This window comes from Manis pentadactyla, chromosome 9 (assembly GCF_030020395.1).
Source record: "Manis pentadactyla isolate mManPen7 chromosome 9, mManPen7.hap1, whole genome shotgun sequence".
In the NCBI taxonomy this organism is placed as follows: Eukaryota; Metazoa; Chordata; class Mammalia; order Pholidota; family Manidae; genus Manis; species Manis pentadactyla.
Genome location: NC_080027.1, coordinates 45,382,609 through 45,454,697, shown reverse-complemented (window position 1 = coordinate 45,454,697; position 72,089 = coordinate 45,382,609). Strand labels below are relative to the sequence as shown.

At 39.1% G+C, this 72,089-nt stretch overlaps 4 protein-coding genes and 1 pseudogene across 5 annotated transcripts; 3 read left to right on the top strand and 2 right to left on the bottom strand.

Moving 5' to 3' along the window:
• Positions 1-18,729: 18,729 nt before the first annotated feature.
• LOC118933097 (olfactory receptor 52E4) lies at positions 18,730-22,455 on the bottom strand. Of its 2 annotated transcripts, XM_057507280.1 has the most exons (2): positions 21,534-22,449; positions 18,730-18,997 (listed from the first exon to the last, which is right to left on the bottom strand). In XM_057507280.1, the coding sequence occupies exons 1-2, from the start codon at positions 22,447-22,449 to the stop codon at positions 18,963-18,965; spliced, it is 951 nt and encodes a 316-aa protein (XP_057363263.1). In that variant the 3' UTR covers positions 18,730-18,962. The 2 variants fall into 2 exon arrangements, with proteins under 2 accessions (XP_057363263.1, XP_036782965.2); XM_036927070.2 differs by lacking the exon at positions 18,730-18,997 and having other exon boundaries at positions 21,511-22,455.
• A 13,374-nt stretch (positions 22,456-35,829) lies between these two features.
• Positions 35,830-36,735, bottom strand: LOC118933036 (olfactory receptor 52E8-like; annotated as a pseudogene).
• An 8,543-nt stretch (positions 36,736-45,278) lies between these two features.
• Positions 45,279-46,226, top strand: LOC118933037 (olfactory receptor 52E8-like). Its single transcript, XM_036927006.2, has one exon. It carries the CDS (start codon positions 45,285-45,287, stop codon positions 46,224-46,226), a length of 942 nt encoding a protein of 313 aa, XP_036782901.2. The 5' UTR covers positions 45,279-45,284.
• A 13,348-nt stretch (positions 46,227-59,574) lies between these two features.
• Positions 59,575-60,531, top strand: LOC118933102 (olfactory receptor 52E8-like). Its single transcript, XM_036927076.2, has one exon. The coding sequence runs from the start codon at positions 59,578-59,580 to the stop codon at positions 60,529-60,531; it is 954 nt and encodes a 317-aa protein (XP_036782971.2). The 5' UTR covers positions 59,575-59,577.
• A 10,087-nt stretch (positions 60,532-70,618) lies between these two features.
• On the top strand, positions 70,619-71,503 carry LOC118933099 (olfactory receptor 52E8-like). The gene has a single exon (XM_036927072.2). The coding sequence runs from the start codon at positions 70,619-70,621 to the stop codon at positions 71,501-71,503; it is 885 nt and encodes a 294-aa protein (XP_036782967.2).
• Positions 71,504-72,089: the final 586 nt, after the last annotated feature.

Genomic DNA, 72,089 nt, shown 5'->3' with positions numbered 1-72,089 from the left:
GGAACACAGCCACCACTGGTTCATGACGTCGGAGGAAATGTTTATGGATTAAGCTCTGGAAATGATCCCTGTGGCTCTTCTTGTGTCCCCCAGGTGCTTGGTTCCATCTTCTGAGTCATATTTCCTTTTTAGAAAAAGAAGATTACTTTTGTCATCTTCATTCATTGTTCTGATGTGTTTAGTTTTTCTAAATCTTGTTTGTGTCATTTTCATAATATCTATAGAGAAAATGATTAGTCGGTCACCTTTTCTTTATATATTCACACAAAGCGTCTTTTATTCAGTTCACTGCCCCTCTCAGTTTACATTACAGTCCCCTTACGCTAGGCTCTGCATATTCCTTGCTCACCTGCCCTTGAGTTTCAAGAGGGCTCTGTCTCAAATTAGAAGCTAACTTCATGTCTTTGAAGCTCTTAGGATAGCCAAAGAAATCACCTGACTCATGTTGCTTCTATACTCTAATGAGAAACACTTTATGTTAATTCTGTCAGCAGCCACTCTATTAAAGTCTGCCCTAAGGCTCAGCCCCAACAAACCCGGTGGGGGCTGGAGTCTGTGCATCCTTCAGCCCAGATAGAGCCCTGTTACCTCCTTGGTTTTGTGGTCTCCTGACCATGGTGACGGCTTAGTATCCCCAAAGAGCCCCGAGAACTGGGGATCTGGAGCTGGAGACTTCACTTCATACAGTGACTGAACACTAGACTCAGGCTCTGGAAGCTTGTCCTACATACGCCAGAAGTAAAAAGTAACAAAGAAATACATGTGCTTATTTATTCTACATCTTTTAATATTTTACAAGCTGCAAAGATTTTCCCAACTGTTCTTTCAATGTTAATTAATTTTGCTTTATAGAGTTTTATTGCCCAAATGAATACTGCTTCATAACATTTTTTGGCAATGATACTGAAAATCAAAGAGATGCAAGTAAATCCTAAGGTAAATCTTGCAGTCAAAGCCAGAGCATGAATTTACACCTGGAATATGAGACTCCTAAATAATAATTTCTCTCTCCACTGTATCCTGCTTGTACTGCAGTTGACAATATATTGCTTTATGGCTGTGAGTGTGAGCAGTGCAGACTCCAGGCCAGTGCATAGAGGGATAATGTACATCTGTGTGATGCAAGCACAAAACACAATCTCCCTGAGACTGAACGAGAAAATCCTCAGTATCTGGACGGTGGTGGCTGTGCACAGGCCAAGGTCATGGCCGGCTCTCATGGCCAGGAAGGAAAACATGGGCTGGTGGAGGCTGCGTTCAGTGTGGATTACAAACAGGATAGTGATGTTCCCCAGGAGGTCTACTAGGGACTCTCCAAAGAAGGGGAAGCCAATCCAGATGTACACATCTTCCAGCCCTGGGATCCCCAACACACAGAAGGAAGAAGGGTGAAACTGTGTTCTGTTGGGATGCAGCATGTTGGTGGGAATTGGGTACAGACCCCTTTCATGAAAGAGTTTTCTGGTTACCAGTCAGAGACCCTCACCTCTTCCATAGCATGTTGCCTCTTTTCTGGACCAAGAGAAAATCCTTTCTTTAATTCCATAACATGGCAGAGGTAGTCTTGAGAGGTAACATGAGGCACAGTTAAAATCACACTCTTGCTTCTAAGTATTTGCCTTACGCACAGAGAAAACTATATAGAAATTGATCAAATACAACAATCCTGCCCTTCTCGTGGCTTCCTCCCTTCAGTCTCCAAGAGAGAACATGCATATGGCATTAAGTTAGCCAGTATTTACTGTCAATTATACCTCTGAATAAGGATGTAATGCATGAACAAGATGAGGTGTGTGTGTGTAAAGTATCACAAGACTGGGATTGAGGAGGGTGGCTAAGGTGGGTGGTACATTGTTGTGAAGCAGAGCTGAAAAATTCAGAAGATAGTTGTGGGAGGAACCCAGTAAAGGAGGAAGACTGCAGAGATGGTGTTTGGATCTGAGTTACGGAATGGAATAAGAAATCTAGACACATTGAGGAACTATTACATAATTCCAGCAAAATAATTCTCTTTCTTTGAACTATAAAGCCTTATCTATCACAAGTTTATGTTCCCTTTTCCAAACAGATTAACACTGGATGCTCCCAAATATTTTGAAGATCCTGTTGTGTGTTATGATCTTTTTCCACCTTCTTCATGTGCATTATATTACAGAGTGATGCCTTCATGCCACCTGGCAGTGGCAGTGACAATGTGTGTATCTTTTCATGAGCTAGAGCAACACCAAGGCCAGATACTTGCCTCAACGAGGGCAGGTAGGGTGTTTTAGTGCCAGAGCTCGTGTCCCTGCTAGAGCGACAGTGATAACATGTGTACGTTGGCAGCAGGCTTGTTTACTGTAGCAGTGGAATCTGTGTGTTGTGCCTTGTGTTTGCATTAGGGATATAACAGTACTTTGCTATGTCATCTGTAATGTACTGGAGTCTGTCAGGTTCTTGGGTTCTGAAAGGCTTACACCCTAATCACTGCATTTCTAGAAGATAATCTCTTTCAACTCAGACTTTCCTTCCACAGTGTCTCTAGCCATGTAGTATAGTGAGGCACCTGTGGTTGGAATGATAGAATGTTCCCATTCACACAAGAAATTCCCCTTCCTTAACTGGCATTATGCAATATTGACTTAGAGAGCATGTCATCATAGCAGTTGGAGGTAAAACAGGACACAGACTAAAAGTGCTTGGTGGCCTTGCAGAGCAATAGTCTCAGAGAGTCCAGAGCAGACAGGTGCAGCCACTTCTGACAGGTCACATGGAGCCTGTGGAGGGGGCAGGCTGATCACTCCAGGTAGCAGCACTGAGAGGTGGGCAGGTAAGGTAAGGTATGTGTGCCATACCCAACGCCTCCCAAGCGTGCTGTAGCTGGGAGGCAGCATGAGAGCCAGAAAACAGATTGGGGAGAGTGAGTGAACAGCTCTAAGGCACAGTTCAAGCTCAAGGTTCAGAGGGGGCTGTTGGTAGACCAGAGCCCTGGATGCATCCTATGCCTGACGTGAGTGATTAATGACAGTCACCTCTTATCTGCATGTCAGCACTCTGCTGGTGTCTCCATCTCATGTGATTTCATGAAAGAAAGAATATGCTGTCCAGAAAGACTTCTCAGTGATTTATTCTCCTGAGGCCTAATCTCAGCCGGACATCTCAGGAAAGCCCCGTAGATGTGGGTCACAGAGCACCTTAGGGCAAATGGCTGAGTCCACAAGGTGGTGGGTATTGAAATAAGAATCTCATGGAGTTCTTGGAAGAGGAGAATTGAGGACTGGGCCCACATGTGTTTGGCCCAGACCTTAGCGCACCATCCAGACAGCACTGCTGTCCCCGGCTAGTCCCTATCACCAGAAGTAGACTTGGACATTTTTGAGGAATCCACAGTGAAGCACCGAGGCCCAGTGAGAAGGGAGGCTAAGGAAGGACTTTGCTTAGCCAAGTCTAGGTATCGCAAAGAAGTTTGGCTGTGAAACGTTTCAGGGTCAGCATAACTGTGTACTCCAGTCCATACTGTGTATACTGTTACTTTGGCATTGAATTTCTGCCAATACCATGAATAGATATAACAAGGAAGTTGTTCTGTGCGTGCCACACACCCCTTCATAAAACTGACAGCAGAAAATACCTTGGAGGTGGAGCCAAGATGGCGGCGTGAGTAGAGCAGCGGAAATCTCCTCCCCAAACCACATATATCTATGAAAATATAACAAATACAACTCTTCCTAGAATAGAGACCAGAGGACACTGGACAACATCCAGACCACATCCACACCTACGAGAACCCAGTGCCTTGTAAAGGAGGTAAGATACAAGCCCCAGGCCGGCGGGACCCGAGCACCCCTCCCCCCAGCTCCCAGTGGGAGAAGAATAGGCAAAGCGGGAGGGAGATGGAGCCCAGGACTGCCGAACACCCAGCCCCAGCCATCTGGGCCAGAGCGCAGAGACACTGTATGCACGGGGCCCTGGATACTAGGGAAACAAGGCAGCAAGAATGGTGAGAGGATACCAAAGGCCTGGCGCAGGAGGACATAAGAAAAGTGAGCGGCCATTTTTTTTTTTTTTTTTTTGCTGTTTTGTTTTGGCGAGCGCTTTTTGGAAGTCTTAAAGGGATAGGGACCCCAATACTAGGGAAAAAGGGCAGCAAGAACGGTGAGCAGATGCCTGAGGCTGGTGCCGGAGTATAAAGAAAAACAAGCGACCATTTTTTATTTATTAATTTATTTTTTTTTAATTTTTAAATTTTTTTTTTGTATGTGTGGTCATTGTTTTGTTTTGGCGGGTGCTTTTTGGAAGTCTTAAAGGGGCTGGGCGGGACACAATCCAGAGGTAGTGAATACGGGGATCTCTGGGCACACTAATCCCCTGGGCTGCAGGGAGCACGGAGGCCCCTTAGGGAGATAAATAGCCTCTTGGCCGCTCCCCTCCAACGCGACTCCACCACTTTGGATAAGCAGCCTGAGCCAGGCCACGCACACAGCAACAGCGGAGATAAACTCCATAGCAGCAGGGCAGGAAGCAGAAGCCCTGTTTGCATGCCGCTACCCAGCACAAGCCACTAGAGATCACTGTTCTCCCAGGAGAGGAGGGCCATAAACCAACAAGAAGGGAAGTTCTTCCAGCCGTCACTCATTCCAGATCTGCAAACTATTCCTATTACCATGAAAAGGCAAAACTACAGGCAGACAAAGATCACAGAGGCAACACCAGAGAAGGAGACAGAACTAACCAGTCTTCCTGACAAAGAATTCAAAATAAAAATCATAAAATCATAAACATGCTGACAGAGATGCAGAGAAATACGCAAGAGATATGGGATGAAGTCCGGAGGGAGATCACAGATGCCAGAAAGGAGATTACAGAAATGAAACAAACTCTGGAAGGGTTTATAAGCAGAATGGATAGGATGCAAGAGGCCATTGATGGAACTGAAAACAGAGAACAGCAACGCAGAGAAGCTGACATAGAGAGAGATAAAAGGATCTACAGGAATGAAACAATATTAAGAGAACTGTGTGACCAATCCAAAAGGAACAATATCCGTATTATAGGGGTACCAGAAGAAGAAGAGAGAGGAAAAGGGATGAGAAGTATCTTGGAAGAAACAATTGCTGAAAACTTCCCCAAACTGGGGGAGGAAATAATCGAACAGACCATGGAAATACACAGAACTCCCAACAGAAAGGATCCAAGGAGGACAACACGAAGACACATAATAATTAAAATGGCAAAGATCAAGAACAAGGAAAGAGTTTTAAAGGCAGCTAGAGGGAAAAAGGTGATATATAAAGGAAAACCCATCAGGCTAACATCAGACTTCTCAACAGAAAACCTACAGACCAGAAGAGAAGGCATGATATATTTAATGCAATGAAACAGAAGGGCCTTGAACCAAGGATACTGTATCCAGCACGACTATCATTCAAATATGATGGTGGGATTAAACAATTCCCAGACAAACAAATCTGAGGGAATTTGCTCTCCACAAACCACCTCTACAGGACATCTTACAGGGACTGCTCTATGTGGGAGCACTCCTAGAAAGCGCACAGAACAAAACACCAAACATATGAAGAATGGAGAAGGAGGAATAAGAAGGGAGAGAAGAAAAGAATCTCCAGACAGTGTATATAACAGCTCAATAAGTGAGCTAAGTTAGGCAGTAAGATACTGAAGAGGCTAACCTTGAACCTTTGGTAACCACGAATTTAAAGCCTGCAATGGCAATAAGTACATATCTTTCAATAGTCACCCTAAATGTAAATGGACTGAATGCACCAGTCAAAAGACACAGAGTAATAGAATGGATAAAAAAGCAAGACCCATCTATATGCTGCTTACAAGAGACTCACCTCAAACCCATAGACATGTACAGACTAAAAGTCAAGGGATGGAAAAACATATTTCAGGCAAACAACAGTGAGAAGAAAGCAGGGGTTGCAGTACTAATATCAGACAAAATAGACTTCAAAACAAAGAAAGTAACAAGAGATAAAGAAGGACACTACATAATGTAAAAGGACTCAGTCCAACAAGAGGATATAACCATTCTAAATATATATGCACCCAACACAGGAGCAGCAGCATATGTGAAACAAATACTAACAGAACTAAAGGGGGAAATAGACTGCAATTCATTCACTCTAGGAGAATTCAACACACCACTCACCCCAAAGGATAGATCCACTGGGCAGAAAATAAGTAAGGACACGGAAGCACTGAACAACACAGTAGAGCAGATGGACCTAATAGACATCTACAGAACTCTAAATCCAAAAGCAACAGGATACACATTGTTCTCAAGTGCACATGGAACATTCTCCAGAATAGACCACATACTAGGCCACAAAAAGAGCCTCAGTAAATTCCAAAAGATTGAAATCCTAAAAACCAACTTTTCAGACCACAAAGGCATAAAAATAGAAATAAACTGTACAAAGAAAGCAAAAAAGCTCACAAACACATGGAGGCTTAACAACACGCTCCTAAATAATCAATGGATCAAAGACCAAATCAAAATGGAGATCCAGCAATATATGAAACAAATGACAACAACAACACTAAGCCCCAACTTCTGTGGGACACAGCAAAAGCAGTCTTAAGAGAAAAGTATATAGCAATCCAGGCATATTTAAGAAAGGAAGAACAATCCCAAATGAATGGACTAATGTCACAATTATCGAAATTGGAAAAAGAAGAACAAATGAGGCCTAAGGTCAGCAGAAGGAGGGACATAATAAAGATCAGAGAAGAAATAAATAAAATTGAGAAGAATAAAACAATAGCAAAAATCAATGAAATAAAGAGCTGGTTCTTTGAGAAAATAAACAAAACAGATAAACCTCTAGCCAGACTTATTAAGAGGAAAAGAGAGTCAACACAAATCAACAGTATCAGAAACGAGAAAGTAAAAAATCATGATGGACTCCACAGAAATACAAGAATTATTAGAGAATACTATGAAAACTGATATGCTAACAAAATGGGAAATCTAGAAGAAATGGACAACTTCCTAGAAAAATACAACCTTCCAAGACTGACCTAGAAAGAAACAGAAAATCTAAACAGACCAATCACCAGCAACGAAATTGAAGCGGTAATCAAAAAAACTACCTAAGAACAAAACCCCCGGGGCCAGATGGATTTACCTCGGAATTTTATCAGACATACAGGGAAGACATAATACCAATTCTCCTTAAAGTTTTCCACAAATAGACGAGGAAGGGATACTCCCAAACTCATTCTATGAAGCTACCATCACCCTAATACCAAAACCAGGCAAAGACACCACCAAAAAAGAAAACTACAGACCAATATCCCTGATGAAAGTAGATGCAAAAATACTCAACAAAATATTAGCAAACCGAATTCAAAAATACATCAAAAGGATCATACACCATGACCAAGTGGGATTCATCCCAGGGATGCAAGGATGGTACAACATTCGAAAGTCGATCAATATCATCCACCACATCGACAAAAGAAAGACAAAAACCACATGATCATCTCCATAGATGCTGAAAAAGCATTTGACAAACTTCAACATCCATTCATGATAAAAACTCTCATCAAAATGTGAATAGAGGGCAAGTACCTCAACACAATAAAGGTCATTTATGATAAACACACAGCCAACATTATATTGAACAGCAAGAAGCTGAAAGCATTTCCTCTGAGATCGTAAATTAGACAGGAATGCCCACTCTCCCCACTGATTTTTAACATAGTACTGGAGGTCCTAGCCACGGCAATCAGACAAAACAAAAAAATACAAGGAATCAAGATTGGTAAGGAAGAAGTTAAACTGTCACTATTTGCAGATGACATGATACTGTACATAAAGAACCCTAAAGACTCCACCCCAAAACTACTAGAACTGATATCGGAATAGAGCAAAGTTGCAGGATACAAAATCAACACACAGAAATCTGTGGCTTTCCTATACACTAACAATGAACCAACAGAAAGAGAAATCAGGAAAACAACTCCATTCACAATTGCATCAAAAAAAAAAATACCTAGGAATAAACCTAACCAAAGAACTGAAAGACTTATACTCTGAAAACTACAAGTCACTCTTAAGAGAAACTAAAGGGGACACTAACAGATGGAAACTCATCCCATGCTCATGGCTAGGAAGAATTAATATCGTCAAAATGGCCATCCTGCCCAAAGCAATATACAGATTTGATGTGATCCCTATGAAACTACCAGCAACAGTCTTCAATGAACTGGAACAAATAATTCAAAAATTCATATGGAAACACCAAAGACCCCGAATAGCTAAAGAAATCCTGAGAAAGTAGAATAAAGTAGGGGATCTCACTCCCCAACTTCAAGCTCTACTATAAAGCCATAGTAATCAAGACAATTTGGTACTGGCACAAGAACAGAGCCACAGACCAATGGAACAGACTAGACAATCCAGACATTAACCCAGACATATATGGTCAATTAATATTTGATAAAGGAGCCATGGACACACAATGGCGAAATGACAGTCTCTTCAACAGATGGTGCTGGCAAAACTGGACAGCTACATGTAGGAGAATGAAACTGGACCATTGTCTAACCCCATATACAAAAGTAAACTCAAAATGGAGCAAAGACCTGAATGTAAGTCACGAAACCATTAAACTCTTGGAAGAAAACATAGGCAAAAACCTCTTAGACATAAACATGAGTGACCTCCTCTTGATCATATCTCCCCAGGCAAGGAAAACAACAGCAAAAATGAACAAGTGGGACTATATTAAGCTGAAAAGCTTCTGTACAGCAAAAGACACCATCAATAGAACAATAAGGATCCCTACAGTATGGGAGAATATATTTGAAAATGACACATCCGATAAAGGCTAGAAGTCCAGAATATATAAAGAGTTCACACACCTCAACAAACAAAAAACATATAACCCAATTAAAAAATGGTCAGAGGAACTGAACAGACAGTTCTCCAAAACAGAAATACAGATGGCCAACAGACACATGAAAAGATGCTCCACTTCGCTAATTATCAGAGAAACGCAAATTAAAACTACAATGAGGTATCACCTCACACCAGTAAGGATGGCTGCCATCCAAAAGACAATCAACAACAATGTTGGCTAGGCTGTGGAGAAAGGGGAACCCTCCTACACTGCTGGTGGGGATGTAGATTAGTTCAACCATTGTGGAAAGCAGTATGGAGGTACATCAAAATGCTCAAAACAGACTTACCATTTGACCCAGGAATTGCACTCCTAGGAATTTTCCCTAAGAACACAGCAATCAAGTATGAGAAAGACCAATGCACCACTATGTTTATCGCAGCACTATTTACAATAGCCAAGAATTGGAAGCAACCTAAATGTCCATCGATAGATGAATGGATAAAGAAGATGTGGTACATATACACAATGGAATATTACTCAGCCATAAGAAGAGGGCAAATCCTACCATTTGCAGCAACATGGATGGAGCTGTAGGTTATTATGCTTAGTGAAACAAGCCAAGAGGAGAAAGAGAAATACCAAATGATTTCACTCATCTGTGGAGTATAAGAACAAAGGAAAAACTGAAGGAACAAAACAGCAGCAGAATCACAGAGCTCAAGAATGGACTAACAGGTACCAAAGGGAAAGGGACTGGGGAGGATGGTTGGGTAGGGATGGACAAGGGGGGGGAGAAGAAGGAGGGTATTAAGATTAGCATGCATGGGGGGGTGGGAGAAAGGGGAGGGCTGTACAACACAGAGAAGACTAGTGCGACTACAACATTTTGCTATGCTGATGGACAGTGACTGTAAAGGAGTTTATAGAGGGGACCTGGTATAGGAGAGAGCCTAGTAAACATAATATTCGTCATGTAAGTGTAGATTAATGATACCAAAAAAAGAACGGCACTTCCTGTGTGGTGACCTCCAATGAGATCTACACAAGGGTATAAAGGGCATATAAAAGTTTAGTCAAAGAGTCTGTGTGTTTATACAGAGGATCAAAGCCTAAATTGGCTACTCCGAAAATCAACTGAGATACGATATGAAAAAAACTTCCAACATCAGCACTCTCTGGAAGACTCATGCCAGAAGATGATCATCAAAAAACCCCAACAAAGATCCATGCACTGCTACAGGTGTAGATGCACTCATCCCACAAGTTCCTGGACTTACCATGGGAATGAAGAAGGAGATATCTAAGCTGGCCTGTGCATACAGTCAAACAACGAATTAGACTGGATCTACACTGTTGGAACTCAACCAAGAATTAGGAGAAGTGCAAATTGTAGTGCTCCAAAATCTTACAACTACAGACTATTTACTGTTAAAAGATCATATGGGATGTGAACAGTCCCCAGGAATGGGTTGTTTTAATTTGTCTGATTTCTCTCGGACTGTTCAAGCTCAGTTGGACAATATCCACCATATCATAGATAAGTTTTCACAAATGCCCAAGGTGCCTAACTGGTTTTCTTGGTTTCACTGGAGATGGCTGGTAATTACAGGTATGCTTTGGTTATGTAACTATACTCCTATTATGTTAATGTGTGTGTGCAATTTAATTAGTAGTTTAAAACCTATACATGCTGAAGTTACTCTACAAGAAGATATGTCAAAGAAATAATCAATCTTCCCATGTTTTCTTCTGCCTGCTTCTTCTATAGCTTTTCTTCTTCCTTCCTAATTACAAACCTTAAATAGAATTCGTGCCTCATATCAAATTTACCGAGTATCATAATTCTTCCAAGTGGTAAAGATATCTCAAGACAAATGCTGGGCATAGAAGCCACAGGGTATTAATATGCAAAGAAGTAAAAGCTAACCTTCTCAAACAATAAGGCTTCTCTCTCACTTACCAACTCTACATTTCCCTGTATGGCCCCGGAAGATGACTGGTTAGCCAGAGACGGGTAAGATTCCTCAAGGGAGGAACAACCTACAACAGGCACAGTCGCAGGGGGGCCATCAGGTGAGAAATTGGGGATCAACAGAGGTGAGGCTTAGAACCTCACCCCCCCTGTTCTGAGAGAAATATTCTGCATCCGTGGATGTTTTATTGCCCTTGTCTAGCTTGGATTAACACATAGTCTACAGGCACACACCTGATCATCTACATTTGCTCTCTTACAACACTAAACTATGTTTTCTACCTTTATCTTGTATTTACCTACCACTTCAGCATTTTATTAAAAATAATAATAATAAAGAGAGAAATGTGGTATCCGCATATAAATCAAGTATAAAAATCAAATGAGTATTCATATTTGAACTGACTGTTTATAGTTCATAATGCACGAGCAAAACCGAAAGATTCTGTGATGACTGCCCTTGTACTGTTCACCATGTAACTTATTCACTATGTAAGAAATTGTTCTCCAGGGGCGAAGCCAACATGGCGGCGTGTGTAGGACAGTGGGAATCTCCTCCCAAAAACATATATACTTTTGAAAATACAACAAACACAACTAGCCCTAAAAGAGAGACCAGAAGACGCAGGACAGTGGCCAGACTACAGCTACAACAGCGAGAACCCAGCGCCTGGTGAAAGGGGTAAGATACAAGCCCTGGCCCGGTGGGACACGAGCGCCCCTCCCCCAGCTCCCGGCGGGAGTACAATAAGCAGAGCGGGAGGGAGACGGAGCCCAGGACTGCTGAACACACAGCCCCAGCCATCCGGGCCAGAGCGCAGACACAGTACGTGCCCAGGGGGCCCGGGATACTGGGGGAACAGGGATAAAGACCTCTGAGCAGGTGCCGAAGCTGATGCCCGCGTGACAAAGAAAAGCGGGGGCTTTTTGAAAGTCTTAAAGGGACAGGTACTTAACAGCTTGACGGAAACAACACAGGTCACAGTACAGCAGCTGGAAATTACAGGGAAAACAGGGTGCACTAACTCCCTGGGAAACAGCTCTCAGACCCCTCATGGAGGCAAACAGTCAAGCAGCCCCCCCATCCATTACCCCACCGGGCTCTGCAAAAGCAGAGAAGCAGCCTGAGACAAATTCCGCCCACAGAAAGGGAAATTTCTCCCTTCCGGCCAGGCAAGACACAAAGACCCACTCTACACGCAATTACCCAACACAAGCCACTAGGGGTCGCAGTTGTCCCAGTAAAGAAAGGCCAGTAGCAAGTGAAAATTTTGGCCCTCCCAGCTGACAGTCAATAGTACCTGTCAACATGAAAAGGCAAAAAAATATGATCCAGACAATACTAACCCAGACAGCTTCGGCATCAGCTACATCTTCCCCTGAGAAGGAATCTGGGGAGATAGATTTAGCCAGTCTACCTGAAAAAGAATTCAAAACAAAAGTCATAACCATGCTGATGGACTTGCAGAGAAATATGCAAGAACTAAGGAAGGAGAATTCAGAAATAAAACAAGCTCTGGAAGGACTTCAAAACAGAATGGACGAGATGCAAGAGACCATTAATGGACTAGAAAACAGAGAACAGGAACGCAGAGAAGCTGATGCAGAGAGAGATAAAAGGATCTCCAGGAATGAAAGAATTTTAAGAGAGCTGAGTGACCAAATGAAAAGGAACAATATAAGAATCATAGGTATCCCAGAAGAAGTAGAGAGAGAAAAGGGGATAGAACATGTCTTTGAAGAAATAATTGCTGAAAATTTCCCCAAACTAGGTGAAGAAATGGCCTCTCAGACCACAGAGGTACACAGAACTCCCATGACAAGGGATCCAAGGAGGGCAACACCAAGACACATAATAATTAAAATGGCAAAGATCAAAGACAAGGACAAAGTATTACAGGCAGCCAGAGAGAAAAAAAAGGTCACCTACAAAGGAAAACCCATCAGGCTATCATCAGACTTCTCAACAGAAACCTGCAGTCCAGAAGAGAATGGCATGATATACTTAATGCAATGAAACAGAAGGGCCTCGAACCAAGACTACTGTATCCGGCACGAATATCATTTAAATATGAAGGAGAGATTAAACAATTCCCAGAGAAGCAAAAGGTGAGGGAATTTGCCTCCCACAAACCACCTCTACAGGGCAGCTTACAGGGACTGCTCTAGATGGGAGCACTCCTAAAAAGAGCACACAACAAAACACCCAACATATGAAGAAGGGAGGAGGAGGAATAAGAAGGGAGAGAAATAAAGAATCATCAGACTGTGTTTATAATAGCTCAACAAGCGAGTTAAGTTAGACAGTAAGATAGTAAAGAAGCTAACCCTAAACCTTTGGTAACCACAAACTTAAAGCCTGCAATGGCAATAAATTCATAAATTTCAATAATCACCCTAAATGTAAATGGAATGAATGCATCAAACAAAAGACACAGAGTAATAGAAAGGATAAAAAAGCAAGATCCATCCATATGCTGCTTACAAGAGACTCACCTCAAACCCAAAGATGCGCACAGACTTAAAGTCAAGGGATGGAAAAAGATATTTCAAGCAAACAACAGAGAGAAGAAAGCAGGTGTTGCAATTCTGGTAACAGACAAAACAGACTTCAAAATAAAGAAAGTAACAAAAGACAAAGAAGGACATTACATAATGATAAAGGGCTCAGTCCATCAAGAGGATATAACCATTATAAATATATATGCACTCAATACAGGAGCACCAACATACCTGAAACAAATATTAATAAAACTAAAGGAGGAAATAGAATGCAATGCATTCATTCTAGGAGACGTCAACACACCACTCACTCCAAAGGACAGATCCACAAGATAGAAAATAAGTAAGGACACAGAGGCACTGAACAACACACTAGAACAGATGGACCTAATAGACATCTACAGAACTCTACATCCAAAAGCAACAGGATACACATTCTTCTCAAGTGCACATGGAACATTCTCCAGAATAGACCACATACTAGGACACAAAAAGAGCCTCAGTAAATTCCAAAAGATTGAAACCCTACCAACCAACTTTTCAGACCACAAAGGCATTAAACTAGAAATAAACTGTTCAAAGAAAGCAAAAAGGCTCACAAACACATGGAGGCTAAACAACACACTCCTAAATAATCAATGGATCAATGACCAAATCAAAATGGAGATCCAGCAATATATGGAAACAAATGACAACAACAACACTAAGCCCCAACTTCTGTGGGACACAGCAAAAGCAGTCTTAAGAGGAAAGTATATAGCAATCCAAGCATATTTAAAAAAGGAAGAGCAATCCCAAATGAATGGTCTAATGTCACAACTATCGAAATTGGAAAAAGAAGAACAAATGAGGCCTAAGGTCAGCAGAAGGAGGGACATAATAAAGATCAGAGAAGAAATAAATAAAATTGAGAAGAATAAAACAATAGCAAAAATCAATGAAACCAAGAGCTGGTTCTTCGAGAAAATAAACAAAATAGATAAGCCTCTAGCCAGACTTATTAAGAGGAAAAGAGAGTCAACACAAATCAACAGTATCAGAAATGAGAAAAGAAAAATCACGACGGACCCCGCAGAAATACAAAGAATTATTAGAGACTACTATGAAAACCTATATGCTAACAAGCTGGGAAACCTAGGAGAAATGTACAACTTCCTAGAAAAATACAACCTTTCAAGACTGACCCAAAAAGAAACAGAAAATCTAAACAGACCAATTACCAGCAACGAAATTGAAGCGGTAATCAAAAAACTACCAAGGAACAAAACCCCCGGGCCAGATGGATTTACCTCGGAATTTTATCAGACATACAGGGAAGACATAATACCCATTCTCCTTAAAGTTTTCCAAGAAATAGAAGAGGAGGGGATACTCCCAAACTCATTCTATGAAGCTAACATCACTCTAATACCAAAACCAGGCAAAGACACCACCAAAAAAGAAAACTACAGACCAATATCCCTGATGAACGTAGACGCAAAAACACTCAACAAAATTTTAGCAAACCGAATTCAAAAATACATCAAACCATCGTACACCATGACCAAGTGGGATTCATCCCAGGGATGCAAGGATGGCACAACATTCGAAAGTCCATCAATATCATCCACCACATCAACAAAAAGAAAGACAAAAACCACATGATCATCTCCATAGATGCTGAAAAAGCATTTGACAAACTTCAACATCCATTCATGATAAAAACTCTCAGCAAAATGGGAATAGAGGGCAAGTACCTCAACATAATAAAGGCCATCTATGAAAAACCCACAGCCAACATTATATTGAATAGCGAGAAGCTGAAAGCATTTCGGCTGAGATCAGGAACTAGACTGGGATGCCCACTCTCCCCACTGTTATTTAACATAGTAATGGAGGTACTAGCCACGGCAATCAGACAAAACAAAAAAATACAATTAATCCAGATTGGCAAAGAAGAATTCAAACTGTCACTATTTGCAGATGACATGATACCATACATAAAAAACCCTAAAGTCTCCACCCCAGAACTACTAGAACTGATATCGGAATACAGCAAAGTTGCAGGATACAAAATCAACACACAGAAATCTGTGGCTTTCCTATATACCAACAATGAACCAACAGAAAGAGAAATCCGGAAAACAACTCCATTCACAATTGCATCAAAAAAATAAAATACCTAGGAATAAACCTAACCAAAGAAGTGAAAGACTTATATTCTGAAAACTACAAGTCACTCTTAAAAGAAATTAAAGGGGACACTAACAGATGGAAACGCATTCCATGCTCTTGGCTAGGAAGAATTAATATCGTCAAAATGGCCATCCTGCCCAAAGCAATATACAGATTTGATGCAATCCCTATGAAACTACCAGCAACATTCTTCAATGAACTGGAACAAATAATTCAAAAATTCATATGGAAACACCAAAGACCCCGAATAGCCAAAGAAATCGTGAGAAAGAAGAATAAAGTAGGGGGATCTCACTCCCCAACTTCAAGCTCTATTATAAAGCCATAGTAATCAAGACAATTTGGTACTGGCACAAGAACAGAGCCACAGACCAATGGAACAGACTAGACAATCCAGACATTAACCCAGACATATATGGTCAATTAATATTTGATAAAGGAGCCATGGACATACAATGGCAAAATGACAGTCTCTTCAACAGATGGTGCTGGCAAAACTGGACAGCTACATGTAGGAGAATGAAACTGGACCATTGTCTAACCCCATATACAAAAGTAAACTCAAAATGGATCAAAGACCTGAATGTAAGGCACGAAACCATTAAATTCTTGGAAGAAAACATAGGCACAAACCTCTTAGACATAAACATGAGTGACCTCTTATTGAACATATCTCCCCGGGGAAGGAAAACAACACCAAAAATAAACAATTGGGACTATATTAAGCTGAAAAACTTCTGTACAGCAAAAGACACCATCAATAGAACAAAAAGGAACCCTACAGTATGGGAGAATATCTTTGAAAATGACACATCCGATAAAGGCATGGAGTCCAGAATATATAAAGAGCTCACACGCATCAACAAACAAAAAACAAATAACCCAATTAAAAATGGGCAAAGGAACTGAACAGACGGTTCTCCAAAAAAGAAATACAGATGGCCAACAGACACATGAAAAGATGCTCCACATCACTAATTATCAGAGAAACGCAAATTAAAACTACAATGAGGTATCACCTCACACCAGTAAGGATGGCTGCCATCCAAAAGACAAAAAACAACAAATGTTGGCGAGGCTGTGGAGAAAGGGGAACCCTCCTACACTGCTGGTGGGAATGAAAACTTGTTCAACCATTGTGGAAAGCAGTATGGAGGTACATCAAAATGCTCAAAACAGACATACCATTTGACCCAGGAATTGCACTCCTAGGAATTTACCCTAAGAACGCAGGAATCAAGTATGAGAAAGACCAATGTACCCCTATGTTTATCGCAGCACTATTTACAATAGCCAAGAATTGGAAGCAACCTAAATGTCCATCGATAGATGAATGGATAAAGAAGATGTGGTACATATACACAATGGAATACTACTCAGCCATAAGAAAAGGGCAAATCCAACCATTTGCAGCAACATGGATGGAGCTGGAGGGTATTATGCTCAGTGAAACAAGCCAAGCAGAGAAAGAGAAATACCAAATGATTTCACTTATCTGTGGAATATAAGAACAAAGGAAAAACTGAAGGAACAAAACAGCAACAGAATCACAGAACTCAAGAATGGACTAACAGGTACCAAAGGGAAAGGGACTGGGGAGGATGGGTGGGTAGGGAGGGATAAGGGGGGGCAGAAAAAGAGGGGTATTAAGATTAGCATCCATAGCGGGGTGGGAGAAAGGGGAGGGCTGTACAACACAGAGAAGACAAGTAGTGATTCTACAACAGCTTGCTACGCTGATGGACAGTGACTGTAAAGGAGTATATAGGGGGGACCTGGTATAGGGGAGAGCCTAGTAAACAAAGTATTCGTCATGTAAGTGTAGATTAATGATTTAAAAAAAAAAAAAAGCAGTTCCTATGTGGTGACCTCTAATGAGTTCTACACAATGATATAAAGGGCATATAAAAGTGTAGGCAAAGGGTCTGTTTGTGTTTATACAGTGGATCAAAGCCTAATTTGCCTACCCCGAAAATGAACTAAGATACGATATGAAAAAGAACTTCCAACATCAGCACTCTCGGGAAGACTCATGACAGAAGATGATCAGCAAAAAAACCAAAAAACTCCATCAAAGATCCACGCACTGTCACAGGTGTAGATGCACTCATCCCACAAGTTCGTGGACTTGCCATGGGAATGAAGAAGGAGATATCTAAGCTGGCCTGTGCATACAGTAAAACAAAAATTGGACTGGATCTATACTGTTGGAACTCAACCAAGAATTGGGAGAAGTGCAAATTGTGGCACTCCAAAATCTTACAACCACAGACTATTTATCGTTAAAAGAACATACGGGATATGAACAGTCCCCGGGAATGGGTTGTTCTAGTTTATCTGAATTCTCTCTGACTGTTTAAGTTCAGTCGGACAATATCCACCATATCATAGATGGTTTTTCACAAATGCCTAGGGTGCCTAACTGGTTTTCTTGGTTTCACTGGAGATGGCTGGTAATTACAGGTATGCTTTGGTTAGGTAACTATATTCCTATTATGTTAATGTGTGTGCACAATTTAATTAGTAGTTTAAAACCTATCCATGCTGAAGTTACTCTACAAGAAGATATGTCAAAGAAATAATTAATCTTCCCAGATTTTCTTCTGCCTGCTACTTCTATAGCTTTTCTTCTTCCTACCTAATCACAACCTTTAAATAGAACTCGTGCCACATGTCGAATTTACTGAGTATCATAATTCTTCCAAGTGGTAAAGACACCTCAAGACAAATGCTGGGCATAGAAGCCACAGGGCATAAATATGCAAAGAAGTAAAAAGCTAACCTTTTCAAACAATAAGGCTTCTCTCTCACTTACCAACGTTACATTTCCCTGTATGGCCCCGGAAGATGACTGGTTAGCCAGAGACGGGTAAGATTCCTCAAGGGAGGAACAACCTAAGACAGGCACAGTCGCAGGGGGCCATCTGGTGAGAAAATGGGGAGCAGCAGAGGTGAGGCTTAGAACCCCCCCCCTCATGTTCTGAGAGAAATCTTCTGCATGCATGGATATTTATTGCTCTCGTCTAGCTCGGATTAACACATAGTCTACAGGCACACACCTGATCATCTATATTTGCTCTCTTACAACACTAAACTCTGTTTTCTACCTTTATCTCATATCTACCTACCACTTCAGCATTTTATTAAAAATAATAATAATAGAGAAATGTGGTATCCACATATAAATCAAGTTTAAAAATCAAATGAATAGTCATATTTGAACTGACTGTGTATAGTTCATAATGCATGAACAAAACCGAAAGCTTCTGTGATGACTGCCCTTGCACTGTTCACCATGTAACTTATTCACTATGTAAGAATTTGTACTCCATGTAAGAATTTGTTCATTATGCATCAGAAGATTGGAGACTGACGAAAATTAGGCTTGGGGTGGATTAATGATTGTGCATTGAGTATTGACCCCCCTATACAGAAATTTATTGTGGTTAACAACTATTTGATCAATAAATATGAGAGATGCCCTCACAAAAAAAAAAATATATATATATATATATATATATATATATATATATATATATATATTTAAACACACTTCCAATTGTAAAATAAATAAGTAACCGGGATGTAATGTATAGCATAAGGAATATAGTCAAAATATTGTAACAACTTGGTATGGTGATACCTGGTACCTAGAATTATCATGTATATAAATGTTGAATCACTGTGTTGTACACCTGAAACTAATGTAATGCAATACTGTTGTCAACTACCCTTCAATTAAAAAAAAAAAAATTTGTTCTCCATGTAAGAACTTATTTGTTATGCTTCAGAAGATTGGAGACTGATGAAAATTAGGCTTTGGGTGGATTAATGATTGTGCATTGAACATTGACTCCCCTATACAGAATTTTATTGTTGTTAACAACCATTTGATCAATAAATATGAGAGATGCCCTCAAAAAAAAAAAAGTACACACTTCCAATTGTAAAATGAATAAGTAACCGGGATGTAATGTATAGCATAAGGAATATATAGTCAAAATATTGTAACAACTTGGTATGGTGATACCTGGTACCTAGAATTATCATGTATATAAATGTTGAATCACTGTGTTGTACACCTGAAACTAATGTAAAACTGTGTCAACTACCCTTCAATAAAAAATAATTATCTACAAAAAAAAAAAAAGTAAAAAAAGAAAATACCTTGTGTGCGTGGAGTATGTCTCTATGTGGCACAGATGGGGATGGCCTGGGGGATGGTCATGCCTCACCACTCAGCACCGATGGACCGTAGGATGAACTGCATCAATTTCAGTCACTCCTTTTTACTATCTTTTGTCCACCCCTCTCTCAGAGTCCTCTCTCATTATTGACACCCATCCTAGGCTCCTGGCTCCATCTCCTACTGTCCTAGATATATCCACCGAGACCAACAATGGAGTCTCACATATATATGTAAAATATTTCCTACCCAATGTTTACAAGATTAGGACTTTGTGTTCAAAAGGATTTTCTGAGTGGTCTTCCATTTCTTGCTACATCAGATGATGGTCAGGACCGGTATTTTATGTACAGAACTTACTGCTTTGGAACAAAATAAAATGAATAGGTCAAGTGAATTTTTATGTCTTTCAATATTTAAAATTCCACATTCTTATCAAGTTTTCAGTGCCATGAGGCAAGGGCTAAAAAAAATAAATAAATTATAACCCATGTAAACAGGGCTAAATAAATTCCTCAAGGTGGTAAAAGTAAGAATTTTGCTCTGGTAGTATGAAAATTCAGACCTAGATCTGCCCAAATTCACAAAAATTGCACAGATATACAAAATGGCAACAGGTATCATTTCTCCCCTTGTCTTCTCCTCTAGATCCACGCCATTTCATGATGCCCCCTGCTGGTGTGCTTCTGTGCACTTTGCCTGTTTTTAGTGAACCTGGTGTGTGGGTCTAAAAAGAATACAGTGGAGACGTGTGATTTGTAAGCAAAGGTGCCTTGCTCAGACACAAATTTCAGTTCAGGGCTTCTCTGTTCTAGTTTAAATCAAACCAAATTCTCCCTCTGCATTTGGAGTTTGGAAACGGGACTTTCTATTGGATATCTATAGGCATAATAAATTGTACTGACATCATACAGAGCTTGATGTTAAGTGTCGCTTTGTGTTGAAAGCATAGATTCTGATTTCCATTTACAAAGTTTCTGAAACTGTATGTATCTGAAAGTAAATGGTGTAACAAGAGAAACTGTAGATAGAATTTAGTTGGAACTAGACACAGAGCACAAACATTTATTCACATGTAATATCACTTTGCTTCAGTGAGAAAGTAATACTATGTGTCCTTAATACCCATGCTGTACACTCTCATATTCCTCAATTGCCAAATACATCGTTTATTGGGTAAAGAGTGAGGAAGAGATTTATAATAGTAGATGGAGATACAGTGTTCATGGTGGAGAGAGAGGTAAAGTCGGGGAGGGAGTGAAATAAATATTGCAGGATCAGGTCAGAAAGAGAACGAGAGCAAGACTGACAGTAACAAGACTGAGGGAGCATTACAATAAATATGAGTCATGATTCCAGAGGGCACAAAATTTGAGGTTTAATATAAAAATATAAATCTATAGAAGAGATGCTATAATGCGTATAATTGCCAGTAGCTCGGGCTTCATGTTATCTCTGCATCTAAAAAATGATATTATTAGGTCAGTGTTCCTTCAGAGTCTTAACTTTCTTAAAGAGTAGAAATATGGAGAAATGGGGAGAGTTCTAATTCTTTTCCATCAGTTGTTCTACTCCAAAATCTTAGCTGCCACCAGGACATTTTCCCGTTTTCCATTAGTCCTTGCCCATTGTCCAATTACTTGGGGGTGATGAGCAGAGAGGGCAGCAAAGGCCACTTTACTTTATCTGTCAAACCAAAACCACTTCTGATAAAACTGAAAACCCTGGCTACTACTATCTAATATAGTAGAAATTCGAAAGAGACCTCAGCATATTAAAATGTGGGTAATAGGTGGCTCTATTTCCTGAGTCTTCACACAGAACTATTGTTTCTGTGCAAATACCTTTACCACGCGCTCTCTGATCTGCTTGGTCCTGACCCCGTAGATGACTGGATTAAGGGCTGGTGGGACAACCACGTATAGATTAGCCAAAAGAATGTGGATATAGCGGGGAATGTTGTGTCCAAAGCGGTGTGTCATAAAAGAGAAAAATGCTGGTGTGTAAAAGCAGAGCATGACACAGACATGAGAGCCACAGGTATTGAGAGCCTTTAGTCGGGCATCCTGAGAGGGTAGGCGGAAAACAGCTTGAAGGATGAGCACGTAGGAGGAGGCAATGAGGATCACATCCACAAAGGCGTTAGAAATCGCCACGAGCCCGTAGATAACATTGACCTTGATGGGTGCACAGGCCAACCTGGCAAGACCCATGTGCTCACAGTATGTGTGAGGGATGATGTCATGCCCACAGAAGGGCAGCCTCAGAATGAGAAACACAAATGGAGTTGAAATAATCAAGTGTCTTCCCACAACAAGAGAGGCTAGGAGGCCAATGGTTTTATTGGTGAGGATCATGGTGTACTGGAGAGGGTTGCAGATGGCAACAAAGCGGTCATATGCCATGGCCACCAGTAAAACAGACTCCATGCCTGCAAACACGTGAACAAAGAACATCTGAGTAAGGCAGCCCTCAAAGCTGATCTCATGGAGGCTGAACCAGAAGATACCCAGCATTTTGGGGATGGTGGACGTGGACAGACCCAGATCAATCACAGCCAACATGGCGAGGAAGTAGAACATGGGCTGGTGGAGACTGTGTTCCGTCTTGATGACAAAGAGAATGGTGATGTTCCCCACGAGGGCAATCAGGTACACAGCACAGAATGGGAAAGCAATCCAGAAATGTGCAGCTTCCAATCCCGGTATCCCTAGCAGGTGAAAGAAGAGGGGATGGAACTGGGTGTCATTGATAGGAGACATTCTCCTAACAAGGCTTGCTGAATTTCATTAAGGAGGTGGGATGCCACTCAATTCAAAATCTTTTCTTATCAAGATCCTGGAAAGATGGAAAGACCTCTTGTGAATGCACTGGGGGTAATGGAAGGAGTAGGTACTTTACAGTCATTAGGGGTTCTCTTCTTTCAGAGGGCAACTGAGCAATTTTCTAAAACACATCATTTTTCTGAAATTCATCATAGACAGTGTTGTCTTTGGCATTATTTTTTTAATAGTGAGATCTTTGAATGAACTGCTGGTATTTCAGAAAATAACATGTATGTACATTTTATGGCCTTCCATTACATTTTCAAGTAGCCCCTTGTTTTCTTCAGGGCAATTAGTGTATCCAGTGGTTCTCAAACTATTAAATAATCTAAAGTCCAAATGAGAACAGCTGACTCATACCATTGTCTGTGTTTCAATATAATAAAAATGTTAAGATTTGCCTCATGGACCTGAGACAGTAGCATGACATTTGGGATGTTAGTCATAATGTCTGTCTTTCAACTTGTCACATGGTCTTTCTACTGTGAGACCATCACTATAGTTAGTGCTTCGTAACCTTATGGAATGGCTTGTTTCCAGTCCCATACCTCTAGACTTCTGTTGATTCTGAGAAATCCCTGATGTTGTTTATGTTGTATATTTGTATGTGGAATTATATACATGACTTTCTGTGTGAGACAGAGAAAAATAAAAAGTTTTATTAAGAATTTATTTACTTATAACTGCCAGGTAGTTATTGCCCAGAAGTAATATCCAACAAGGGAATAAGTAATCCCCTGTTTCATAGGAGAAAAGGTGTTTCTCTTCCCCCACAGCAGCTGGAGTGAAAACTACTATGTGCAGGAAGAACACAGTGTTGGCAATGTCGGGGGGCAGATGTCAAGCTCAGAGTAAAGACGACAGCGGTTATGGAACTTCATTTGGGAGGGTCTCTGGGAATAGCTAGGATGATACAGCATGAGAGTCACAGTTCAGAGCTGGCCGCATCTCCAGGGGGCTGGTTTTCACCAGCTGGGGGACAAGTTTCCAGGTGAGTGTGAGAAGGGACTCTTCTCTGACAGTAGATGGCAAAATCAAGGGGAATCCACCATCTCCCAGTTTTGTTCATAATGATTGCCTGTTTCTGCAGCAGCTGTGGGCCACATGCAGAGGCAGACAGTGTGGGGCCGATATGCTCAAGGATTATTCATGGAGGAAGGCAAAAATTCCATCTTTTCCTAGATGTGCACACTGACAAGGATCCCAGACCCAGAATCCATTTTGAAGCTCAGGTATGTTAATTAAAGATCTTTCCTCTTTAGTGCCCACCCACACTCTGTTTATTGCAGTTATAAATTTTCTTTTACTCTATTGGCTCTTTTCCCCATTAATGGGATGCTAATTACACAATATTACAGATGATTTATATCAACTTTGAAATCACTCAATACGTTTGGCCATGCCATCTTTTAGCTGAAGAACCAGTGACAACACCTTTACTTTTCAAGGCAGTTAGTTCTGTGAAATTGGGTTAATGAATTCTATCCACTGTGACTTATTTTAAGGAGAAATAAGACCAATGCATATACAGTGTTGGCCCATAGGGTATATTCAGTAAATGGTAGTTATTTACATTATTAGTACTCCCCTAAAATTTGTTTTCCTTTTAACTGTAAACTTCTAAAAATCCCCTGTAACACAAATAACTTCCTAGATTGTAAAGCATCCATTATGAGGAAGAACTCATGGTGGCTGTAAGGTGAGGTGGAGGAGGTAGGAGGGAGGGATGACACAGAACATTCCAAGGTGAATGGGAGGCACCGGGCCTCACACTGTGACTCATTTCTAGGCCTCTGTGGATGCCCACATAATCCAGCGCAGCTCAGATGGAACATAGACCGTGTTCTCCTCTCCTTACAGATTTCTCACACTGTTGATGGGAGGGGACCTTCTGTCAGGCTCTGACATGACGGGGCCATGAAGCAGAAGGCAGGAGGGAGCACTGGGTAAGGCTGATCTAGCAGGTGTGTTGGGTGCCATTAAGGAGCCTTGGATACATGTACCCATGGAGAGGGTACACAGGAGCCGAAGTAGGAATTGATGACCTCTGAATTTCCCAGGCCTATGTAGGAGAAAAACTAAGGTAATTGTGCAGAGCAAAAGCTTAAAACCCTCATCATTTGATTTGGTTATGACCTTGCCACACCTCCATCTCCAACCTCAGACCTATGACCGTGACCTGCAGTGTCCCCCTTCAGCCTCACGCACCACAGCAGCCTAGGTGCTGGCTCTGCTTCCCCGTCACTAGTTTTCTGCCAGAACAACACTCATTCTTTGGTGCTCTCAGATGTGGGTACACTGCTACATGTTTGTGGGATCTGGGTGTGAGGTGTGTAGTGTGTGACTGTGTGTGTGTGACCGTGTGTGTGTGTGTGAGTGAGTGAGATGATGCTGCATAGTACTTGCTGGTGTGTCATCGGCTCACCTGCTGACTTCTGCTCCAGTCTGTGGGCTCTGGTGCCTTCTTTGTGAAGAGAATGGAGAGCGGTGCTTTGGGTCACTTCTCAGCCAAGGGGAGGCTACTGTCCCGTTCTCTCCTTCTTTACCTTCTCCTTGTGCCCTTCTTTTCCTCTCTAGTATCTCATCTCCCCTGCATCCCTTTCCTCAGGAGCCCCATCAAGCCTCCATACCCCACATCCATCCTGTCACATGGAGGAAACCTTTATAGTGAGTAAGGACGTCCCTCAGCCTCATCATGTCCCAGAGTCCCAGAGCTTAGCGTTCAGAGTCCTCTGGGCTCTGGGTCATTAGTCTGTCTACCTCCTTCTTCCTCCCTAGTGCACCTGCAGGGGCACCTCACTGGACTGGACAGAACTCCTGAGCTCAGGGGAGGGGGATTTCATGAGCTGTGAAGGAAAGAAACATCCTAAAGGGAGAGGAGTCTCTGTGAGGGATGGTACTGATCCTGCCCTCTTCAGAAGGCATGGAAGTGCCAAGTTCCTTCCATTAAATCTTCAAAGTGTGACTTAGGTTACTGTCCTTAGTAATAACTCTTCTGCTTTGTTTAATAGAAATGTGTGAATCCAGGTGCAGTTTGGCTTTGTTAAAACTGTGGTTCAGAAAATGAAGAAGAAATAGATGTGAATATAGTAACCACAATGTTTTTCATGTGAAACCTTCATTAAGAGTGTATATCAATGATACCTTAATAATAAAAAAAGGAAGAAATAGACATGTTAGACTCTGTGTTTTGGCAGTGCTTATGCCTGTAGTTAATAGTGTCAACTTCCAGCCCTGCAAAGTTCTCCTTGCCAATACATAACTAATAGTGAGCACCTAAGTTTTTGTCGAGGGGCCTTGATGTGGTAGTCCTTGTCACAGACAGGGGAGAAAACCCCACATTCTCCTGAGAAGTGAGAATTTAGCCAGAGCTGAAGGTCCCTCATTCTCTTAGCATCTCCCTTCCAGGATGATGATGATGAGGTCCTCATAGTCACGAGGACGTGCTGTAGCTCATGGTTTCCTGAGGGCAGATAGAGCAAGAAGGAAGGACAATTGAATATATTAGACAACCTGGTTTTATTTTTAATCTTCTATCTTCAGACACTTTTGAATTGTTGAGTGATGGAAGCTAATGCCTGTGGTGCAAAGGAGATTCTGGTTAGATTTAATAGAGACTCATTTTCAACACAGCTTTTTTTTTTTTATTTTTTTATTTTTTTTTATTGAAGGGTAGTTGACAACAGAATTGCATTACATTAGTTTCAGGTGTACAACACAGTGATTCAACATTTATATACATGATAATTCTAGGTACCAGGTATCACCATACCAAGTTGTTACAATATTTTGACTATATTCCTTATGCTATACATTACATCCCGGTTACTTATTTATTTTACAATTGGAAGTGTGTTTATATATATATATTGTGAGGGTATCTCTCATATTTATTGATCAAATAGTTGTTAACCACATTAAATTTCTGTATAGGGGGGTCAATACTCAATGCACAATCATTAATCCACCCCAAGCCTAATTTTCGTCAGTCTCCAATCTTCTGATGCATAACGAACAAATTCTTACATGGAGTACAAATTCTTACATAGTGAATAAGTTACATAGTGAACAGTACAAGGGCAGTCATCACAGAAGCTTTCGGTTTTGTTCATGCATTATGAACTATACACAGTCAGTTCAAATATGACTATTCATTTGATTTTTAAACTTGATTTATATGTGGATACCACATTTCTCTATTATTATTATTTTTAGTAAAATGCTGAAGTGGTAGGTAGATACGAGATAAAGGTAGAAAACAGAGTTTAGTGTTGTAAGAGAGCAAATGTAGATGATCAGGTGTGTGCCTGTAGACTATGTGTTAATCCAAGCTGGACAAGGGCAGTAAACATCCACATATGCAGAAGATTTCTCTCAGAACATGAGGGGGGAGGTTCTAAACCTCACCTCTGCTGCTCCCCATTTTCTCACCAGATGGCCCCCTGCGACTGTGCCTGTCTTAGGTTGTTCCTCCCTTGAGGAATCTTACCCGTCTCTGGCTAACCAGTCATCTTCCGGGGCCATACAGGGAAATGTAACGTTGGTAAGTGAGAGAGAAGCCTTATTGTTTGAAAAGGTTAGCTTTTTACTTCTTTGCATATTTATGCCCTGTGGCTTCTATGCCCAGCATTTGTCTTGAGGTGTCTTTACCACTTGGAAGAATTATGATACTCGGTAAATTCGACATGTGGCACGAGTTCTATTTAAAGGTTGTGATTAGGTAGGAAGAAGAAAAGCTATAGAAGTAGCAGGCAGAAGAAAATCTGGGAAGATTGATTATTTCTTTGACATATCTTCTTGTAGAGTAACTTAAGCATGGATAGGTTTTAAACTACTAATTAAATTGTGCCCACACATTAACATAATAGGAATATAGTTACCTAACCACAGCATACCTGTAATTACCAGCCATCTCCAGTGAAACCAAGGAAACCAGTTAGGCACCTTAGGCATTTGTGAAAACTTATCTATGATATAGTGGATATTGTCCGACTGAACTTAAACAGTCAGAGAGAATTCAGATAAACTAGAACAACCCATTACTAGGGACTGTTCATATCCCATTTGTTCTTTTAACGATAAATAGTCTGTGGTTGTAAGATTTTGGAGTGCTACAATTTGCACTTCTCCTAATTTTTGTTTGAGTTCCAACAGTATAGATCCAGTCCAATTTTTGTTTTAGTGTATGCACAGGCCAGCTTAGATATCTCCTTCCTCATTCCCATGGCAAGTCCAGGAACTTGTGGGATGAGTGCATCTACACCTGTGACAGTGCGTGGATCTTTGATGGAGTTTTTTGGTTTTTTTTTGCTGATCATCTTCTGTCATGAGTCTTCCCGAGAGTGCTGATGTTGGAAGTTCTTTTTCATATCGTATCTTAGTTCATTTTCGGGGTAGGCAAATTAGGCTTTGATCCACTGTATAAACACAAACAGACCCTTTGCCTACACTTTTATATGCCCTTTATATCATTGTGTAGAACTCATTAGAGGTCACCACATAGGAACTGCTTTTTTTTTTTTTTAAATCATTAATCTACACTTACATGACGAATACTTTGTTTACTAGGCTCTCCCCTATACCAGGTCCCCCCTATATACTCCTTTACAGTCACTGTCCATCAGCGTAGCAAGCTGTTGTAGAATCACTACTTGTCTTCTCTGTGTTGTACAGCCCTCCCCTTTCTCCCACCCCGCTATGGATGCTAATCTTAATACCCCTCTTTTTCTGCCCCCCCTTATCCCTCCCTACCCACCCATCCTCCCCAGTCCCTTTCCCTTTGGTACCTGTTAGTCCATTCTTGAGTTCTGTGATTCTGTTGCTGTTTTGTTCCTTCAGTTTTTCCTTTGTTCTTATATTCCACAGATAAGTGAAATCATTTGGTATTTCTCTTTCTCTGCTTGGCTTGTTTCACTGAGCATAATACCCTCCAGCTCCATCCATGTTGCTGCAAATGGTTGGATTTGCCCTTTTCTTATGGCTGAGTAGTATTCCATTGTGTATATGTACCACATCTTCTTTATCCATTCATCTATCGATGGACATTTAGGTTGCTTCCAATTCTTGGCTATTGTAAATAGTGCTGCGATAAACATAGGGGTACATTGGTCTTTCTCATACTTGATTCCTGCGTTCTTAGGGTAAATTCCTAGGAGTGCAATTCCTGGGTCAAATGGTATGTCTGTTTTGAGCATTTTGATGTACCTCCATACTGCTTTCCACAATGGTTGAACAAGTTTACATTCCCACCAGCAGTTTAGGAGGGTTCCCCTTTCTCCACAGCCTCGCCAACATTTGTTGTTGTTTGTCTTTTGAATGCAGCCATCCTTACTGGTGTGAGGTGATACCTCATTGTAGTTTTAATTTGCATTTCTCTGATAATTAGCGATGTGGAGCATCTTTTCATGTGTCTGTTGGCCATCTGTATTTCTTTTTTGGAGAACCGTCTGTTCAGTTCCTTTGCCCATTTTTTAATTGGGTTATTTGTTTTTTGTTTGTTGATGCGTGTGAGCTCTTTATATATTCTGGACTCCATGCCTTTATCGGATGTGTCATTTTCAAAGACATTCTCCCATACTGTAGGGTTCCTTTTTGTTCTATTGATGGTGTCTTTTGCTGTACAGAAGCTTTTCAGCTTAATATAGTCCCAATTGTTCATTTTTGCTGTTGTTTTCCTTGCCCGGGGAGATATGTTCAAGAAGAGGTCACACATGTTTATGTCTAAGAGGTTTGTGCCTATGTTTTCTTCCAAGAGTTTAATGGTTTCGTGACTTACATTCAGGTCTTTGATCCATTTTGAGTTTACTTTTGTATATGGGGTTAGACAATGGCCCAGTTTCATTCTCCTACATGTAGCTGTCCAGTTTTGCCAACACCATCTGTTGAAGAGACTGTCATTTCGCCATTGTATGTCCATGGCTCCTTTATCAAATATTAAATGACCATATATGTCTGGGTTAATGTCTGGATTGTCTAGTCTGTTCCATTGGTCTGTGGCTCTGTTCTTGTGACAGTACCAAATTGTCTTGATTACTATGGCTTTATAATAGAGCTTGAAGTTGGGGAGTGAGATCCCCCCTACTTTATTCTTCTTTCTCAGGATTGCATTGGCTATTCGGGGTCTTTGGTGGTTCCATATGAATTTTTGAATTATTTGTTCCAGTTCATTGAAGAATGTTGCTGGTAGTTTCATAGGGATCACATCAAATCTGTATATTGCTTTGGGCAGGATGGCCATTTTGACGATATTAATTCTTCCTAGCCATGAGCATGGGATGCGTTTCCATCTGTTAGTGTCCCCTTTAATTTCTTTTAAGAGTGACTTGTAGTTTTCAGAATATAAGTCTTTCACTTCTTTGGTTAGGTTTATTCCTAGGTATTTTATTTTTTGATGCAATTGTGAATGGAGTTGTTTTCCTGATTTCTCTTTCTGTTGGTTCATTGTTGGTATATAGGAAAGCCACAGATTTCTGTGTGTTGATTTTGTATCCTGCAACTTTGCTGTATTCCGATATCAGTTCTAGTAGTTCTGGGGTGGAGTCTGTAGGGTTTTTTATGTACAGTATCATGTCATCTGCAAATAGTGACAGTTTAACTTCTTCTTTACCAATCTGGATTCCTTGTATTTCTTTATTTTGTCTGATTGCCGTGGCTAGTACCTCCAGTACTATGTTAAATAACAGTGGGGAGAGTGGGCATCCCTGTCTAGTTCCCGATCTCAGCGGAAATGCTTTCAGCTTCTCGCTGTTCAATATAATGTTGGCTGTGGGTTTTTCATAGATGGCCTTTATTATGTTGAGGTACTTGCCCTCTATTCCCATTTTGCTGAGAGTTTTTATCATGAATGGATGTTGAACTTTGTCAAATGCTTTTTCAGCATCTATGGAGATGATCATGTGGTTTTTGTCTTTCTTTTTGTTGATGTGGTGGATGATATTGATGGACTTTCGAATGTTGTGCCATCCTTGCATCCCTGGGATGAATCCCACTTGGTCATGGTGTACGATGGTTTTGATGTATTTTTGAATTCGGTTTGCTAAAATTTTGTTGAGTGTTTTTGCGTCTACGTTCATCAGGGATATTGGTCTGTCGTTTTCTTTTTTGGTGGTGTCTTTGCCTGGTTTTGGTATTAGGGTGATGTTAGCTTCATAGAATGAGTTTGGGAGTATCCCCTCCTCTTCTATTTCTTGGAAAACTTTAAGGAGAATGGGTATTATGTCTTCCCTGTATGTCTGATAAAATTCCGAGGTAAATCCATCTGGCCCGGGGGTTTTGTTCTTTGGTAGTTTTTTGTTTACCGCTTCAATTTCGTTGCTGGTAATTGGTCTGTTTAGATTTTCTGTTTCTTTTTGGGTCAGTCTTGGAAGGTTGTATTTTTCTAGGAAGTTGTACATTTCTCCTAGGTTTCCCAGCTTGTTAGCATATAGGTTTTCATAGTAGTCTCTAATAATTCTTTGTATTTCTGCGGGGTCCGTCGTGATTTTTCTTTTCTCATTTCTGATACTGTTGATTTGTGTTGACTCTCTTTTCCTCTTAATAAGTCTGGCTAGAGGCTTATCTATTTTGTTTATTTTCTCGAAGAACAAGCTCTTGGTTTCATTGATTTTTGCTATTGTTTTATTCTTCTCAATTTTATTTATTTCTTCTCTGATCTTTATTATGTACCTCCTTCTGCTGACCTTAGGCCTCATTTGTTCTTCTTTTTCCAATTTCGATAGTTGTGACATTAGACCGTTCATTTGGGATTGCTCTTCCTTTTTTAAATATGCTTGGATTGCTATATACTTTCCTCTTAAGACTGCTTTTGCTGTGTCCCACAGACGTTGGGGCTTAGTGTTGTTGTTGTCATTTGTTTCCATATATTGCTGGATCTCCATTTTGATTTGGTCATTGATCCATTGATTATTTAGGAGCGTGTTGTTTAGCCTCCATGTGTTTGAGAGCCTTTTTTGCTTTCTTTGAAGAGTTTATTTCTAGTTAATGCCTGTGTGGTCTGAAAAGTTGGTTGGTAGGATTTCAATCTTTTGGAATTTACTGAGGTTCTTTTTGTGTCCTAGTATGTGGTCTATTCTGGAGAATATTCCATGTGCACTTGAGAAGTATGTGTATCCTGTTGCTTTTGGATGTAGAGTTCTGTAGATGTCTATTAGGTCCATCTGTTCTAATGTGTTGTTCAGTGCCTCTGTGTCCTTATTTATTTTCTGTCTGGTGGATCTGTCCTTTGGAGTGAGTGGTGTGTTGAAGTCTCCTAGAATGAATGCATTGCATTCTATTTCCTCCTTTAGTTCTATTAATATTTGTTTCAGGTATGTTGGTGCTCCTGTATTGGGTGCATATATATTTATATTGGTTATATCCTCTTGATGGACTGAGCCCTTTATCATTATGTAATGTCCTTCTTTGTCTTTTGTTACTTTCTTTATTTTGAAGTCTGTTTTGTCTGATACCAGAATTGCAACACCTGCTTTCTTCTCTCTGTTGTTTGCTTGAAATATCTTTTTCCATCCCTTGACTTTAAGTCTGTGCGCATCTTTGGGTTTGAGGTGAGTCTCTTGTAAGCAGCATATGGATGGATCTTGCTTTTTTATCCATTCTATTACTCTGTGTCTTTTGATTGGTGCATTCATTCCATTTACATTTAGGGTGATTATTGAAAGGTATGAATTTATTGCCATTGCAGGCTTTAAGTTTGTGGTTACCAAAGGTTTAGGGTTAGCTTCTTTACTATCTTACTGTCTAACTTAACTCGCTTGTTGAGCTATTATAAACACAGTCTGATGATTCTTTATTTCTCTCCCTTCTTATTCCTCCTCCTCCCTTCTTCATATGTTGGGTGTTTTGTTGTGTGCTCTTTTTAGGAGTGCTCCCATCTAGAGCAGTCCCTGTAGGATGCCCTGTAGAGGTGGTTTGTGGGAGGCAAATTCCCTCAACTTTTGCTTCTCTGGGAATTGTTTAATCCCTCCTTCATATTTAAATGATATTCGTGCTGGATACAGTAGTCTTGGTTCGAGGCCATTCTGTTTCATTGCATTAAGTATATCATGCCATTCTCTTCTGGCCTGTAGGGTTTCTGTTGAGAAGTCTGATGATAGCCTGATGGGTTTTCCTTTGTAGGTGACCTTTTTTTTCTCTCTGGCTGCCTGTAATACTTTGTCCTTGTCTTTGATCTTTGTCATTTTAATTATTATGTGTCTTGGTGTTGCCCTCCTTGGATCCCTTGTCATGGGAGTTCTGTGTACCTCTGTGGTCTGAGAGGCCATTTCTTCACCTAGTTTGGGGAAATTTTCAGCAATTATTTCTTCAAAGACATGTTCTATCCCCTTTTCTCTCTCTACTTCTTCTGGGATACCTATGATTCTTATATTGTTCCTTTTCATTTGGTCACTCAGCTCTCTTAAAATTCTTTCATTCCTGGAGATCCTTTTATCTCTCTCTGCATCAGCTTCTCTGCGTTCCTGTTCTCTGTTTTCTAGTCCATTAATGGTCCCTTGCATCTCGTCCATTCTGTTTTGAAGTCCTTCCAGAGCTTGTTTTATTTCTGAATTCTCCTTCCTTAGTTCTTGCATATTTCTCTGCAAGTCCATCAGCATGGTTATGACTTTTGTTTTGAATTCTTTTTCAGGTAGACTGGCTAAATCTATCTCCCCAGATTCCTTCTCAGGGGAAGATGTAGCTGATGCCGAAGCTGTCTGGGTTAGTCTTGTCTGGATCATATTTTTTTGCCTTTTCATGTTGATAGGTGCTATTGACTGTCAGCTGGGAGGGCCAAAATTTTCACTTGCTACTGGCCTTTCTTTACTGGGACAACTGCGACCCCTAGTGGCTTGTGTTGGGTAATTGCGTGTAGAGTGGGTCTTTGTGTCTTGCCTGGCCGGAAGGGAGAAATTTCCCTTTCTGTGGGCGGAATTTGTCTCAGGCTGCTTCTCTGCTTTCGCAGCGCCCGGTGGGGTAATGGATGGGGGGGCTGCTTGACTGTTTGCCTTTGTGAGGGGTCTCAGAGCTGTTGCCCAGGGAGTTAATGCACCCGGTTTTCCCTGTAATTTCCAGCTGCTGTACTGTGACCTGGGTTGTTTCCGTCAAGCTGTTAAGTCCCTGTCCCTTTAAGACTTTCAAAAAGCCCCCGCTTTTCTTTGTCACAGGGGCATCAGCTTCGGCACCCGCTCAGAGGTCTTACTCCCTGTTCCCCCAGTATCCAGGGCTCCCTGGGCACGTACTGTGCCTGCGCTCTGGCCCAGATGGCTGGGGTTGGGTGTTCGGCAGTCCTGGGCTCCGTCTCCCTCCAGCTCTGCCTATTGTTCTCCCGCCGGGAGCTGGGGGGAGGGGCGCTCGGGTCCCGCCGGGCCGGGGCTTGTATCTTACCCCTTTCACCAGTCGCTGGGTTCTCGCTGGTGTAGCTGCAGTCTGGCCACTGTCCTGCGTCTTCTGGTCTCTCTTTTAGGGCTAGTTGTGTTTGTTATATTTTCAAAAGTATATATGTTTTTGGGAGGAGATTCCCACTGTCCTACTCATGCCGCCATGTTGGCTCCGCCCCAACACAGCTTTTTTTGATTAGTGAGAAGCTTGCTCCCTGGTTCTAGGCTACTGCCTCATGCACCCATCCTGCCCACTGTATCTACATCTATCTTCCCAATCCAAGGTTGGCTCTATCCAGTCTCTTCTTAAAATTCTTCCCTTGTTTGCTATGGCTTTATATGAAAAATGGTGACTAACCAAAAACATGATTGTGGTCAGAGTCTTTCGGAAATACCCAATGAACGTTTTCTGCTTCATGACTCTCCAAAACATTACAGTCTTTGGAGATCATAAGTTCTAGTCTTCAAATAGCCACCACTCACTTCCCCTTTCCTTCAGCTCTTCCTCAGTTACCGTGACCACCCCAATGGTCTTCAGAATGAAGTATCCAAGCATGACCTGCAGGTCTCTTGTGTGTTCAGATCACCTTGTACTCCTAGTGTAACACGCACATTTTTTCTTTGGTTTAGTGTCTCCTTTTTCACTTTTTTTCCAATTTTTTATTTTGGAGGAGCACCCATAGCATAAAATTTACAACCTCTATTCCCAATGTACAGTTCACCCTTACTTATATTTATATTGTTATGCAACAACTATAATCACTTCCTGTCCTCAGTATTTTTCATTTTGTAAAATCTGAAACGGTACACATTGAATAAGAAGTCCCCCTACCCACCTCTTTCCATCCCCTGGCAACTACCATTCTACTTTCATTTTTTAATCTCCCCTCTTTTCCCAGGCCCCAGCCTCTAGTAGCCACCACTGAACTCTATGTTACTATGAATTCAGCACTTTTTAAATAGTCCAAATAAAACCACATTCGTGCATTATTATTTTTTTAATGTGACTAGCTCTTTTCACTTAGATCTTCATATAGGTCCTCAGTTTCTTCTATATTGTTTCAATGGCAGGGCTTCCTTATTTTTTAGGCTGAATAATATTTCACTCTATATGCAGACCATGTATTTTTTATCATTATTGTATCATTATTCTTCACCTCCAGGATTTCTATATGGTGCATTTTTATGGTATCTATTCCTTTATAGACTCTCATTTTTGTACATGCATTGTTTTCCTGATTTCTGGGTTGTCTGTTTTCTCTTGTAGGGAATTGAGCTTCTTTAAGATTATTTTGAACTCTTTGTCAAACATTTCACAGATCTCCAGTTCATTAGGGTCAGTTATTGGAGCTTTATTAGTTACTATTGTTGTGCCATGTTTGTCTGATTCTTTGTGACCCGTGTAGCCTTGAGTTGGGGTGTGTACTGAAAGAGCAGACCCCGCTTCCTATTTTCAGACTGGTTTGGCAGGTGAAGTCCTTGTCCTGGGGTTCGCTGACATGACGGGAGTACCTTTGAGATCAGGGTTGAGTAGAGCTGGAAACCATTCCCCTGACTCTGGTGTGGACTGCAGGCCTGTGAGCAAGACTGCAGCAGGCCATGGCTTCCCTGCGTCCTGAACGTGCTCCTGGTTGTGTCACTGGGCTGGGCTCTGATCTGGCAGAACTGCCTGGTCCATAGTAGAGCAGGACTGGAATCCAGTCCTGGGATAGCTTCAGGGGTCGCAGGAGGTTTGAGGTGTTAGATTGCCCATATAAATGAAGTCTTGTGGTGTTTCTCTTTCTCTGTCTAGCTTATTTCACTTAGTACAATACCCTCTAGGTCTACCCACATTGTCGCAAATGGCAAGTTTTCTTTCTGCTTCAGAATGCCTTAAGAAACAAAGGTTCATGGAAAACAGCTCTAAGGAGAGCTCTCAGGCTCTGTACCTTCATAACCAAATGAATTACCTCTCATTCAATGTTTTTTAAACAAAAAAATTCTGTACTCACTCCTGGTTCTTCTTGGTCTTGATGCCATGTATGATTGGGTTAAGGACATGGGGGATGACTACGTGAAGATTATCCAGTAGGATGTGGATATACTGGGGGATGCTGTGAGTGAGGAGGGAGAGGTGAGCTGGGCCAAAGAAGGCTAAGATGACACATATGTGTGAAGTACAAGTATTTAGAACCTTCAGATGGGCATCATTGACGGGAATTGGAAGACAATGTATAAAATCCTAGCATAAGAGATAATGATAAGAAGCATATCCAGAAACAAGACAAAAATATTCCCAAGACCATATTACACATTGGCACTGATGCTGGCACAAAACCCACTGCCATATGCTCACAATAGGTATGAGGGATGACTGTGTGTCCACAGTAAGGAAGCCTCGGGAGGAGGAAAATGATGGGAACAGTCGTGCATAAGCTTCTTGGAACCACCAGCATAGCAATTACAACAGTGACTCTGTTGGTGAAGATCACGCTGTAACTGAGGGGGTTGCAAATAGCCACATAGCGATGAAAACCCGTGGTAAGAACTACAGTGCGCTACATGACTGTTAAAGAGTGAATAAAAAATACTTGAGCAACGCAGCAATCAAAGCACAGCTCTACAAAGTTGAACCAGAAAATACCCATGATTTAGGGGATGGTAGAGGTAGGGAGACTCAGGGCAATCAGTGACAGCATGGCCAGAAAGTAGGATGTGGGCTGGTGGAGACTATGATCAGACCAGGTTACAATCAGAATGAGAACATTTCCAACAAGGGCAATCAGGTACATGGCACAGAAGGGAAAGCTAAACCAGATTTGTGCAACGTCCAACCCTGGAATCCCCAGCAAGAGAAATAAAGACGGGACTCAGTGACACTGGAAGAAGACATTCTGCTGCAGGCGGATGATGACAAGTTTTGTGGTTCCCAATGCACAATTCATCCACAGTTAACTGAGATCTACAAATACTAAAAATAAAAAATATCCCCAAAGAATTGATATTAGGAATACATTTCTCTAAAGACATTTGATTCTTTCTCCTTTTTCAGCTCTCTATAAATAATCCCAGCACCAAGCCTCACCTGCGTCATCTATTTGAGAGAGTGAGATACCAAACAGAGACTAACATTGTGTCTCTTTTAAAGTTATGGGTTTGGTGCAATTAAACACCCCAGTTCTCCTCTTCTTCAGTAAATAAATGCAACTAGAAGATACTAAAGTTGATAATGATAATACCACAACAAAAGTAATAGCGATCATTAATTCAGTACCTACAATTTTCAGACATCATTCTTACCATTATTTTCATGTATTGCCTCACCTGAATCTGTGGCACAGGTTGTGCTGGTGTCTGCTTTATGGAAGAGAAAGGTTTTTGTAGGTTAACTTCCTATTGCTTGCAAGCTAATAAGAATAGAACCAAGACTTGAAATTAGATGGAAATTAAGTTTTGTGACAGTGATCTGGGCCTGTCTTTGCAAACTTGTTCATGGAAGTAGTGAAAGGACCAAGGAAGAAAATGAAGGAATGGAGAAAAATGAAAAGATCTAGAATAGCTAAAATTAACTCAAAGAAGAATAAATTAGGAAAATTTACATGCTCAGATGTTGAGACGTTCGGTAAACCAAGATGATTATGACAGTGTCACTGGCAAAAAAGGAAAAGAAACTAGAAAAAGAGTCACTGTAACAGAATTGAGGGTCTAGAAGTAGCCCCATGCAATTCTTAGTATTAGATATCTAAAATTAAGTGACCCCAAGTAGAAATTTAAGAAAAGTTGTCATGGGGAATGCTAATCTGTGAAGTTTCTTTCCCCTATGAAGTTCTTTTTCGAGAACGTGTTGACTTCTAAGATCACTGACAGAAATGTGCCATCAGATGCGATCTGCTGCCTGGAGCTGAACCACAGTTGGAGGGCTCAGTTCAGAGACTCTCCTCACTTCTGACGTCAAGTGCAAGTTCAGGGAGTTTCCCAAACTACCCCCGGTTTCAGTCACTTATAAGACAGACTCACAGAACTCACTGAAAGCTCTTTTACTAGTTTATTGTAGGGAAAGATTAAAATCAGAGAAAGGAAGAAATGGTTAGGGCCATGTAAGGTTTCCAAATCTGAGGAATCCATTGTCCTCTCCCATTGCGTCAGGGTGAGTGACTTTCCTGACGTTAGTGTGTGACCGCAGGTACGGAGCAGTCCTGTCATCCAGGGAAGCTCTTCTGAGCTTTGATGTTCAGAGATTTTATTGGGGCTTATTACATATACATGACTGATTGACTGATAGGTTGCACACATGATTGAACTCAGTCTCCAGGCTGACTGATGCTGCATGGCCCATGCACACATTGCACAGCCTCACAGATTAGAAGCACTTACCAAGTTCCCTGTCTTCCATCTTAAGGAGTCATGTAGCAACTGTGAATTAGGTTACTGAAATTTTTACACACACACAACACACACACAAATACACACACACACACACGAGTGGTTTAGGACAGGACTTCAATATACTACCAGAGGTATAAACAAAATGTGTGTGTTGGGGGGAGTGTGTTGGGAGAATTTGTACTCGTCTCCTGGGTACCAAAGAGGTGGAGGTTTTGAAGTTAAAATGAATAGGGGTTCCCTTTGGTCACTGCACCACTGAAGAGAAGCTCTAGGGAAATCTCAGTGAACACTGCTGTCTCCTACTTGGTCAATTGCCAGTTCTTGTTATTCCATATAGTATTTATGACAGGTCACATTGTATCTTATTCTCTCCTTTCTTCTTCCTTATCCTTTTTCTCTTATCATCTATAAATTGCTTGGACCAGTCCTTTGGGTATTGCTGGGCATCTGTGTAACCAGGAACTCTTTTGTGTGCATGTGTATGTGTGCAATAAAAGATATATAACATGAAATTTACCATTTTAACCATTTTAAAGTTTACAATTCAGCAACACTGAGGATATTCACAGTATTGTGCAACTCTCATCACTGTCTATTTCTATAAAATTTCCATCACTCCAAAAGGAAATCATGTGCCCATGGAGCAGTCACTCCCCTTTCTCCCCCCTCTGCAGCATCCGGAAACCACTAACCTGTGTCTGCCTCAGTGAATTTTCTCTATGAATTTATTCTGGATAATACATATAAATGGAATCATATATTTGTATTCCTTTGTGCCTACCTTCTTTAACTTAACATGTTTTTATATTGCATCCCTGTTGTAGCATATTATAAGCATTTAATTTCTTTTTATGGCTAAAGAATATTACATTGTATGGATCCACTTTTATTATTTATATATTCTTCAGTTGGTGCACATTTGGGTTGTTTCCATACTTTGGCTATTGTCACTAGTGCTGCTGTGAACATTCTTGTTTGAACGCCTAATTCTAATTATTTTAGGTATATATACCAAGGAGTGGAATTTTTGAGCCATCTTGTAATTTTATGCTCAACTTTTTGGAGAAGTACCAAAATGTTTTCCTCAGTGGCTGTATCAATTTACAGAATGACCAGTGATAGATGATGGCTCCCATTCATCACAATACTTGTCATTTTCTCTTTTTTTTCAATTATAGCCATCTAGCAGGTGCCAAGGGGTAGTTAATCAAATTTTTTATTTTCATTTATCAAATGACTAATGATGTTGAGCATTTTTTTTATGGGCACCTTGGCTTTTATATATCATTAAGGAAATGTATTTGAGTTTTTTACCCATTTTTTTGATTAGTTGTTTGTCTTTATACTGTTGAGTTGTGAGATTTCATTATATATTCTGGATACTAGACCCTCTTCAGATATATTGTTTTCAAATTATATCTCCTCTTCTATGGATTGTGATTATATTTTTTTGATAGTGTGGTGTGATACAAAAGTTTTAAATTCTGATGAAGTTCAATTTACCTATTTTTTCTTTTGTTGCTTTGCATTTGTTGCCCAATATAAGAAATCATTGCCACATTTAAGGACATAAAGATTAACTTTTATTATTTATTTAAAAATTTTCTTTCAGTTATTTTATTTAGGTATTTGGTCCACTTTTTTTCAGAAATAGTTTCCTATTTGATCTGATTTTTGATTACTATTATTATTGAAGTATAATTGATATACAGTATTATAATGGTTTCAAATATACAATGTTGTGATTCAGCAGTTAGCTTCATTATGAAATGTTCACGCCAATTAATGTAGTTCCTGGCAACATGTAATGATATTATAGATTTATTGACTGTATTCTTTATGCTTTACTTTCCTCCCCACTAATTAAAATTATGATTGGGATTTTGTGCATTTTTATCCCCTTCACCTGTTTCACCCACCCATACCCACGCCTCCCCATGGTAACCACCAGTCCCTTCTCAGTGTCTGGAGTCTATTTCTTTATCCATTTGTTATTTTTGAATTATTTTTTCACTATGGTATAACTTAAAGGTATAAACACATTCTTTTTATGTGGATATCCAGTTGTCCCAGCACCATTTTAAGTATATTATTCTTCCCTTACTGAATTGCTGTGGTACCCTTCTGAAAAATCAGCTGACCATAAACAGGTTTATTTCTCAATTCAGTCTTATTCCATTGATTTGTATTGGATCTATATGTCTTCACTTTTTTGAACACTGTAGCTTTGTAATAAGTTTTGAAATGAGGAAGTGTTCATTTTCCAACTTTGCTTTTTTATTTTCAAGATTGTTTTGGTTATAGAGCCCCTTGCTGTTCCATGTGAATTTTAGGATCAGCTTTTCCTTTTCTATCAAAAGGACATTGAGATTTTGACAGGGATTGCACTGAATATATAGACCACTTTGGGAAGAGTTGCCATCTTAAGAGCGTTAAGTTTTCTAATCTGTGAACACAGGATGTCTTCCCATTAATGTAAGCCTTCTTTAATCTCTTTCAGCAGAGTCTTATAGCTTTTAGTATACAAATATTGTCCTTGGCTAAAATTATTCTTGCTGCTGTTGTAAATGTAATTGCTTTTTCAATTTCCTTTTCAGATTGTTCATTGATAGTATGTAGAAATACAACTGATTTCTGTGTTGATCTTGAATTTGTAACTTCGCTAAATTTGTTTATTAACTCTAATACAAGTTTTACGGATTCTTTATAATTTTCTCGTAAGACTGTGTCATCTACAAACAGAGATAGTTTACAACTTCCTTTCTAATTTGAGTGACTTTTTATTGCCTAATTTCTCTAGCTTCAACTTCAAGGACAATGTTAATAGCAGTGGTGAAAGGAGGCATTTTTGTCTGTGACCTTAGGGAGATCACATATTGCACACTGAGTATGATATGAGGTGTAGTTTTTTCCAAAGATGCCCTTTTATTATGTTGAGGAAGTTTCCTTATATTCCTAGTTTGTTGAGTGTTTTTATCATGAAAGGGTGTGAGATTTTGTCAAGTATTCTTTCTGCATCAGTTGAGAGGATTATGTGTTTTTTCTCTTCATTTCATTAATGTATAATGCATTTACTGATTCTCTTATATTGAACCACCCTTGCATTCCTGGGTAAATCACATTTGTTCATGGTATATAATCCTTTTAATGTACTGTTGGATTTGATTTAGTAGTGTTTTACTGAGGATTTTCCATCTATATTCATAAGGATATTTTTATATATATTTTTCTCATGAAAAAAATGTATATAATCTGCAACATAGGAACAAAATCCCCCTTTGTGTGTGTGTGTGTGTGTGTGTGTGAAACGACTTCCTGAAAACACCAGATATTTTGTATGAACCACATTTTGTATTTCAAGATTATTTCCTCAAGGACAGCCCAAAGTGACAGATTAGAGATTTCTCAGGTCTTTTTCTGGCCATGTGCATAGCCATGTACTTGTGTGTGGCTTTCTATCTTAGGAATATTTTAGAGCTTTGAAAAGTTCTGTGTAGTCTGTTTATTCCCCAATTTTTCTTTCAAGTTTTTGGTCAGTTTCTTATTAGCCTCAGCAATGTTAAGCAATTTCTTTGGATTTTTTACATTATTAATAACTCAGGGAACACTTATTCACAGTGAATGAGCTTTGATTCACTTCAAATAAAGATGAATCATGTGAAGGGGAATTCCCTGGCAGCTGGCAGACAGGACAAATAATCACAATTCTCTGAGAGTGTATCTCCAAGACTGTTAGTCTCCATCCCAGGGGAAGTGGAATGGTAAGAAAAATATAAATACCCTCTACTCAGTATAATAAATGACATGCACCCAGAAGATGCCAAGGGAAGTTTCTTAGAGATTTAGGGACCAAGGTAAGTCATTTCATGGTTAGTTTGTGAAAAATAGCAAAAGGAATGGGGAAGGAGCTTGTAGCACAATACTGTGGAGCTATGGAGGGAAAGTGAAAGTAATGAAAACAAGATGAAGAGAGCACGCACACTCGGACTCACAGTCTCTTGAGGCTACACTTTTCCTACAGGTACTTATACCTATGTCCATGCAAAACCTAACGTGCAAGGATAAAGGGTGAGAGCTGATGTGGAAGGGGATGCACCGATATGTTCTGGATCAATTTGCCTGGTGTTTCTGAAGCAGTATGCAGGGGCACAAATGTGAATGCCAAGAGGACAAGGACTGGCTTTCTCTATTTGGTGGAATTGTGTCCAGTATAGTAAAGGTCATCAGTAAATGGTATTGAAATTTCTGAATAAATGAACCATAAAGCATGGCCCTGAGGGATAGACGTTTGTGAAAATAAGACCTAGGGCTGGTTTGATGGAGCATCTGAAAGGGATAAGGTTGCCCGATAGCAGGATGGCCGTGGGACGGCAAGGCGAGGCAAGGAAGAGCAAGATGGTGGATGAGCTCTTCTCCTCCTGCCTCTCAGTTCCAGGAAATAGAAATGTGGATATTTGGGGGTGTGGTAGATGTTGGTGGAAGAGGTAAAGTAGAAATGGCACGCTGAGGAAATGGCTGCTGGACAGGTGGATATACCCCATGTAATACCTTAGCGTTAGGAGGTCAAATGAGGGGCTGGGATCCAGGTTTGTATGTGAAACCAGCAGAGATGAGAAGAAAATGAATTATGTTGAAATAGTAAGGTAATATTTTTATAGAACGATTTAGTGATTAGTTGCTTTGATCAGTATTTACAGACTGGAAATGAAGTTTTCCCAGAGAGGTGGAGAGTACAAATTTTTAAACCTGTCTAGAAAATACTCAGGTACAGATGGGAGAAGTTGATTTTGTTAGGATGTAGCTATATTTTATTTTCTAAGTTTCTGTGTTTGAAGCACACTGACCACTGTGCTTTTATTTTTCACTTCGTCCTTACTCTTTACTCCGTCTGGAATAAATTTATTTCCTTCTTTGGCTGAAGAATGCTCTGTCACTCTTAGTGTAAGCCTACCCTCCTTCATGGAACTTTCTTGACCTGCCTCTACACCTGCAACATTCTGCACATCCTTATAGCACTGCACTTGCCTCACAATTTTCATCTTTGGAATTTGATCTCCCTCACTACTCAGTGGTTTCCTTGAGGGTATCCAGTTTTATTCAAACGTGTGTTCAGATTGCCTGATCAGTGCTGGTACATGGACGACCTCTTAAATATTTGATGGAATAAGTTGTGAAGAGCACCTCGCCATTTACCTTGTGTATTCTCCACTAATGATAGACAAAACCATCTCTCATAGTTTCGTATTACCAAATTGAGAACTTCAACTCTGTCCTCCTAGCCCTGGCTGACCAAGTTAGCGCGCACGCGCACACACACACACACACACACACACACACACTGGAATGTACAGATATTTCTTGAAAGAATTTCCCAAATTATCAAGTTGTTTCCCATTTTTTCTGCTCTTCGAGGGTTTCAAATGGGCGTGGTTACCAATGCATTTGTCTTAAAATGAGTTTAAACTAGGATGTACTTAACTTTCTTAGACATTTATCTCTGATGGATGCCTCTCAACTCTGATTTCCTCCAGCATCTAGGTATTCCTAAATCTGAATCAAAGCTTCATGCACAGTTGTACATACACACATTCAATCACTTCCTCATTCTTTGAATGACCAGTTTTTACCAATATGTTGTGCAATAATGATCTCCTCCCTTGTTTGATTCAAGTTTTTAATTTACTCTAAGTTCATTCAGAATTCCCACATATTCTGGATGAATGGCATAAAACAAAATCATTTGATAATTCCTCTTTCTATGTTACTGTAAGGGAGACAGCCATAAAGACATGAGAGCTACAAAGTAATTTTGGACAGAACTAAATTTTAGGATACCTGGAATGCTTCTGCCCTCTCCCCGTGGATACAGGACAGAGGTGTATTTGAAAGTTGCCTATCCCAGAATACTTAGTCTCCCCATCCTGAGCTAGCTTACATCGAAAAAGTTTCTATACTGAAAGTGTTTTCCCATGCACTCTCCAAATGATAAGTCTATGTAGTTTAAAATAATTTCTCAATTCATGTCTCATCATAGCTGCAGAATATTTTGTCAGGTAACTCTATCTCCTTGTCTTTATCCATTTTCCAAATCTGGGGTTATTTTCAAATTTTCCAAATGATGGGTAATGTTTTCCAAAAATAAACTGCGATGGGAACTGAGTTGTTTATATTCTAAAATATGCCTCGGAAATGACTTGTCCTGTTTCTTATTTGATTGATCAATTCGTGAACTTTATGTGGCAGAATTTTTTATGCATTTAAAGAAACAGTGATACATTGTTCCTTCTGTTCATAAGAACCAGACTGTCTACTATTCATAAACACCCATTAAAATGTATAAATACACACACAGAGAATTATGCTGACTACATTTTGGGGTGTTTAGATTCTTTAATAGGGGAATGATTAAGGGTATAAATCTGAAAGAAATCACCATGAGCTTTAAGTAAAACTATATTGAACACTATCAGATACAAAGATTGGAATTTTACTCTTGCCATTTAATTTTCCAACACTCCAGAGGTTGAATTTCCTGTTTGCAGAGGACATTCTTCCATCCTTTCTTTTTTATATCATCCTTTATATTAGGCGCTGGGGCAGAGAGTGAGGCAGGCTCTATTCCTGGTGCCATATATTGCTCAGGAAAGGCTAGCAGGAATTGAGGAAGGCATTTAATCTCCTTTCCTTTTTTAAAAAAACCTGATAAATAACTGTCATATAACATTGTATAAAGTCAAGGTGTGTAACCTGTTGATTTATTTGTAATATTACGATATGATTGCCTCAAGAGCTATCACCGTATCACAGCACATGATTATCATTTCTTTTTTGTCATAAGAGTATTTAAGATTAGGTTCTTAGTCATTCTGAAGTATATACTACAGTAACATTGACTAAAACCATTTAACCTCTTTCTGAATAGAAACAAAGGTGCAGAATAAAAAGTTCCTTTGTGTGTTACAGGGATGTGGACAAAGAGCGAAGTGCAGCAGGATTCCCTATTGGGGAATAGACCGCTGTGTCTGATTTGTGCAACAGCTAATTGTGGCAGAGAGAATGTCTGTGCCTAATGACACCCAGTTCCACCCTTCTTCTTTCCTTCTGCTGGGCATCCCAGGAATGCAAGATGTGCATGTCTGGGTCAGGTTCCCCTTCCTCTTTGTGTACCTTGTTGCTCTCCTGGGGAACGCTGCTGTGCTGTTTGTCATCTGGACTGAGCACAGCCTCCATGAGCCCATGTACTACTTCTTGGCCATGCTGGACTCCATCGACCTGGGCTTGTCCACAGCCACCATCCCCAAAATGCTGTGCATCTTCTGGTTCCACCTCAAGGATATATCTTTTGAAAGCTGCCTTTCCCAGATGTTCTTCATCCACTTCTTCACTGCCATGGAGAGCATCGTGCTGGTCGCCATGGCCTTTGACCGCTACATTGCCATTTGTAAACCCCTTCACTACACCGTCATCCTCAGCAGCAAAACCATCAGCATCATTGCAGGTGCTGGTGTCCTGCGGAGCCTGTGCATGGTGGCCCCCCTGGTGTTCCTCCTCCTGAGGCTGCCCTTCTGTGGGCACCGTGTCATCCCTCACACCTACTGTGAGCACATGGGCATCGCCCACTTGTCCTGTGCCAGCATCAAAGTGAACATTATGTTTGGCCTTGGCAATATTTCCGTCTTATTACTGGATGTGGTCCTTATTGTTCTCTCCTATGTCAGGATCCTCCATGCAGTCTTTTGCCTGCCTTTTTGGGAGGCTCGACTCAAAGCCCTCCACACCTGTGGTTCCCACGTTGGTGTCATCTTAACTTTTTTCACACCAGCATTTTTCTCTTTCTTGACACACCGTTTTGGCCACAATATTCCTCAATATATCCACATTTTCTTGGCCAACCTATATGTGGTTGTTCCACCAGCCCTCAATCCTGTCATCTATGGGGTCAGGATCAAGCAGATTCGGCAGCGAGTCGTAAGGATTTTCCTTAACCCAGACAGCTAACCAGTTAGAGGTCATGGTAGGTTTTTGTTAGAATTCATGTTCCTGCATTGTAAGAAGTGGTTATCTTACATGTAATCCAATAAAAAGTTGGAAGATGAAGGGGAATATTGAGCCAATAACATTAATTATCTTTGAGTTGTAGGTTTTAAATTTAAAGTTAGTAATATGCATTTTGATGATGATATTGGATTGAGACAATTGGACATCCACATTGAAAAAAGGAATTTAGACCCTTAGTTTACACTGTAGGAAAATTAACTTATAATGTATAAGAGACCTGTAAACAAAAGACTAAAGTATAAAAAACAAAGTAAATTTATTTGTAATATCGTTCACAAAAAATAAAGCTTTGGCATTTATATATTTAATAGTAAGAAATATATTTAAGTGATTAATTGGGCTTCATTAAAAATGAAAAATTATTTTCTTCAAAAGATACTAGTAATAAACTGAAAAAGAAAATCATACTCTGGGGGAATATATTTGTACATGATATGTATGGTAAAGGACTTGAATTAAAATTATATCTAGAACTCTCATAACTCAAATATAGAGTCAAATTACCAATTACCCAATTAAAAGTAGACAAAATATTGTATATAGAGTTATTAAAGCATAGATAATAAGTACATAAAATGCCCTTTATAATTTCTCACTGAGGGTATGCATATTAAAACCACTATGTTAACTGCCAGCCCCTCACACTGTCTAATCCAAACTCCTTAAAAATGAGCTCTCTGTGAGTACTTCTCCATAGATATTCTATTTCCTCTCCATCTCTGTGTCTATTTCGAGGGAACCCATTGAAGATTGGATTCTTATTTAAGGGTTATTTTTTTTTTGAGAGGGCATCTCTCATATTTATTGATCAAATGGTTGTTAACAACAATAAAATTCTGTATAGGGTACTCAATGCACAATCATTAATCAACCCCAAGCCTAATTCTCAACAGTCTCCAGTCTTCTGAAGCATAACGAACAAGTTCTTACATGGTGAACAAGTTCTTACACAGTGAATAAGTTCTTACATGGTGAACAGTACAAGGGCAGTCATCACAGAAACTTTCGGTTCTGATCACGCATCATGAACTATAAACAATCAGGTCAAATATGAATATTCGTTTGATTTTTATACTTGATTTATATGTGGATCCCACATTTCTCCCTTATTATTATTATTATTATTTTTAATAAAATGCTATAGTGGTAGGTAGATGCAAGATAAAGGTAGAAAACATAGTTTAGTGCTGTAGGAGGGCAAGTGTAGATGATCAGGTGTGTGCCTATAGACTAAGTGTTAATCCAAGCTAGACAAGGGCAACAAAACATCCACGGATGCAGAAGATTTCTCTCAAAACAGGGGGGTCAGGTTCTAAGCCTCCCCTCTGTTGGTCCCCAATTTCTCACCTGATGGCTCCCCTGCGACTGTGCCTGTCTTAGGTTGTTCCTCTTAAGGGTTATTTTGAACAATTTTCTGTTATGCTTTATTTTTGTTATGAGATTTTTCAAAATGTGTATTATTTGGCTTGACCTTTCAATAGTTTTTATTTTGGTATTCAACATTTTACTTGATATGTATTCTTTTTTTAAAAAAAAATTGTTATTATTGAAATTTATACACTTTTTGAATGAAGTTGTATGTGTTTCATTAGTTTTGTAAAACATGTAGCCCATTTCCTTTCAAATATTGCTTCTATGTCATTGGCTCTCTCCTTGCCTCATGTGATTTCATTTAAACCTGAATGGTTTGCTATCTATTACTGTTTAGTAAACTTCCTGAGTTTAGAGGCATAAAGGCAGTAAACATAGCAAATTAGTTCATCTCATTGATCTCATTGACTAGGAATTTAGAAAGATAAACAGGTGTTGTTTTTTCTGCTTCATAATGTTAAAGACCTCAGATGTAATTGCTTAAATTTCTGAGGATGATCCAAATGATTGTTGGCTGGAACTAGTGGTGTATATGACTAAGTTCTGTGATGGTTTCTTTATTGTCATGCCTGATTTATAGGCCAGAATAATAGAAAAACAGGCTCACTTGGGACTCCTGTCCAGAGAAGCTGCATATGGTTTCTCCAGTATGGTGATCTTAGCGTTAACCTTCTTACAAAGAAGAACTAGGCCTCCCAGCAGTACCAGATGGAAGTGGTATTGTCTATTAAAACCAAATCTGCGAAGTTATATATCACTGCCTTCACCATACTCTATTGATTCAAGCATCCATATGCCCCACTCCCCACAAATACAAAGAGAGATGAATTAGACTCATATTTCTTGATGGGTAGAGTGAATTTTTTTAAAGACATTGACCACCCTTTCACAATAAAGCACTGAGAAAACTAAGAATTGGAGAGAACTTCTCAACATAAAGGGTATTTATAAAAATCTACAGCTAACAGTATATTCAATGATGAAAGGCCGATGGTCTTCCCTTTAAATCAGGAACAGGACAAGAATGCCTGCTTTCATTCCTGTCACTAAAGACAGTATATATAGACATATTCATGGTGATTCACATTCATATTTATATGTAATAAAAATATTCAGCAAAGTTGTGGAAGATGAGAGAAACACAAAACTCAATATGTTTCTAAACACCAGCAATGAAAAATACAAAAAGTAAATTAAGGAACAATCCCCTACATAATAGTAACTAGAGAAAAACATACCCAGGAGATGGATTAAAGATGGTAGTATGAGAGGTGAGACAGAACCCTCCTCCCAAAACCACATGTAGTACAAAAATATAGTTAATACAAGTAATCATGAAAGAGCAACAGGAAAATAGTCTGTTCCAGACTGCATACACCTGGAGAAAAGAACAGACCTCATGGAACAGGGCAAGGTACCAAAGCCATAATCCAGTGTGACCCAAGCCCTTTCCCCGACCCAGCTCACTGGCTGGAGGAGTAGAAATGGAGAGGGGAGAGGGTGAAGGCCTAGGACTGCTGAACACCCAGCCCTGAAGATCTGCTCTGGGAGCACGAACCTATATTGCATGGTGCTCTGCAGATTAGTGGTGTTGGAGAGTTAAGACAGGTGGAATACTTGGAGAGACTGAGATTCCAGCTGCTTGTGGAAAACAGGGATCCACATCTGGCTGCTCTGGGACAAAAGAAAGGCAGGCAGTCTGAGAGACTTCCTGACAGCGAGAGGGCTGCTTAAGGGGCAAAGATTGCACAGAATTTTCTGCTCAGGTGAAAGGACTGGTGGACAAAATTGTCCAGGCACACTCTACCCAGCAGATTGTGAACTTTCAGGAACTTAATGCAATCCATCCCCCTGGTTGGCTATGCAGCTCCGAGACCCACTACCATGATACACAGCCTGTTGCACCTTCTTCCCTGCTGTGCACCACCAGCTCACAAACCAGCAGCCCTACACTGGTGTCAGGCCAGCCATAAAGAGGCCCCACCTATGGCAACTATAAGCGCAAAGCATAGAGGCTTACACCTCTGCACTTGGCCTAGTGGTTCTGGTGATGGAGACAGGCACAGCAGCAGGGAATCTGGAAACAACACTTTCCTCCCCCCAGGCACTAGCACCACTCCTCTGTGACCCCCGACATTGCTCCAAGGGCTCAGCAGCCTAGAGAATAGAGATTCTGGGCACTAGAGGGTGCCACATACAAATATAAAATGTCAAATGAACCTGGTTCAAACCAAAATCCCACAAACACTAGAAACCAGTTTCACTGAGTGAAACTGAACTCATCAATCTTCCTGAAAGAATTTTCAAAATAAAAATCATAAACATTCTCATGGAGGTACAGAAAAATATTTAAGAACTCAGGAACAAATTTTGGAATGAGATTCAGTCATTAAGAATACAATAACTGAAATGAAACATAAAATGGAGGGATTTAAAAGCAGATTAGATGAAGTAGAGGAGATTGTAAATGGAATAGAAATTAGAGAAGAGGAATACAAAGAAGCTGAGGCACAGAGAGAAAAAAGGATCTCTAGGAATAAAAGAATATTGAGAGAACTGTGTGACCTATCCAAATGGAACAATATTTGCATTATAGGGGTAACAGTTTAAGAAGAGAGAGAAAAGGAGATATAAAGTGTCTTTGAGGAGGTAATTGCAAAAACTTCCCCAACTGGGGAAGGAGATAGTCTTTCAGGCTGTGGAGGTGCACAGATCTCCCAACACAAGGGACCCAAGGAAGACAACATCAAGACATATAATAACTAAAATGGCAAAGATCAAGGATAAGGAAAGACTTCTGAAAGCATCAAGAGAGAGAAAAAACATCACATACAAAGGAAACCTTACAGGCCATAAGGGAGTAGCATGATATATTTAATGCAGGGAAGCAGAAGAGACTCAAACCAAGAATACTCTACCTGGTAAAATTATCATTTAAATTTGAAAGAGGGATTAAACAATTTTCAGATAAGCAAAAGCTGAGAGAATTGATCTCCCACAAACCATCTCTACAGTGTATTTTGGAGGGACTGCTATAGATGGAAGTGTTCCTAAGGATAAATACCTGTCACCAAAGGAAATAAAACCACACTAAAGAAAGTAGAACAATTAATTACTATGCATATGCAAAATCAAATCAACTGCCCCCAAAGTCAGTCAAGGGATAGAAAATGAGTACAAAATGTAATACCTAATATATAAAGAATGGAGGAGGAAGAAAAAGGAGGGAAAAAAAGAAACATCAGGTTGTGATTCTAACAACATATTGAGTTAAATTAGGCTGTTAGATAGTATGGAAGTTACCCTTGAACCCTTGATAACCACGAATCTAAACCCTGCAGTGGCAATAAGTACATACCTATTGATAATCACCCTAAATGTAAATTGTCTGAATGAACTAATCAAAAGACATAGAGTCACTGAATTGATGAAAAAAAAAAAGGACCCATCTCTATGCTGCCTACACATACTAAAAATGAAGGGATGGAAAAAGATATTTCATGCAACTAATAGGGAGAAAAAAGGAGCAGTTGCAGTGCTTGTATCAGACAAAATAGACTTCAAAACAAAGAAAGTCACAAGAGACAAAGAAGTACATTGCATTATGATAAAGGAGTCAGTTCAACAAGAGGATACAACCATTATAAATATATATGCACCCAATACAGGAGAATCTACATATGTGAAATCAATACTCACAGACTTAAAGGGGGGAATTGGAATGCAATGCATTCATTTTAGGAGACTTCAACACACCACTTACTTCAAGAGAGGTCAACCAGATAGAAAGTAAGTAAGGAGACAGAGGCACTGAACAGCACATTAGAACAGATGGGCCTAACACACATCTACAGAACACTCCACCCAAAAGCAGCAGGATACACATTCTGTCCAAGTGCACATGGAACATTTTCAAGAATAGATCATATATTAGGCCACAAAAAGAGCCTCAGTAAATTCACAAGGATTGAAATTGTACTGTCCAGCTTCTCAGACCACAAAGGTATTAAACTAGAAATACATTATGCACAGAAAATGAAAAAGCTCACAAACACATGGAGGCTTAACAACATGCTCCTATATAATTGATGAAATAAAAACAGAGATCAACCTTTGTGTGGAAAGAAATAATAACAACAATCCAATATCCAAAATCTGTGTGACGCAGCAAAGGCCATGTTAAGAGGGAAGTATATTGCAATACAGGCATACCACAGGAAAGAAAAACAGTCCCACATGAACAGTATAAACTCACAATTAACAAAACTAGAAAAAGAAGAAGAAATGAGGCCCAAAGTCTGTAGAAGGAGGGACATAATAAAGATCAGAGAAGAAATAAATAAAATCAGAAAGAATAAAACAATAGAATCAATAAAAACAGGGTTTGTTTCTTTGAGAAAATAAACCAAATAGACAAACCCCTAGCTAGACTTATTAAGAAAAAAAGAGAATTTACACACATAAACAGAATCAGAAATGACAAAGGAAAAATCACTATGGAAACAAACTAAATACGAAGAATTTTTAGAGAATACTATGAAAATTACATGCTAACATACTGGATTACATAGAAGAAATGGACAACCTTCCAAGGATGACCCAGGAAGAAATGGAAAATCTGAACAGACCAATTACCAGTTAGGAAATTGAATTGGTAATTTTAAAACTACCTAAAAACAATCCTAGGACCAGATGGCTTCACTGATGAATTTTCTTAAATATTTAGTGAAGACCTAATACCCATTCTTCTTAAAGGTTTGCAAAACGTAAAGGAGGAGGGAATACTTCCAAATTCATTCCATGAGGCCAGCATCACTCTAATACCAAAACCAGGCAAAGATACCACACACACACAAAAAAAAATTACAGAATATCCCTGACAACCATAGTTGCAAAAATCCTCAATGAAATATTAGCAAACCGAATTAAAAAAATATATCAGAAAGATCAACACCACAATCAACAAGGATTTATTCCAGGGATGCCAGGATGGTACAGTATTAGAAAATCCACCAACATCATCCACCACATCAACAAAAGAAGGACAAAAACCACATGGCCATCTCCATACAAGCTGAAAAATCATTCAAAAAAATTCAACATCCATGCATGATAAAATCTCTCAACAAAATGTGTATAGAGGGTAAGTACCTCAACGTAATAAAGGCCATATATGACAAACCCACAGCCAACGGCATACTTAACGGTGAGAAGCTGAAAGCTTTTCCTTTATAAACTGGAATAAGACAAGGATACCCACTCTCCCCACTTTTATTCGACATAGTTCTGGAGGTCCTAGCCATGGTAATCAGACAACACAAAGAAATAAAAGGCATCCATATTAGTAAGGAAGAAGTTAAACTCTCACTGTTTGCAGATGACATATTATTGTACATTAAAAACCCTAAAGAATCCATTCCCAAACTACTAGATCTAATATCTGAATTCAGCAAAGTTGCAGGATACAAAATTAATACACAGAAATCTGTAGCATTCCTATACAGTAATGTTGAACTAGCAGAAAGAAAAATCAGGAAAACACTTCCATTCACAATTGCATCAAAAAGAATAAAATACATAGGAATAAACCTAAGCAAGCAAGTGAAAGACCTATACCCTGAAAACTACCAGACACTCATGAGAGAAATTAAAGGTATTAATAAATGGAAATATATCCCATGCTCATGGGCAGAAAGAATTAATATTGACAAAATGGCCAACCTTCCTAAAGCAATCTACAGATTCAATGCAATCCCTATCAAAGTATCTACAGCATTCTTCAAAGAAGTAGAGAAAATAGTTCTAAAGAACCACAAAAGACCCCAAATAGGCCAAGCAATCCTGAGAAGGAAAAATAAAGCTTGAGGGATTACTCTCCCCGACTTCAAGCTGTACTACAAAGCCACAGTAATCAAGACAATTTGGTACTGGAACAAGAACAGATCCATAGTCCACTGGAACAGACTAGAGAACCTATATATTAACCTAAGCATATATGGTCAATTAATATTTATGATAAAGCATCCATGGATATACAATGGGGAAATGACAGCCTCTTCAACAACTGTTGTTGGCAAAACTGGACAGCTACATGCAAGAGAATGAAACTGGATTATTGTCTAATGTCATATACAAAAGTAAACTCTAAATGGATCAAAGACCTGAATATAAGTCTTGTACTGTAAAACTCTTAGAAGAAAACATAGGCAAAAATCTCTTGAATATAAACATAAACAACTTCTTTCTGAACGCATCTCCTTGGGCAAGGGAAACAAAAGCAAAAGTGAACAAATGGGTCTACATTAAGCTAAAATCCTTCTGTACAGCAAAGGACACCATGAGCAGAACAAAAAGGCATTCTACCTTACAGGAGGATATATTTGTAAATGACATTTCTTACAAGGGATTAACATCCAAAATATATAAAGAACTGGTACACCTCAACACCCAAAAAACAAATAACCCAATTAAAAAATGGGTGGAGGATATGAACAGACACTTCTCCAAAGAAGAAATTCAGATGGCTAACCAGCACATGGAAAGGTGCTCCACATTACTAATTATCAGGGAAAAGCAAATTAAAACCACAATGAGACATCCTCTCACATCAATTAGGATGGCCAACATTGAAAAGACTATGAACAACAAATGCCGGTGAGGATGCGGAGTAAGGGGAATCCTCCTACGCTGCTCTTGGGAATGTAGACTAGTTCAACCATTATGGAGAGTGATATAGAGGTTCCTCAGAAAACTCAAAATAGAAATACAATTTGACATGGTAATTCCACTCCTAGGAGTTTACCTCCCCAGAAAAAGAAGTTATCATTCAAAAAGACATATGCACCCCTATGTTTATCGCAGCACTATTTACAATAGCAAAGATATGGAAGCAACCTAAGTGTCCATCAGTAGATGAATGGATAAAAAAGATGTAGTTCATATACACAATGGAATACTATTCAGCCATAAGAAAGAAACAAATCCTACCATTTGCAACAACATGGATGGAGCTAGAGGGTATTATGTTCAGTGAAATAAGCAAGATGCAGAAAGACAAATAGTAAATGATTTCTGTCATTTGTGGAGTATAACAACAAAGCAAAACTGAAGGAGCAAAACAGTGGCAGAATCACAGACTCCAAGAAGGGACTAGTGGTTACCAAAGAAGTGGAGTGGGGGAGGGTGGGGGGGGGGGGAAGGGAGAAGGGGATTGAGGGGTATCATGACTGGCACACATGGTGTGGGGGGGATCATGGGGAAGACAGTGTAACACAGAGAGGACAAGTAGCGACTCTGTGACATCTTATACACTGATGGACAGTGACTGCAGTGAGGTATGGGGGGGCTCGATGATATGGGTGAATGTTATAACTACATTATTTTTTATGTGAAACCTACATAAGAGTGTATATCAATGACACCTTAATAATAATAATAAAAAGAATAACATACTCTGTAGCACATTTAAATAAAGGTGTACAAATTTTGCACAATAAAAATTGCAATACATTGCTGAACAAAATTAAAGAGCTAAGTGAATGGAACAGTGTTGAGATTCAAGAAATAAATTGAAGTATTTATAGTGAAATACCCATGGCCATGAAAATTGAGAGAGAAACAGATAGTGTCTTTAGAAAATGGTGTTGGAGCAATCATGTATCCTCATGCAAAAGAATGAAGTTGGACATTCTCCTCATCATGCATACACACAAAAATGAGTCAAAGACCTAATATAAGAACCTTAACTATGAAAATTTTAGAAGAATGTGAGGGTGTATATTTTTATGACCTTGAATTTTTCAAATTATTTTATATGTAATACCAAAAATACAAGAAACAAGAGAAAAATGGATAAACAGTCTTCATCAAAATTAAACATGTTTGTGCATTGAATGACAGTATCAAAACAGTGAAAAGAAAATCTTCGGAATGGTAGAAAATGTTTATAAACCATATATCTGGTAAGGGTTTAATTCCCAAATTATATAAGCAACCATTGCAACTCAATAGTACAATTTTATCATGCACAGCTAAAAAAAATGTTTTTGGCCTTCTTGATATTCTGCCTGCAATCCCATTAGCCAAATCCACCAGTTCATTATAAATATTTCATATTTTCCATGTTACTGGAGGCAAAGCTTGGCCAAACTTCCTAGATTACAAAAAAGATCCCTTTTACTTAATCTTCAGTTCTTCCTCCCTTGCTTCTCTTCTCACGTTCCTCTGCCCCCATCTTCAGTCTCCTTAAGGCTCATCAATCTCCCTCTCTGTATATGGCTCCCTAGTCAATCATATGTGTTTTGGGTTTTATGAAGATGGAGCCTAATTTAAGGTAGTAATTTTTCTCTTGATTTTCTATTCTTGTGTGTAAAGTACCCCAAAACCTAATAGTATAAAACAACACAGCAAATATTTTGTATGTTCACAGATTCTACAGGTCAGGAATTCAGCAAAAGCATCCCTGGGAAGACTCTTAATACCTCTACAAACCTAGCATCTCAGATGGGGTAGCTCAAATGGATAGATTAAAAAAAAAAAAACCTGGGAGACTGCAATCGGTGGGGCAGGTGATCCGAAGCCAGTCTGTACACTTATGCATATGGGGCCCAGGCTAGGCAGGTGGATGCACAGGTGCGTAAGACACCTGTCTGGTGCTCAGCTCTGCAGCTTCCTTGCATCTGAGTGGCTTCCCTCGACCGGTCATCAGCTCCTTTCCCTGTTCCTATAGTCATGAAACAACTGATGGGGCCGTGATGAGTAAGAAGTTAAACCCACTTTACTGAGTTTCCTTCTTTTCAGGGTCTTGGCTCCTCACATCTTTGCTGCTTTATCCAGTCTTTCACCTTAAATAGGAGGAGGAGGAGGCAAAGGAATTTGCCTATCAGATTTAAGCTATAATAGAGATGATATAGAACAAAATAAGCAAGGGAAGACTGATGGAACGTGTCATTGAGAAGATGGCAGATAATCCTTTTAACAGCTCAGGTGTTGATAAAGAGCTCAGGAGTTTAATTTAGAAAGCAGAAAAGTTAGAGTCTTATTGGAAAGGAAAGGGTAAATGACTCTTGCCCCGTAGTTCTATTGTAGGGAGGGAGGTTTCTCAGAAGAACTCTCCAATGAATATACCGGTCTATGCCAAGAACCCAGGGATCTTATAGTCCCCATCCCACTGGAATCAGGGCCACTGCACCAAAATAAATACCTAGTCCTTGCTAGGAATGTGTGGACCTGGAGAGATGTCAGATGATGTTTTCAAAGTCCTCTCAGAGATATTTGGAAAACAAGGTAAGGCTATGTTATCTTTGGTTAGGGCTGTGGGAAGCAACATGGGAAATGGGGAATGAGCTCATGCTAAACTAGGATAGAGAGAGGGAAGGAAAGTCAGTGTACAATGCAGAGTTGGACAAAGGATGATGAGATCACCCAGGCAAGCTTTGACATTACAAATTTTATACCCATAATCTATCATGGCTGCATTCCTTCCTGCATTCACATATATTTCTCTTTGCATTCGTAGTCCCACACATGTAATCACAGGTGAGATGCAGAAGAAGATTCTGTGTCAGCTCAGATACTTTTTCTCACCTATATACTAGAGACCAAATGTGACCGTCAAGAGATCAAGGACTATGTCTTCCTGGTATCTAGCCCACTGCCAAGCCTAGTAAATGAGATAAATAGGTATGTTTTGGAACAAAGAAATGAATCAGTCATGGAGCATAACTGCGAATGCTCATAAATTTTGTTTCATTTTGCTTTGTTGTATTTTTAAAAGACCCAAAGCCAAGGTGAGAAGCTAGCTGGGAAGTGGGGTAACATGTGGATAGTTCAGGTCATTTCATGGTGGCAAGTGCCATGGGACCGGGAGTTAGACAGACATAAGATGCAAAAGTGTAGAGCAGAGTTTTTCAACCTTGTCAAAACTGACATTTTGGGCCAGATCTTGCTTTGTTCTGCTGGCTGCCCTGTGCACTGCAGGATGTTTTGTGGCATCCCTGGTGTCCATACCCTAGACAACAGTAGCGCTTACTGAAAGTTGCTACAATCAAACATGTTTCTAGTCTTGGCCACATATGCCCCAGGGAAGAAATCATTCCTGTTTGCAAACCACTGGCATAAAGAATCTCTCCTCCTCATCTTTATCAGTTAGAGGCCATGAAATGGTGTTTATGTATGTGTAGCAAGGTGAGTGGGTGGGTGGAGGCCTTGGATGGCAAAGTAATGAGTATCATGATTCAGAAGTGAGAAAATGACTAAGTTCACTTCAGGTCATTAGACATCATGGTCTCAAAGAAGAGAGATTGGGGTCCAGTCTCATCACTGTACCTGAATAGATGTTGATACAATAGATCAGTTTATACTTACAAAATGAATAAATAGTGGTTGGTTTGCTCATTATTAATTGATTTGGGAATACGGCTGATTATGCACGAAGGAGGGTACCAATTTTGAGTAACGCTCCTGGAAAATCAGGGGTGAGGATAGGGTGGGCTTCTTTCTTTGGATAAAAATGAAATAATTATCCAACTTCATGCTCTAGGTTAGTTGAGTGACCCAGACTCTTTTCACTTAAAGACAGAGCTGTGAATCTCCATCATCTGGAGAAGGCCACCCAGAGGGTTATGGAGTCTAAGTCTTAGATACCAAACCCGTGAACCTGTGATAATTTTGACTCCTGTTCTCAAACAAACATGCTTGTCTCTCCACCTGGCATAAACTTCCTATGCTTCTTGTCTATAAAAATATAGTTGTTCTGATTCATTTTACCTCCTCCATAGTATTTCTTTGTCCTAATCCAAACTCACAGCATTTGCTCTACTTTCTACTGTAATGCAACATTTTATTCAAATTTCACATTTTCATTTATATTTCTCTCACTACTTTGTGAGAGCATTGGTCATCTTATTCACATTTTCTATCTAAATTTCTATCTAATGTCCCAAATTATCCCTTCTGTCTGCTATTTCTAATAGACCGCAGAAGGACTACATTATTTGCTAGAGGCTTGTCCTATGCTAGATTAAAGGAGGCTAGGATGCTTTTCCTGTATTTCTGATGAGTATCACTCAACTACTCCAATTTCCAGGCAATGCTACCCCACAGTCTATCATTTCCACACTGTTTTCAAAATTGTTTTATCTCAGAGCATTATTCAATAAAAAACTTCTCTTTCCTGGATTGCCTTTAAATATTAATTCAGGATTAATAAACCCAACATTTTGTTGTTCATGCTAGTTACTATATAGCTAATCCCTAATAAATTCCTTTTTATTTAATACTTGAAAGGAGATATCCAGAAAAACATCATGATCCAAAGTCCAACAGTTTTATTGGACTTTAATTTCAAGGGTAATACTCCTTTTTCCATGTAAAAGCATGAATAGACAGCTTTTGAATAGAGCGGAGCCCAAAAAATTAGAAACTCTTTAGGTATCCCTTATTAAAGTTTACAAAACAGGTTCTTAAATTAATTTGAAATATATAATGAAACTATTTCAATTAAAATATTTCATAAATCACCCTAACTTTCAAAGTTCCTGTGCAAAATGTCCCCATTTTCTTGTCTTTATGCATGATCCCAGATATTTTGGATGAAGATGGCATTTGGAAGATCTAGATAAAATGGAAATTACATTACTTATCATCTTGGGCATGCTTGGTATTGGTATGACTTTCCCCTGATCTATTCATTTAAAAAACATTTTTTTCCTGAGAATTTATGTGTCAAGTAGCTTTAGGTACAAGATTAAACAAAAGTAAATTTGTGGTCTCTGATTTCAGAATCAAGTAGTTGAATGAGTGAAAAGGAATATTAGCAAATTATTTTGCATTTCATCAGGAGTCTGGAAAAAAAAGGAAGTGGAGCAAGAATCACTAATGGGAAGGCTACATCTAACACTGACCTGTGCAATTACCAACAATGGCAGAGAGAATGTCTGTGCCTAATGAAACCCAATTCCACCCTTCTTCGTTCCTTCTGCTGGGCATCCCAGGAATAGAAGATGTGCACGTCTGGGTCGGGTTCCCCTTCCTCTTTGTGTACCTTGTTGCCGTCCTGGGCAACGCTGCTGTGCTGTTTGTCATCTGGACTGAGCACAGCCTCCATGAGCCCATGTACTACTTCCTGGCCATGCTGGACTCCATCGACCTGGGCTTGTCCACAGCCACCATCCCCAAAATGCTGTGCATCTTCTGGTTCCACCTCAAGGATATATCTTTTGAAAGCTGCCTTTCCCAGATGTTCTTCATCCACTTCTTCACTGCCATGGAGAGCATCGTGCTGGTCACCATGGCCTTTGACCGCTACATTGCCATTTGTAAACCCCTTCACTACACCGTCATCCTCAGCAGCAAAACCATCAGCATCATTGCAGGTGCTGGTGTCCTGCGGAGCCTGTGCATGGTGGCCCCCCTGGTGTTCCTCCTCCTGAGGCTGCCCTTCTGTGGGCACCGTGTCATCCCTCACACCTACTGTGAGCACATGGGCATTGCCCACTTGTCCTGTGCCAGCATCAAAGTGAACATAATATTTGGTCTTGGGGACATGTCTATTTTATTATTTGATGTGCTTCTTATTAGTCTTTCCTATGTCAGGATCCTGTATGCTGTCTTCTGCCTGCCCTCCTGGGAAGCTCGGTTCAAAGCCCTCAACACCTGTGGCTCACATATTGGAGTTATTTTAGCCTTTTTCACACCAGCATTTTTCTCTTTCTTGACACATCGTTTTGGCCATAGTGTCCCCCAATATATCCACATCCTCTTAGCCAACCTATATGTGGTTGTTCCACCAGCCCTCAATCCTGTAATCTATGGGGTCAGGACCAGGCAGATTAGGGAGATTGTTTTGAGGATTTTCTTTTTGAAAGATGATTAATCATCAGTAGTCTTACAATCATGGTTTCTATTTTATTCATATGATGATTAGAAGGAGTTATAATAAAAAAGAATGGGGGGAGTAAAGGTGAATATGAACAGTAATGACATTCTTTTCTCCAAAAACCTTTGAGTTTAAGGATAATAATAAATTTATTGATGATAATATTATAATTGCCTCTTTTACAAAGTGGTCATATTTATATTGTTTGAAAATCATGGTAACCCTGTAAAGTAGTTAGTACATTTGCAAGTTTTCAGACTGAAGTTTAATACTTAGGATTATTAAATGACTCATCTGAAAATCTAGCTGTTAGTGGAAAGTAGATTATTAAGTCACGTTGTTTTAAAACTATACAAGTTGAATTCAGAGAATACATGAAAACAACAGAATGAAATTTATTCAGGGTTTATAGATAATTTTAGGGACAAGATTTTTGAAATAACAGTGACATTATCTAACTCAGCATTTTCTGTTCTAAATAATTTACTTTTATTAACACATTTATTTCCTAAGTCAATTCTATGATACAGTTACTCATAATTTTTTCATTTTCAAGTAAATAAACTGTGGATCAACAAACTGTCCTAATAAATTATGATTGAGATTTTGGCTCCAGTATCTAAAGAAACAGAAGAAACCATATATTTAGAAATGAAATAAAGAGAGCAGGAAATAATGGTCCATAGTTATGAAAGATACATTCATTAAATGAATATTCACTAACTTTTACATATGCTAAGTTGTATTTAGCTGTTTGGTGATAGATAGACGGAAAGACAGAATCCTAGGACCTGAGAAATCCCTGGTGAGAGAGCTAGGTTAATAAAGCTAAGAACATGCCTATAAAATCACATGGTAATTTGTATTTGGGAGGGGTTTTTTAGAAATTTTGTAATTATATTCAACAAATACCCCCAATACTGGGTCTATATATGAAGATAGAAACACAAAACTAGAAATATATTTGACCTTTTCACTTTCTAAAATTATTGTATGGAAAAATATTGACTGAGTCCATAAAGGAGGCATTATTTAAAACTACATTCAAGAGAGTCTGCCAGAGTTATGTTATCTCTTTTACCTTGGTTAAAATTTCTGATTCTTCATCAGTGTACTAGGATGGAAATTCTGTGTGCCCAGAAAATGTCATAAAGAAATAAAGAAGTTTAGCTATTGCCTTCTCAATATTGTAGTTAATTCTAGCAAAAGTTTTGTAAATAGGACAGCATAATCATATATCATACTTGCTAAACGAATCTATAGAACACATTTAAATTTTTTGTTTTTAGAAAATCCAGTAGATCAAGGGAATAGATAAAGGCAATTGAATGAACAGACGTCAGAAAAATTAACTGTCAAGCTAGCCTGTATATTTAAAGCCTTTTGACTCTAGATAAGGTAAAAAAGCTTTATCACCCAAATAGACAACAGAGGAGCGTATCTATTGGTCCATTAACAAACAAAAATAACATCTTCATATTCACATATAAGGAAATATAAAAATTAATATCATTATCAAAATTAAATTGGGCCTTTGGATAAAATAATCAGTGGAGAAAACAAAAACCTGAAAATTTTAAGGAAGAATATACAGCTTGCAAATTGTTGTCTTAGTTATCAGAGGTTGAAAGTTAGAAATATCTGCTTGACACACTGAAGTTAAACATCACTGGTGTTCACTCACACATACACTTTTCTTTTCCTTCCAAGAACATGGGAGGATTGTGTGTGCCCAACCTCTTGCAGCTAGACTTGCTCAAGGAACTTGCTGTGGCAGATAAAATCTTTGTAGAAGTGACCTGACCTGGGTCAACTCTGAAAGGAGAGACATTTAAGAGTGACTACGTGCCTCTCCATTCTCTCTTCCCTGCTCTTGCAGACTTGTTAAAATGCCATGTCATGAAATTCTGGTTCTTCATCAGAATAGATCCCTAAGTGACTACAATAAAGTCCTTCCTGGACAGTGACTGTAATGGGGTATGTGGTGGGGACTTGATAATGGGGGGAATCTAGTAACCACAGTGTTGCTCATGTAATTGTGTATTAATGATACCAAAAAAAAAAAAAGAAAAAGAAAAAAAAAACTTAAGGTTAGTAGGGAAGGTAGAAAAATAAATAGTATTAAAATAAAAATAAATAAAAATAAAGTCCTTCCCCACCCCAAATCTGGCATTTGTTATGTAGTATGAATAAGAATTAAACCTTTGATTCTTTAACACACTGAGGTTTGGGAGAGGGTGGGTGTTAATACCTCAGCAAAATCTAGACTATCTTGAATGATATACTCATAAGCAGAATACTGTCCTGATATATATATTTAACCAAAAATAGCCAGTTTTTTCCCTGAAGTACAAAGTTGGAAGACTTAAAACTGCCAAAAAAACCAAGACCTGTTCTAATGCTATAGTATTGACCTATAAGAAAGCTGTAGTCTTTAGGAGAGTGTGTTTTTGGTGCAAGTATAGAAAACCTGTCCAATGAAACTGAAGAGAAAGTCCAGAAACAGAACCACAGATACAGGTTTGCCTGAATTATTGCCAAGATAACATTGTAACACAGTGACAGAAGATAATATTTTCAATAAAAGACTCTGAATCAGTTGGGCAGTCATATGAAAAAGTAATGAATCTTGATGTTTAACTCATCTCATACAAAAAAAAATCCTTCCCAAATGAATTATAGATATGAACTTAAAAGGAAAAACAATAAAGCTTCTGGAAAAAAAGAAAATATTTTCATAACCTTAGAATAAGTAAATAATCCTAAAATAAAGCATGAGTACATGCACATATACATGCCAACAATACTGGAAACATTGATTATCCAGTGTATATTAAAATTAATCAAATATACCATTAATAGAGAGAATAGGCAAACTAAATAACTTGTATTACAAGGAATATAGAGGATTCCTTTAAAGTGATAAGAAAAAAGAACACTACCACATAGAAAAATTGTCAAAGGACTTGGGTATTTCACAAAGAAAGATATACAAATTTCTAGTAAGATGCTCTACTTCCTTAGTCCTAAGGGAAATACATTTAAAATCACTAAGCAATTCTGCTGTGTATTGACCAGAATGTAGAAAATGCAAATGTTAAGTAGCAGCAAGTGTGTGGAGCAACCAGAACCCTCACACATTGCTGGTGAGATAGTAAATTGGTAAAATCATTTTAGAAAACTGGCAGTATCACAGATAACTAGTCATGTGCATGTCCTATGAACCAAAAATTCTGCTGCTAGAAATATACACAATGAATCATTATATAAATTCATCTGAAAATATGTACATCAATGATCACAGATAGCCTATATGTAACAATCAATTAATTGATATAGCTCAAATGTACATTAATAGTAGAATGTATGAAGAAAGTGTGATATATTTAAACAATGAAACACTATGCAGCAATGAGAATGAACAAACTATAAATATAAACAATAAATGAGCCTGAAGGAAAAAGTTTGTATTTATATATTACATATATACATGTATATACACCTTTCCCTACTCTCTCTCTATATACATGTATGTATGTATATATACATTTTTATAATAAAATATATGTATACCTGTATATATATATTTTAAGTTAATGAACAGAAGTGAAACACAATGACTGAATTGTCAAATCAAGAGTTACATAGACCCATATCAGTGATTTATCCTTGTCAGGGTGTCTAGTTATTAGGATGTTTATAGGGGAATTAACTAGAGTAATTGTTTTCCTGGGCTACCCAGGGAGGAAGAGAAAAAGTGGTTTCAGGTCTGCTGCTAATCTTTTGCTTCCATGTAGACAAACATAGTCCATGGTGTTAGAAGTTAGGATTGTGGTTACCTTTTACAGGTAGTAATAACTGTGAGCTCTTATGAGGTGGCTTCTGTTTGTTGATCTGTTTCATGTTGACAGTTTCTGAAAATTATTTAACCCTAAGCTTAAGGTTTTATGCATTTTCCTAGGAGTCTGTTACACTTTAATATAAAGTATATCAAAATACATCTCAAGAAATAATTAATATAAATTTAAAGGTAACACCTAAAGGCACAAATCTTTTAGAAGACCACATAAAAAAATCTTTGTGACTTTGTTTAATGCAAAGTTTGCTTATATATGACATAAAAGGCACTATTTTTTAAATAAAAAGATTAATTGGACTTCATGAAAAAAAAAGATTTTTGCTCTTCAAAAGACAATGTTTAGGGTAGGAAAATACAAACCACAGACTGGGAGAAAGCATTTGCAGAACACGGATATAATGAAAGACTTATATCCAGAATATAAAAAGAATTCTCAAAACTCAATATTAAGAAAACAACCTAATTTAAAAAATGGGCAAATTATTTGAACAGCCACTTCATGAAAGAAAATTATATAGATGGCAAATAAAAACATGAAAAGATGCTCAGCATTATTTGATTTCCAGGAAATGCAAACTGAAAACAAGGAGACAGCATTACAAGCTGTTAGAATGGTTTAAAAACATTCCTGAGATGCCATCTACTGGGGAGCATGTGGACCAGCTGACATCCTCATACACACGAAATATCAATGCCCTTAGTCAACAACCACCAGGAAGACAGTTATAGTAAAGAAAAAAAAAGTCTGGTTTGTTACTTGCTATGACAAGGGACACCACAGAGTGATGAAATAAATGCTAGGGGTCTCAGTTTAGGAAAGGGTTTGGTATTGGGTTTTGGACTTATTTGGGTGATATTTGTCATAAGCAGGTGGTTTTAAGAAAACGGACTAGTTCTATTATTGTGTATCTTAATTTGTATATAGAAAGTTGGGAGGGGGCTCAAGCTATATTTGATAAAATAGCCATAGTCACTCTATCAACTAGCAGATGAATACCCTTTTTTCAGCAGGCGGGGGGTGGCTGGGGAGGATAGTATTTTTCTTTTTGTCTCTGCTCAGACATGATTATGGAAAGGTCTTGTTTTTAATTCACTCCAACATCATGAACACAACGTGACTTTTTCTGATACTCGTATTTCGTGAAGTTGTTTATGTTAAGTGGGCATCAACATGGTAAAGATGTTGGTGCCCTGCCAGCTATCAGCCAACAGCTACTATAGCTGTTTTTTTCTGGCTCAGAAGAAAAGCGTTCTCCCATAATTCTATACTTATCCCAGATAGGCACAGTATATAATATTTCTGTGATGTCCTCAAATAATATACATTGCTATTTTACTTTGCAGTTTTTATTGTGCCACCTTCTAATTCCTTTCTGAGTTACATAGCTTAGAAGGCTTACTGGTTCTCTGAATTTCTGTAGCTCTGTAGTTGGCACCATATATGTTGTTGGAGAGGAAAAATTCTCCTGAACACTTCAAGGTTCTTCTGCCTAGTCTAAGAAATAAATTGACATAAGACAGATTATTAGGAGAAAATCTAATTTAATTGTGGACATGTAGGGAATCTACATAAACATGAGGGAGTCCAAGGATGGTCAGGCATAATGAGGTCTATATGTCATCCTGAACCAAGGAGAAGGGGGTGGAGACCTGGGACTTCAAAGGGAAGGAAATCAATTCACAGGAAGATGAAAAGGGGACAATGGTTGCTGGGCCGCCCAAAAACAACTGGACATGGAGAGGAATTTTAACAAACAGGCCTCGCTATGTTCCTGCCTGTCTCCCATACTTAGTTCATATTATAATGAAGTTATCTATGGATGGTTCCTTTCTGGATGAGGTCCTCTGTCTAAATTCTTCTAGGCAGTTAGGGGAAAGGTCAAAATTTCTTCCTGGGTCTTTTGGCTTGATTGTTTTTAGTTTGAAATAACAGGCATCCCAAAGTGGCACTTCTTGGGGTGATTTTTTCTGAACCCCTGCAATGTTAAAATGTAATTATTTGCATATTTGTAAGTAGTTAGTTATCTGGTTATCTGCTCAACCAGAACATAAGCTTCCTGTGGGAAAGATTCACAGAGACAAAACGTATCTGAGCACATGCTTAAACTTAAATAAGTGCTCATGGCTTACCTGGCTTCTAGATCAAGCAAATGATATTTGCTGGAAAAAGTGACACAATCATTAGAGAATATAATAGCTCTGGGTAACAAGATGGGAGAAATCAGATTGGCACAAATATTATTCTTATGGGACTGATGGCAAGAGAGCAATTAGAAACAGTGTTAAGAGAATGAGATGTTCTTGCAAATTGGGAACCCAAGGGGAGAAACTTGAGAGCCCCAAAGGATTCCCTTGCCCATGTGCTTTTTTCTGCCCATAAACCTGTGATGAGAAATTTCAAATTCATTGACCTTCATGCTGTCCTCCTACAAAGTCCCAGAAGAGCAGCTACTCCCTATCAGGGAGAGGATTTTCAATCCCAGTATAAACTTTTCTCCTTGACCACAGTGATGAGACTGGCACATACTTGGAGCAGTTATTAGGATTGTAGATTCTTTTGATGTTGGTTATACCCGAGGCTGGTGAGTTGGAAACATGTTTGGCTGTTATTTGTATTTGAACGTGTAGTATTGGAAGGTTTGGGCTTGGATCTATTGTTTAATCTCATTAACCTTATATATAACACAAACATTAATTTGGAGGAGATAAACCAAAATATTTTACATGCTTATTTCTAATTGGTACAATTTCAGGTGATTCTGCATATTTTAATGTTTTATCATTGTTTTCATAAGTTATACCTACTTTTAATGTTAAGGAAAATTTTAAAAAATGAAACAGTTAAAACAAGCAGCTTATTTTGTTGAAGTATTAATTGCATTTTTCTCCCCTCCTCTTCTGTCTTCTCTCTCTGCCTGGATTCTCTCTTCGCTCTCCTTTATCCCATTTCTAATTCTTTTTTTCTGGCCTAATTCTACTGAACTTTATCATGTTACTGGTTATTTCTAAATTTCTTTTGAATTTAATATCCAAAATATGGCATTCTCAGAAATTTCCCAAATCAAATCAATACATTTTCTAGTTTTATTTTGTTCTCGCTAATGGTGAAGAGCAGTGATAGTTTAATACTGGAAAGAAGAAGAGCAGGCCTCCTCAAGGTGTGCCATTGTGACATGCAGATCATTTCAAAGTTGAAAACAATTAAGGTTCAGAAGGCTCAGAAAGAAACTTTGATCTCCCCCACTCCCAACTGCATAAGGAGAATTTAGATAGAAGACCTTTCCAGGAAGAGAGCTATCTCCAGAGATTACGCTGTAAGGACCGTCAGGGTGGTAGACCAGGAAGAATATGGCAAAGTCTGTTGTAATTCCTCTCTGTGTCTCCTTGTTTCTGAGTGGCCTAGCAAACATTTGTTTACCAAACACGTGATTTTTCATATTCCTGTGAATTGCTTCCCTTTTCCTTTGAAGTCTCAGACCTCTATCCACCTCTCCTCAGCTCAGGATGACATACATACCTCATTTTTCCTGACTGTCTTTGGAAACTCATGTCTATGGATTCCTTGTACAGACGTAATTAGAGTTTGTTTTTTCCCTTCTGTTAATCTGTCTCATGCCAATCTGATTCTTAAACCAGCTGGAAGGACCTCAAGAAGTGGAGGAAATTTCTTCCTCCCCAACAATGCCTTCAGATTCCAAGTAATATGTGTGTAGTTTCTTAAAAGCATACAATGATTTTTTTCCATTCTGATTTATGCATAAATTGCTACATGTTTACATTCATATTCATTCTTGCTTAGTCTTCCATATCATCAAACAACTTTAGCATTGAACCTATAAGTTGTAGATAAAAACATGTGACAGTTGAAAAATGAGTTTTTTATAATGACATCACTTTTCCTTTCCTTTCATAAGAACTCATTACTTACTGACTCTTCCAGTCTATCTTACTCTTTTACAAATACTAGGGCCTAGTTTGGAAAAAGTAAGATGATCCTCTTTCCCTGTCCCACGTCATGAACATATCTTTATTCATTCATTATCCATTGTCTATCTATTTGACATGGTCACCTGTTTTTACTAAACTCTTGCTACAGTGTCTGCTTGATAGTCTCTCTCTATTACATCACAGGCCCATTGGTAGCCTCCCCTTGTCAGGAAAGCCTCTAATCAAAGAGTTTTCTTTTTCATACACTCAGAGCATCACCTTATGAGGATTATGGTTTTGCTTCTCAGTTCTTTATCCTTAACTGTTATATCTATTCCCATCCTTCTAACATGAGAACTTTTGACCAGGAGGTAAAATTAATAATTACCTACTTATCCAGTCTTTCATTAGCAAATGTTTTAAGTGGTAGCTCTCCACCAGATGTACTAGAGAAGTAATGATGACCCAAACCACTCCCTGTCCCCCTGCATCTCTGCATGAAGCTTGCAATTAAATGGGTCCAGACATTGATTAAATAGACACACAGAGAGATGTGCAGTAGAGTAAGAGGGTCCTGGGAAAGAATATTACAGTCCAGCACTGAGTTCAGTGAAGGCCTTGCAGAGAATGGGTAACTAAGGTGCAGACCTGGAGGATTAGTATAAGGATGATGCTGGTTCCTTTTACCTTTTCCTAATATCCAGCATGGGATCCCTCTAACAGGTACATTTCCGTTTTTAGAGATTTAATCTTCTCTTTTCTCCCACAGGGTCATGCCTCAGATTTTTTAAATCTTCTGCTTTGATTTCCTGAAATCTCAAGTGCATTGTGTGTTGTGCAATGTCCTAACTTCTTTGGCTTCTAGAAAAAGGTCATGTCTCTCATTATTAATGCTAATCACACACCCTCTTCAAAGGGCTGTTCTTTGCCAATTATAATTCATCTTTGGTTCTTCTTCTTTAGAAATGTGTATTTAGACCAATTATATTAGTAAATATGCAAGAGGTAATAGAGAATGAGGAAGAATAAACTGGAAGGTAACCTAGGGGCATTAATCACAAGGGCAACATACCTCAAGAAACTGAGTAAAGGACTAAATGCTTTAGACTAAACAAAAGTCCAGTGAAAAAATACATTTGGTCAGAATTCTAGGAATACCAGGAGGTCAGAATGCTGGGTGACTTTAACAAAGCAGCTTCATTTTGAGGATGGAGACTTGCGCCTGTAATCTAGACATAAAAGGAATCCAATTATTCAGGAACCAGAATCTGTCCTGTTTGCCTCATGTGGCCTGTGTGAGTATCCAAGTAACATAATTCACCTAATATTTCTTTGTGAAATTGAAATAAGTAATATAAAATGTGTATTTAACACTTAGTTTTATATTTATGCTCTTCCAATAGCAATAATAATAATGTAAGAATAATATCCATGATTCTCCATTTAAGACAAAGTTGGAAATAATATGTGCTAATTAGAAATAAAGTTGAGTCCAACTTGTCTGCTGTGAGGATAGGGGAAATAAATGGGGAGACTGAATGATTCAGTGAGTGTTTAAGCCTAAGTCAATCTCTCTAAAAAATGGTGGTTCCATATCTAACATTGAATTTTGTGAATTCTGTGGCTTCATAAGGGAAGGTCCTTGTTTCAAAAAACAAAATAAATTTCTAAATCCATTGATGACAAAAGTAACAAGTAACACAAATTTAGAAAAAGCAAAAATAATACACTTAGATTTTGATGAAAGTTATTTATAAGCATGTTGAGTAACAAAGACAGGCCATATTAAGTAGCAGGGATACAGGAACATTGGTTGTAAGTAGAAATGCTCAGAAGACTCATATTTCTAGTTACACAAATGGTTAAAGGATCCTTCTGAAATCTATAATATTGTCAGTGCTCACAGACTGTAATCAGTTATCAGTGGGATAGCAGTGTGTATCTTCTCCCAATTTATAACTAAATGTTTGAAAAAGTTAAAGCCTAATAAAGAATTTTATATCAACCACTTGGTCTACATTCCCACTAAAATTATTTTTTATTATCTCATCCAGTATTCAAATAGTCATTCATTTCTTAAGGAATACTCTTCATTTGCTTATATACATTAATGAAAGTAAAAGGAAGAGATGTATGAGGGTCAACATGTTCTTCTGCATTCCTAGAGAAAATCTACTAATTACATCTTTTTTGCTCTTATTCAGTATTAGCAGTATTGATAAGGCATTGGAAAACTTTATACAGAACTAAAAATTCCTTCAAATGACTGGAGTGTGACTACCAGAAGCCCTTGCCAGTATGTCTCCAACCAATACCTCATGTATTCACCCTTCATCCTTTCTGCTTTTGGGAATCCCAGGACTGGAAAATATGCAGTTCTGGCTTGGCTTCCCATTTGGTACAGCGTATCTGACTGCTCTCCTGGGGAATGTCATCATCCTCTTTGTGATCCAGACTGAGCATAGCCTTCACCAGCCCATGTTCTACTTACTGGCCATGCTGGCTCTCACTGACCTGGGTTTGTCCACCGCCACCATCCCCAAAATGCTGAGCATATTCTGGTTTGGCCTCAGTGAGACTGACTTTGGGGGATGCTTAGCTCAAATGTTCTTTATACATCTGTTTACAGACTTTGAAACATTTATGCTTGTAGCCATGGCTTTTGATCGCTATGTTGCCATTTGCCATCCTCTTCAATACAACACAATCCTCACCAACAGAACTATTTGTATTATTGCTGGCATAGGAACATTGAAAAACTTTGTTTTGGTTTTCCCACTTGTGTTTCTCCTTCTAAGGCTTTCATTCTGTGGACATAACATCATACCTCATACTTACTGCGAGCACATGGGCATTGCCCGTCTGGCCTGTGTTAACATAAAAGTCAACATTTTATTTGGATTAATCCTTATGTCTGTGATACTTCTGGAAGTTATTTTGATTGCTATCTCCTATGTGAAGATCCTCCATGCTGTCTTCAGACTCCCATCTCGGGAGGCCAGACTCAAAGCTCTTAACACATGTGGTTCCCATGTGTGTGTCATCTTAGCTTTCTTTACTCCAGCCTTTTTTTATTTTATGACTCATCGATTTGGCCACAATATTCCACGTTATATCCACATCCTCCTGGCTAATTTATATGTGATCATTCCCCCTGCTCTTAACCCCATTATTATGGGGTAAGAACCAAGCAGATCCGAGATTGGGTGGTGACAATCTTTGTTTTGAAGGAAGTTTGACTATGAACAGTTGATTTGAATATAGCCTTCAAATCTTTTGCTTTTTCAGCCTAAAGAGGGGAAGAAGTGTTCTTAGGTTTTTATAGAGTAAATGCATTACAGAATATGATGTTGAGCTCAATGTTTTCTCACTTATGCACAGTGTCAAATTGGAGATAAAATTACATAACACATTTTTGTCCTTAAACTAAATGTAAATGTTATTGTTGAGTAGGTGTTATTTATTTCTACAAATGAATATTAAAATCAGGATTCAAGGATAAAGTCTTAATGTGACTCAAGTACTATTAAATAGTCTCTTTGTATATAGAGATATCATATTCACTGATAATTCACTGATTATCTTGGCTAAGCTGCCGAGAACTATCATAGCTGTAATGGGACTGACTAGACAGTGCTGTGGGGTGTGGGTTCCAAAGCACTGATCAAAGAAATAAAATACAGATCTTATTTCTTCCATGGCAGAGTTGGCCTCCTTAATCACTTAACTACAAAAGAGAAAATAATCAATAAAACGCCATAGGCATCAT

What these genes read in the sequence shown, in the direction of transcription:
- LOC118933097 (XM_057507280.1), bottom strand. Translation starts at nt 22,449, where the DNA reads ATGTCTCCTATCAATGACACCCAGTTCCATCCCCTCTTCTTTCACCTG. An exon ending in GATCAGAGAGCGCGTGGTAA is followed by an intron (nt 18,998 to 21,533) that starts AGGTATTTGCAC and finishes TATATATATATT; the next exon opens with TTTTTTTTTGTGAGGGCATC.
- LOC118933037 (XM_036927006.2), top strand. Translation starts at nt 45,285, where the DNA reads ATGTCTGTGCCTAATGACACCCAGTTCCACCCTTCTTCTTTCCTTCTG.
- LOC118933102 (XM_036927076.2), top strand. Translation starts at nt 59,578, where the DNA reads ATGGCAGAGAGAATGTCTGTGCCTAATGAAACCCAATTCCACCCTTCT.
- LOC118933099 (XM_036927072.2), top strand. Translation starts at nt 70,619, where the DNA reads ATGTCTCCAACCAATACCTCATGTATTCACCCTTCATCCTTTCTGCTT.